General features: G+C 47.5%; 2 protein-coding genes and 1 long non-coding RNA gene across 5 annotated transcripts; all 3 read left to right on the top strand.

Moving 5' to 3' along the window:
• Nucleotides 1-4,010: 4,010 nt before the first annotated feature.
• Nucleotides 4,011-9,166, top strand: LOC129399611 (uncharacterized). Its single transcript, XR_008627193.1, has 3 exons — nucleotides 4,011-4,109; nucleotides 4,561-4,618; nucleotides 9,050-9,166. It is a non-coding gene; the product is annotated as an uncharacterized LOC129399611 (long non-coding RNA).
• A 1,623-nt stretch (nucleotides 9,167-10,789) lies between these two features.
• PWWP4 (PWWP domain containing 4) lies at nucleotides 10,790-14,233 on the top strand. Its single transcript, XM_012932247.2, has one exon. It carries the CDS (start codon nucleotides 10,900-10,902, stop codon nucleotides 12,859-12,861), a length of 1,962 nt encoding a protein of 653 aa, XP_012787701.2. The 5' UTR covers nucleotides 10,790-10,899; the 3' UTR covers nucleotides 12,862-14,233.
• A 40,231-nt stretch (nucleotides 14,234-54,464) lies between these two features.
• ZNF275 (zinc finger protein 275) lies at nucleotides 54,465-68,979 on the top strand. 3 transcript variants are annotated; one of them, XM_055122748.1, is made up of 5 exons: nucleotides 54,465-54,689; nucleotides 62,288-62,371; nucleotides 62,836-62,905; nucleotides 63,247-63,852; nucleotides 68,032-68,979. In XM_055122748.1, exons 4-5 carry the CDS (start codon nucleotides 63,256-63,258, stop codon nucleotides 68,119-68,121), a joined length of 687 nt encoding a protein of 228 aa, XP_054978723.1. In that variant the 5' UTR covers nucleotides 54,465-54,689; nucleotides 62,288-62,371; nucleotides 62,836-62,905; nucleotides 63,247-63,255; the 3' UTR covers nucleotides 68,122-68,979. The 3 variants fall into 3 exon arrangements, with proteins under 3 accessions (XP_054978723.1, XP_054978725.1, XP_054978724.1); XM_055122750.1 differs by having other exon boundaries at nucleotides 67,921-68,979; XM_055122749.1 differs by having other exon boundaries at nucleotides 54,465-54,714.
• Nucleotides 68,980-71,048: the final 2,069 nt, after the last annotated feature.

Genomic DNA, 71,048 nt, shown 5'->3' with positions numbered 1-71,048 from the left:
CCTAACACCACCATCTCAACCTTGGCCTAGATGTTAAGAAAATATTAAAAATCTGAAAACCATGAAAGACCCGCAGACCAATGGAATAGAGCTGAATATACTGACACAGACTCTCAAATATATGATCATTTAATCTTTGACATCACTGTATCACTGTATCACTGTATCACTGCCATTCTGTTGTTCATCAATTTGTTCGAGTGGGTGCCAGTAATGTCTCCATTCATCCCCATAGCGTGTTAGTGTAGCCTGATGGCGTATTGGAGGCTCTTTCAGGATCAGGGGAATGAGGACCATCATTGTTACCGTTTTTGGCGTATTGAGTACCCCACGGGTAGCTTTCCAGGCTCTGCCGTGCGGGCAGGATACTCTCGGCAGCTTGCTAGGCTCTCCAAGAGCAAACATCTTGCTAGGCTCTCCAAGAGCAAACATGGGAACAAGAAATATGAAGTAGAGCAAGGAAAGCCTCTTCAACAAGTGGTGCTGGGAAAACTGGACAGCAATATGTCAAAAAATGAACTCAGACTTCTGTCTAACATCAGACACAAAAAATCACATCAAAATTGATTCAAGTCCTAAATATCAGACTTGAGTTCATTAGGTATACTAAGGAAAACATAAGCAGAACCTTCCATGACATTGAAGCTAAAGGCATCTTTAAAGATGAAACACCATTGACCAAGCAAGTGGAAACAAAGATAAACAAATGAGACTACAGTAATCTAAGAAGCTTCTGCACCTCAAAATAAACAGTGACCTAGATACAGAGACAGTCTACAGAAGGGGAAAAATTATTTACCCAATACTCATCAGATAAGAGGTTAATATCCAAGATATATAAGGCACTGGTAGAACTTTATAAGGAAAAATCCTCCAAACTCATCAAAAGTGGGGAGAATAAATGAACAGAAAATTTCTCAGAGAAGAAATATGAATGGCCAAAAGGCATATGAAAAATGCTCTAAGTAGCTAATCATCAGGGAAATGCAAAATCAAAGCACTTAGTTCTTTCTTTCTTTATTTTTATTGAATCACCATGTGGAAAGTTACAAAGCTTTCAGGCTTAAGTCTCAGTTACACAATGCTCGAACACCCTTCCCTTCACCAATGCACATATTCCACCACCAAGAACCACAGTAAACCTCCTCCCACCCCCCACCTCCACAGCCCCCCACCCCACCTGTGTAGCTGATAAATTTCACTTTACTTTCTCTTTACTTTGATTACATTCAATTTTTCAACAAAAAACTCACTATTATTGTTTGGAGTTTCCCCCCCGCAAAGTCGGACCTGCTGGAAAGGAAGCATTTGATAATTTGTTTTCCATTGCTGAGAATGAAGAGTTATGAGTTGTGGGGCCACAATAGCAACCACAAGGTTTTGGATTTCTGTATTTTAGTATTTTAGTAACTAAGTCCAGAGAAATTTCTGCCAGAAGTTGCATCATTGCAAGCTCGTACCTCTCTGCTACTTTATATTCCACATATGAGTGCAATCTTTCTATGTCTGTCTCTTTCTTTCTGACGCATTTCACTCAACATGATACTTTCCATGTTGATCCACTTATACGCAAATTTCCTGACTTCATCTTTTCTAACAGCTGCATAGTATTCCATTGTGTAGATGTACCAACGTTTCATTAACCAGTCATCTGTTTTTGGGCACTCCGTTTTTTTCCAGATTGTGGTTATTGTAAACAGTGCTGCAATGAACAAAGAAATGCAAATGTCATTTCCACTATACCTTTTTGCTTCTCTGGGATATATTCCTAGAAGTGGTATTGCTGGGTCAAATGGGAGCTCAATTTCTAATTTTTTGAGAATCGTCCATATTGTTTTCCAAAAGGGAAAGTCGGCATTCCCACCAACAGTGAAGAAGAGTCCCTTTCTCCCCACATCCACGCCAACACTGGTTGCTTTTGATTTTTTGGACGTGAGCCAGTCTCTGTGGTGTGAGATGTTATCTCATTGTTGTTTGGATCTGCATCTCCCTGATGATTAGTGATGTCGAGCATTTTCTCATGAAAGCACATAGTTCTTATCAACTATCATTGCCATAGTGGTTCCTTTTCCATCCCAAGTGCTATCTCCCCCAGCAGCTGAGGCAGGCTTCCAACCATGGGCCAGTCCTCCTGGTCCATGTTTCTACTGTCCTTGGGTATTATGCCCCACAGATGAGTGCATTCAGTTTATATCTGTCCCTCTCCTTCTCAGCATGTGTTGGTATACAACATCCCATAATTTCAGGCCTAGCTAGGCTTGGATGTAAAAGTAGTTTTCTGTCACTGTTACTTTAACTGACTATAGGGTGTGTAACTGACTTTGATACTGTTTCCGTTGACTAAGTTAATTTGCCATATTCTGCCTATGTGGCTGAATATCATTGGTTAGTACATCAACCTACTTCATAAAAGGGGGTTGAACAGGCTGCTCTCCAGCAGGCCACAATACAAAAACCTCCAGAGACAGTCATGTAATCACCTCAAAAATGTATATTTCTTCCCCAAGTGAAATGCCTTGACTGTCAAGTAAAACTGCAACATTGTTGCAACAGCATGATATTGGGTTATTTTCTTATCTTGGCTATTGCACTAAATGCATTGATTAACTCTGACCCATAAAACTGCATTTGGGGTTTGAGAGGGAGAGATGTCGGGTTCCTTGAGGGAGGGAGATGAGCACCCCGGTGATGCTTATAATATTGAAATTATGTGCATGATAAATCTTTATTAATAGTACAGTAAAACTAAAATTTCAAAATTATTAGAAATTTTAAAAATTAAAATAAAAAAATTTAATTTTAAAACAAGACTCACTATCAATGCACCCCCACTGCATTATTTCCTCAAAAAGTAAGAGGCAAAATGGTGGCAGTTGATAGTTTGTTCAGTTCTCCATGAAGAAGCAATAAACAATTCATCAGCGGGTAGTAGGGGTAGAAGATAGTTGTGTAAATGTCTATTTGGCCTTCTGTAAGTTCAACCACATGGTTTTCTTGCTCAAGTAGCAGAGTTCAACACTGCCTAGAGCTGATATGAACCTTGGGTGGCACTTGTCAATTTTCAGAGACCTCATATAGGTGTTTTGAAATCAGCAGCAATGGAGTATTTCTGAGGAAATGGGAAAGCACCAGAAATAAAAGCTGCACTCCTCACTCTCAAGGGCATTTTTCCAGCATATCCCTGCACAACCCCGACCACTGTGTGCATGTGAGAGAGACAGAGACAGAGAATCAGAGAGAGAGAGAAAGAGACTGTATATCCATTAGTGAGAAATCCACTGTTGTCCTTTATTTTTAATTTAATCACCATGAGACACACAGTTACAAAGTTGTTCATGATTAGGTTTCAGTGATAACATATTTCAACATTCATCCATTCACCAGTTTACAGTTCCCACCACCAATGTCCTCAGCTTCCCTCCTGTCCTTACCCCAGCCTGTTTCTTCTTTCTCTTTCTCCTCTCTCATCCACTTGCTTGTGCTCAATCTTGCTCTCTCTGTCTCTGTCTCTGTCTCTGTCTCTGTGTGTGTCTCTCTCACCTTCTGGGCATTATGGTTTGCAATACAGGTACTGAAAGGTTATCGAGTACATCCCTTTACCTACTTTCAGCCCTTAGTTCTTGTCCAAAAGGATAATTTCCATCTATCACTGTGGTCCCTTCTCTATTTTAACTGCCCCCCACCCCCACTTGTGGCAAGCTTCCAACAGTGAACCAGTCTTCCCGGCCCTTGTTTCTACTGTCCTTGGGTATAATCTGCTGTTCTTTTCTTTCCTCCCCACGCCAGCTGGTGAAAACTCCCCAGTCCCAATGCCTCTTTCATAAGCATATCTGGTTTTGACGCCAACATTCCGCATTAATTCATTCGTTGGGCGAGATGTGTTTAACTTAGACGGACATCAATGCTCTGTGTCTGAGGATGTATTAGTGCTCCCTGCTTTTTATAAAAAAGCTCACAGCAGGGAGAACGTTTTGATGACATCCTAGTTTCCATGACAACAGGGCAAGCCTTTCCTGCCTGGCCGCAGTGACAGTGAAGAAGGATCGTAACAGACTGGAGAGAGAAGGACTAACTAGAAATATCGAGACTACTCACTATCTGCTGCTCATGTGAGTCTGTGTGAGTTTGGGAATGTGTGTGGAGAGGGTGTTCACAGTGTGTCGTCGGCAGCTAAAAACAAAAAGTCGTAATTCCCTCATTTCTTAAGAGGGCAGTAGCTCTCTGGCGTGTGTGGGGGGAGTAAGGTGACTGAATCGCCTGTCATGCTCAGTCCTATGTGTGTCCAAAGGGGCCACCTGTCGTGTGAAGTCACTGTTCTCCGGGGTCTTTAAAGCAGGAGACAACTCTGCCTCATGTTACTCCTCTGCTCAATAGCATTGCTGTGTGAATGCTAATAGATGTAACTTTTATTGTGGACTCCTACTTGTAACAAGTTACTCTGTGAACCTTATGAGAAGAGATTGGAAGTGATAAATAGGGACAATTGGGTAAGGTAGGAAAGTGATGCAACCTCCTGAAATCCAGGGCCTAATATCTTCTCAACCCAAATCACTGCTGCAGATGACTGCGACTGACTCTTCAATTGACCAGTTTCCTGTTTGCGCGTCACAAAGTACAGGTAGGTAAATGTAATCTAAACCAATCCACTGCTTCTTTAATGAATCATCATAAATACAAGCTCCTTATCGAACGTTCTGGGCTTGGGGTTGCGTGATTACAGTGAATGCTGCTGCTGTCACATACTTTGGCTATGTGCTGTGTTTTTAAAGAGACGCCAGCATCTGTAGACCACCCCATTGTGTTTTTACCGACTTGTTTTCACAAGAAGCCAGTTTTAGGTAAAGTACATCACGTGTCTCAGCTCCCATCCAGCCTCTGGATGGTGCTAACACTAGCTCTCCTAACCCTGCTGTCCCTCTGCCTTCTCGATCTCTGGAGAGGGAAGGGGATTACAGAGGGGGACAATGGCACAAAAGGGGAAAGTGTTGGTCATGTCTTCCTCCAAACACCATGGACTCCCTGCGTGACTACCCCAAGAAATGAAATCATGAGAAAAATGGTAAAGTCTTTACTTAAATAACAAGTCCCAAGTGGCAGGGGGCCCCCGATCCTGGCCCTGAGCTAATCAGTTTCCCTCTCAGCAAAGTGGGGAGTTGGGGATGATCGTGTCCCCCCACCTCTCTCTGTGTGAGTGAGAATTAAACTGCTGGGCTGCCACACCGAATATGCCACTTTGTTTGTTCTGTGGTTTGCATAATGGTCGGGTTTTGTTCCATAAAACATTTTCTTTCTTGTCTGTTTGTAACTGATTGTCTAGTCATGGGTGGTGAAACTGCCATATATACTGTTTTTTCGCTGTTTTATTCTATTTTTTATATTTGGGATGGCCTTATTGGCTTGATTTGAAACTAAAATTCAGGATACATGCTCATGTTGAATCCCTCTGAAGACTGGAGTCATTCTGGAGTGAACTTGGGTTTTTTCAATGCCCTTTTCCTAGCAGATTGCCCCCAGTGTGAAACAGAGCATCCATATTTATGCAGCACTCTGTCTCTCTAATTGCCTATCCTCTTGTGTACATCTTCTGAGAGCAACACGGGTCTTACAGCCCTAACAGTACCAATATGTAAACAAAATCATCAATGAAATTATGTGGAAACCCGAATGGAGATTATTATTTGAAGAATGAGGCAAAGTGGACTTGCTGGCAGGGCCTTGAATATTTTCCTCTGACATGCCTCCTTCTGATATCTCTCTGACTGGGGTATTGCCTTCATGATCAGAAGCATAGCTGTAATTGAAATTTCTGTGTCTCTTGAGAACATTCCCTCAGAATGTTTCATATTGAAAAGATGTGGGCAAATGAAAACATGAAAGTAGTTTTAAAGATTGTGAAATACCTTGTAGCATATATATATATATATATATATATATATATATATGATGTGAAAATTCTACATCAGTGGCCTCCTATGCCTCTGATAAGGATTCCTAGGTGATTGGGTACATGACACTTCGGATTTTCCATGCCTTCTCAATTGAAGCAGAATTTCTGTTCTCCCGTGTGTTTTTGAAAATCAGGAACACAAAGGGGCTGACACTGTTCTGCACTCTGGAAGCAGAGGCAGACGCAAAGGTAGAGCGCAAACATCCTACACATCCTGGCTTGCCACCAACTGTCTTGTGTGTGTGAATGTGTGCATGTTCAGGTGATTCTGAGTAGGTGTGAGTGTGAGAAAGACGTGGTTGTGTGTGAGAGAAAGTGTGGGTACAAGAGTGTGAGAGAAAGTGAAAGTTATGAGAGTGTAAATGTGTGACTGTCTCTCTGAGAAGGGTGGCTATACGAATGTGTGTCTATCACATCTCTGTGTAAGACTGAGGAGAGTGTTAGAATTAGGCATTTTTGCATCTGTGACTGTGCGTTAGTGAAAGACTTTGGGTGTGAGTTTGACTGTATGTGAATGTGTGAGAGAATGAGAATATGTGAGTGTGTATGAATGTCAGTGAATGGGTGTGTAGGTGAATGTGTGGCCATGTCTCTGCATGTTTGTGGGAGAGTGTGTGACTATATATGGCAGCTTTGTAATGCTCTGTCTCACGGTGATTCAATAAAAGAAATCGAAAAAAGAACATTTAAAAGTACATATAGGCTTGAAAGGAAAAGCAATATAATTCTTTATATTTAGATCACAAAAAAGAAAGTGTGCCTCATCCTCACTCTGTGTCTATGTAACACTTGTGAGAATGGGTGGCTTTGAGTGTGTTGTTCACTGCACACTTTTGACCGTGAAGAAACCCCTTGAATGTGCACAAATGTGTGTGAGTTAGGGAATGTGAGATTGTGTGTCTGTGTGTTAGGAATGTGAGTGCATGTGACTATGTGAATGAGAGGGTTTACATAAGTGTGTGTGAATGTGTATCTGGGTATTTGTGAGCTTGAGTGTGTTTTCTACTTTGAATGTTTCTGACAGTATGGACATGTGTATAATTGTGAGAGTTTGTGACTGAGTTTTTTGCTTCTCTGAGTGTCTGTGTGTGAGTGTGAAGTGTGTACATGGATGCTTGTGTTCATGAGGATCTGTAAGGGTGTGACACTACTAGAGTGAGTTTCTTAAGCTTGAATGTGTGACTGTGAGGATGTGACTGCAACTACATGAATGTGTTTGAGTGAATCTTTTGAATATCGTGTACTCACTAAGAGGAGTGCAAGTATGTGAGAATGCGTATTGATACATCTAGAGAATGAATGTGGCTGACATGTGTCATGGCACTGACCAGCGTACATTAACAGGTGTGGGAGTTTCAGGCATGAATGCAAGCGGGAGTGTGTGGGAGTGTCAATGACTATGTTCGGAGCACAGTGGAGACTGCAACAGTGTGAGTGTTAAGTGTGTGTTACTAGCATGTACACACTGTGTGTCAGTTGTGTGGGTGTGCGTGTGTTTCAGAGTGATTGTGACGGTGAGGGTGTATGAGAGCAAGAGAGTCTGTGTGAGGATGTGTGTGTAGAGATGTGTGTGCGGCATGAATGGTACTGTGTGTGAGAGTGTGTCTGGAGTGATTGTGAGAGGGTGTGTGGTGCGTCTGCACATGTGTGCTTTTCATGTGACTGTGTCTTGGGTGTGGGCAGTGCTCAGACTGTGGTCAGAGTGATCCAAGACAATTCTTTTGTGAGACAGGCTGTTGGGTCCAGCTGCAGGAGGCCTGCAGTGGCTGAATCACCTGTTTTCTCCTTCTCTCTTTTGTTCTCTGTCCTCACACAGCATCTGTGCAGACAGACTCAGAACACTGAGTTCTCAAGAGCCGCACAAATGAAAGAAATCTGCACAGCATATATCCTGCTCCAAGCACGAGCCTGTGCGGCTCATAGCCACAGAATCTAGGTTTATTTTTTGCCATCCAGGCTTCTGGAGGCATGAATTTCTCCAGACATAATGGTTAATGTATACTTGCATTAAGCCGAGATGTAATTAAAAGGCAAAGGACAATAAATGTGAGTTTCACACTAGAGATGCAATTAACTTCTCATTCAGAAATATTTTTTATTATTTGAGATTCTGTAGTTTACGATGCTGTTAATAATGGTTTCACATGCACATATTTCCAACACCACAACCATCACCCAAGAAGCCCATTTCCCTGCCTTTTCGAGCCCCCAAACTGAGTAGAGTTGATGCTCCCTTTGGCCATTTGTTGCTCCCACGCTCTGTATCTTTAAGTTCCACAGAGAATAGAGATCATTGTACCTGTCCCTTTCTTTCTGCAGCATGATCACATCTAGTCCCATCCATGTTGCTGAAAATTGCACAGTTGTGTTCCTTTCTTCTCTGGTTTTGACTGTTTGGGTCACCCGGTGATGTTCAGGGCCTTCTCCTGTTCTGCACTCAGGCATTACCCAGGTTGGCCGCGTGCAAGGCAAATGCCCTACCCTCTGTACTATTGCTCTGGCCCCGATTGTGCTCTTTCTTAGAGCTGCAGAGTAATCTGTTGTGTCAAACTACCACAAGTTCTTGCTCCATTCCTCCCTAGTGGGCCTTTGGGCTGTTGGTCTAGCTTGGTTGTGGCACTAAGCATGGCGATGAGCACAGGTGTGTCCTCCAAAATGAGTGATTGTGTGTTGGGAGATCGATGCTGAGAAGTGGGATCGCTGGCTCATCTGGGAGTTCTACTGCTATGTTGCAGAGGTCTTCACATTACTTTCCAGAGAAGTTGAACCACAGGACATTCCCACCAGCAGATGAGGATTCCTTTAGCATAACAGCCCTATTATCACTGGCTCTTTTCAAACTTTTGGATATGTCATTCTCAGATATGTGAGATGAACGTCTCATTGATGTTTTGATTTGCATTTCCCTAATCATGAATGACAATGAGTATTTTCTCATATGGCTGTTGGCCATCCGGATGTCTCTTTGGCAAGTGTCTGTTCATAGAGATGAAATTTGATCATCTTCCATTTGAAAGAACACAGGCATTTCAGAGGGAGGGGGAAAATTGTGAAGAATCTCCCATGCATGTGCCCTATCTTCTCATCAGCATTGAATTCCAGGGCAGAGTTGGTGGTGCACGCTCCCTGGGTGCCCGTATCAGATGCTTTGGACCCCCAGGAGAAAGGACATCACAGAAGCAAGACCAGAGGCCTCATCTGTCAATATCCACGTTGCTTTGGGTAAGACTGTTCAATATTCTTAGGCTTTGCAGTGGTAGTGATTTCAAATGATATTTGGGGTGCAGCTGTTTTCCTGCACCTGGATCAACAGCCACTTCCTTCATAAGGTATGGTGCTGGTGGGAGACTTTTGCCCACTCAGAGCCTTGAAGACTGCACACCTCAGGCAATGGTCGGCCTTCCACAGTTTTAAGAGGGTGGGTGGAAGCATCAGCTAGCTACTGGCTTCCTGAGCCATCCTGACAACTAAGTCAACGCTCTGAGTCAAGACCTAGTGGCAAGAGTGCATACCTGTGGGTCAAACCTCACCTCTGGCTCCCAAGGTGAATGGGGTAAGCGCTTGCTCCCTAGACAAGGACATGCAGATCCATTCCCCCATAGAGAGCCCCAAGGAGAAAAAAGGTACGTGGACCGCCCTCCAAAGACACGGGGAAGTCTCAGGCATGACACCCACACGGCCCAGACAGGTGTCCTGAGTATGGAGAGGGAGAAAGAGGCCAGGATATCCAGCCCAGGGTCTTCACATGCTTTCCCAAACTCTTCCATGGAACCTGATGCTCGCCCTTTGCAGGTCTCTGCTCTGTGCTTCCCACTTCTCACTGATCCGCGTGCTGCTCCTTGCTCAAGGCAGTTTTCCTGATGGTGCTCTCTCCTGCTTGGCATTCCAGGGTTCATCAGTGCCAGCCATCCAAGGCCAGAGATCTGGTGGCCCAGGAACTTCACGAAGGCAAGTGCAGGACATAGAGCCTGAGAGTCCCTGAGGTCCTAGGCCAGAAGGAGTGCTGAAGCGTTTGCTTCCCAGAGCAATCACGGCACGACCCTGCAGGCAGCGGCTGACCCCCGTGTCCTAGCCATCTATTAATTCTCTCCTGGCATCCCACTGAAAGCCGGCACATGGAGAATGATTACGTCCTATGCCATTGGAGAGGTCGCCGTTGGCCAGCAAAGGTGCTGCCCCGAACGCTACCCACCTCTCCTCAAAGGAAGAGGAAATGGGCCCATTTCCTGAAACTACAAATACTCTCGGTAGGTGACATGATCTCAGTGAGGAAAACAGATGTAGAGAGCCTAAATGAATCTCACATCGAACCCATCACGGCCATGCTAGCCAACCAGGCACAAAGCAGCATCCTCAGAGAAGAGGACCTGGCCTGGCACAGAGCTTTCACCTCTGCCCTGGACATCCTCAAAGAGAGAGACGCTTCCAAGGCAACCAGGGCACCAGATGCCCCAGAAGATGGACAGCACCTAGAGCCCCAGACAACAAAGGGCACCTCAGAACAAGCGGCCCCGCATTACACCGTCAAGGGAGCAGCAGGCCTGTATGCATATATACCACCAGGCATCAGGCTCAGACCGCTGTCTGTCCGTCTGCAGCGCGACCCCGCCCTGGACAGTCTCACATCACAGGTGCCCCCACCGACCGTGTGTACACCCAGAAGACAACAGACATTTTCCCTGCAACAGGTTAGACTGTGTGCAAATGACCCACCTCACTCTGAACGTACTCAGACAGTGCGCAAAAAGAAGAGGGGACTCTTCAGAGTTCTGACCTTGAGACACAAGGTCATGAAGGCTGCAGGCGTGTACGGGAATCTGCCACCGGGCATCACCCTCAGGTCCCTGTCTGTCCGTCTGCAGCATGATCCCGCTCTGGACAGACATGCGTTGTATGAACCCCAAGCTGCTGTCCTGATTTCAAAAAAAAAACAAGCATCGGCCCCACAGCACATGGGAGTCGGCGGAAATCACACCAGACACTCTAGATATAAGGATCAGGCCATGTGTGACAGGGATAGAGCCCCCTCCAGCACTCTGTCCTTGAGTCACAGGGTCCAGCAGATTGCAGGCCTGTATGCGGATCTGCCACCAGGCGTCAGCCTCAGACCACTGTCTGTCCGTCTGCAGCACGACCCCGCCCTGGGCAGACTCGCATTGCAGGTGCCCCCGCCGACTGTGTATATGCCCAGAAGACAACAGACATTTTCCCCACAACAGGCTAGACTATGCGCAAAAGACCCAGCTCACTCTGAACATGCTCAGACAGTGCACAAAAAGAAGACGGGACTCTTCAGAGATCTGTCTTTGCGACACAAGTTCAAGAAAGCTGCAGGTGTGCATAGACGTCTGCCATCAGGCATCACCTTCAGTTCCCCGTCTGTTCGTCTGCAGCATGATCCCACCTTAGACAGACGCGTGTCCCAGCTGCGCTCGACCATCAGCACAACACAGTTGCCGTCACAAGAGGTGTGTCCAGATTTATTATCCCTTCCCGCAGATGAACAGCAGCAAACTCCCAAGAGCAAGAGAGGCCCCCCAGACTTCACAGCTTCGCATCACACAGCAAAGGAGAACCATTCGGGGGACTCTGCAGCATTGCCCCCAGCTTTCATCGACACGGTAGCCCCAGCCCTGGTCAGAGACATGCAGGACTCCCGGCCAGCGGCCCAGCCTCTCCCCTGGGAACGTGCTCCCGCCACAGAGAGTGCCGAGGACCCTGGAGAAGGCACCTCGTCCGGCACCTCATCTGTGCCAGTTTGGCAAGGTGCCTCCAAAGCATCCTCCAGCACTGCTCACCCAAGGGTGCCCTCTCTGGCAAGCAGAAGAGGGAAACAGCAAGCCCCCTCATCTCAAGCAGCTCCCCAAGAACCGTGTTCTTCCTCTCACTCCCAGACCACCCACACCAGCGCCGCTGCTAAAGGGGATGGTGGCCAGGAGGCAGGAGAGCCCACCGGCGTGGCTTTCCCACGGAACCCTCCCACCATCCAGAGAGGCTCGCTGGTCTGGATGAAGTTCCAGCACCACCCGTACTGGCCCGCCGTGGTGAAAAGCATGTGCAAAACTGAGAAAACGGCGAGAGTGCTTTTGATCGAGGCATGCATGCCCACGGAAAGGAGGGGCATTCAAGTTCCTCTGCGCAAACTGAAGCATCTGGACTGCAGAGAAAAAGAGACCCTAGTGAAGAGGGCCAGCAAGCAGTACCAGCACGCTGTGAAGTGGTGCTTGGCACTGGTGGCCCAGTACACAGAGGCACGTGCCCACAGGTCTTTCCGAGGCTCTTTCTTGACCTTCTATTCCACCGACGCCACCTCTTCCACCAGAAAAGCCATCAAAGACTGTGATGGTCCAATCAGCTTCCCAGAGGTGAATTATGCCGACCTGGAGGACTGGGAGGAGGAAGACAGGTGGCTGGGTGGGATGAGCCGGTGTAAGAAAATTCTCCCTGACCGCATGAAGGCTGCGTGGAACCGAGAAAACCAGAAGCTAGTGGATTTCATCGTCAAGAGGAAGGGGGCCGACCCACATCTCCTGGACATTGTCCATGGCAGGAAGTACTCTCAGTGGCTGGCGTCCTTTCTGAAGTCAGCCAGGTATATGATCTGCGTTGAAACTTACCTGGAGGACGAGGACCAGCTGGAGGCCGTGGTGAAACATTTACAGACAGTCTACAAAGAAATGGGCCAGAGGATGAAGAGGGCGATCAGAAATGACCCGGTGAGCTTTGTTCTGGAGGTTCTCCTCCCGGAAGCTATCATCTGTGCCATCTCTGCACTCTATGGCTTGGAGTACAACGACGCGGAAACCAAGTACCTGGAGGGACCACCCGTGCACACACGGGAAAAGGAACTGTTCGACAGGAAAATCCTAAAGCAAGTGAGGAAGAAGGCAGCCAGGGCGAGCATAGCTAACTAACACCCGCCCATCCTTCGCCCGTCACTTCATGGGACACCGCTCCTATGTTTTCAGTCAGAAGCATTTTATCTGCATGAAATGCGATGCAACCTTTCACTGTGGCACGTGGAATGGGTTCTGGGATTTGAGGCCTGGAGAATGGCTGCTTCCCTCCAGGACCCATCTCTAGCATTTCCGGTGACTAGAGCCATCACCAAGAGCTTCACAGCCCAAGTCACAGAGTTTGCCAGCACCTACTCCTTGAATGTACAGTTGGCCAAATGTCATATCATTGCTTTTGACTTATCTCCCACAAACTTAAGATTCAATGCCCATTCTGGGGTTGGACAAAATAACTCTTGTAGGGGATCTTGAAGAAAAAACTTTTACATCTAAGTTATACAAATACTGCTGATAGATTGCTTTTGGTTTGGAAGACAAAGCTACATAATTTGTTGGATTTCTTCCAGTGATAATTACAGCGTTTTATAATAGCTGCTAATTTCTCTGTTAAAGAAGCCCTGGGAGGTGACCCTGAACAACAGAGATGTTTTCATTAGATCACTGTTGTCTTCTAATTGTTCTTTAATAAGTAATGTGATGTGGTTTTCCCCGCAGGGGCAGCTACAGGAGTGCCGGCTCCCTCATGAGCCTGCAGGAATTTTCATAGGACAAGCAGGTGGCCCCGACTCAAAAGTGGCTTGGCTCTGTGAAAGACAAGCACCTAAACCCCTGCACCATCTCTCTGACCCAGAGATAACATTTTATGTTGTTGAATTACTAAAAAAACTTATGAAAGGATACAAGAGATTATGATAGACTTTACATTATCATGACATAGGGTGGTATTTTATATATCATTTGAGAGTAATTCTATACAAGAGGATTTACGGTTCTCATTCCTTTGATCCCATAATTGTAACACTTACAAAATAACTGTAGTGCTTGTTTAAACCATGTAAGAGTTCTGCATCTGTAAATTTTATACTGTATTCACTATCACAAGACTTGGTCCTATCCACATCCATCCGGTTGGTCTTTAATCTGCCTATCCCTTCCCCCTCTGATAACGTTTATGAATTTGCTTTGTTCTTGGCTTATCTTATTCCTTGTGCTTGGTCTGTTTCTCACTTGAGAAGGTAAACTGTGTCAGATCAGGTACCTTTCGGTCAAGCTTGGACATCTGAAACATCCTCATTCAATGTGTACTGACGGTGGATGACATGGGTTAATTCTGTTCATAGAACTTGCACTTCCAAAGATGAGAAAGGGATGGAAGGGGGGTTTGGGTTGGGGCCTCGTGTATCCCAGTGATGTGGGAGAGTGTTAGAGCTATATTTTCAAACAGGGTCAACGACACTGAAAACAAGAGATCTAAACTACAAGCACTGCACTTTGAAATGTGCCTGTCAAGGAAGCAAGTTGGAGGGTGGGGGTCCTGTCAAGAGAGAGTGTGGGAACACTGATGGAGGGAAGTGATCACTGGTGGTGGGATGGGTGTTGGAATACTGAATTCCTAACATTCAACTATAAATAGCTTTGTAAATCATGGCTAAATAAAAAATTAAAGTTTCGCTTGTTTGGTTTTTGTTTGTTTGGGGGCCATACTTGGCTATGTCCAAGGGTTACTACTGATTCTGCATTCAAGAATTACTCATGATGGTCCTTGGGAGATCATATGGGTTGCAAGGCAAATGCCTAACCACTGTACTATCACCCAGGCCCCAGGTCAGGTCCCAAAGGTGGTGTTAGAGAATGATAGAGCCAAATATCCAAGCCAAAGAGTTAACAACACTAAAATCAAGATACCCAAACTTCAACAACTCAACTTAGAAAGGTGCCTGTCAATAGGGCAGGCTGGAGATGCGGGCATGGGAGGGACCTGGGAACATTGGTGGAGGGAAGCTGACACTGGTGCTGAGGTGGGTGCTGCAATACTGTATTTTTACTCAACTATCAATAACTTTGTAAATCACGGTAATTAATACAAATGGAGAAGTGGTCTCTATTATACTTATCATCATTTATTTAATAATTAATTGATTTAATCAGAATTAGTTTAATAACAATAAAATATTTCTATTAAAATACTTATTTTTAATAAAATTTAAAAAGAAATATGTGAAAGTTAACTTATATGGGAAAAGTGGAAATGACAAAATTTTCAAAAGAGCTTGCATTTCCATTGTCTCAGAAAGCTCCAGTCATCCCTGAGTATAGACTGGAGGATCAGGAAGCTCAACCTTCTCATCACTGTGATAGTACTTTTCCATTTGTCACTTTCTCCATGCCTCCTTGCTGTGGAGCAGTCTTTCAGGGCAATCACATGTCTTTCATTTGTCTCTAGGCAACGCAATGGCACAGCCATTCTCTCAGGTACCTCTGTCCTTTCTCTGATTCACCCCTGTTGATTGTTTACATCAGTGGTTTTCAGCCTTTTAGCACCTGCAAACTAGTGAACATAGGAGAAGAGTCCATGGATTGTTCAAATGACATGTGTGTACATGTCGCCATCATTGCTGACAGTTTGATCTCACTCCACTGTGATACATGACCAAGGCCAATCATGAATGAAGTGTCAATATTTTTCTGAAGACCCACAGGAAATGTCTGCATCTAACCCACAGCTAGACTTTGGCATCATGGCCTTAAGGGGCCCTTCTTCCCATAAGAGTGATTGGAAGTTTGGTTCCATTTTATCTCATCCCTAGATTCTGAAAGTAGTCTCAAAAAAAGAAAACAACTGTTACTCCTCTTTATTTATTTTGGTTTGGGGGCTACACTCAGCAGTGGTCAGGGCTTACACCTTGCTCTGTGCTTAGGTGTCACTCCTGGCTATGCTTGGGATCACCATCTCAGTGCCAGGAATCAAACCTGGGTAGGTCACGTGCAAGAGAAGTGCCCTGCCCACTTTACACTCACTGCAGTCCCTGTTATTCCCCTTTAAAACACTCCCGTTAGGACCAGAAAGATATGACAGTGGGTAGGGCGTTTGCCTTGCACGTGACTTACCCAGGTTCAATTCTGAGATGGTCTCCCCAAGGATAGCCAGAAATTATCCCTGAGCACAGAGTCAGGAGTAATCCCTGAAACAGCTGGGTAGGGCCCCAACCAAAAATCAATGAATTATTTTAAAGATTCCTTTTCAGGAGATTTCTAGCCAGAGCCCACCATCAGGAGAAAGCACTGTTTCCCAGCAAACTTCCAGTCTTGAAGCTCTTTGCCATGAATGGGGAGCAAAAGCTACATGAACTTGAGAGTGTGACCACCAGGTTCCCTGTCAGTCTCGCTCGTTGTCACTTGAAATGGTAGAGACACATGGACATGGCCGCCACTTCAGGGCTTTACTATGTTCTTGGCAAATTCTCTCTACAAATATAATTTCTCAACTCTTAGGGAATATCACCAAAAGTAAGGCTGGCATCTAGTGAAGGCACTGCTTACTGGTCCTGCTAATGTCCTCTTTATAACTTCCATTGCTGCATCTCTGATACAAGAAATAGCAGAATACAGTGCCTGTGTGTTCACAGATTAGTAACAAATGTGAAAGGCCAGCATTTAAACAAGGTATGGTATACAAACAATTCAAGAGTATACAGAATAATCAGTAACCATGGAAGACTACTTACACCAGCGCGAGAACAGGTCCCTCGGAGACCCCCAAAGAGGCTGGGGGGGTTTGGGGGGAGGGGGCGTGTAGGAGACAGAGGGGGCTCTGAGAGAGGAGAAGGGAAGGAAGGAAAGTGAGAGAGGCACCCATCGGCTAGAAGCAGGGCCCCAGAAGAGTCAGTGTAGAAGTTTCTGGGAATAGAAATAAAGCAATATAGTAATAATGGTGTCAAAGAAAAGAGAAGTCCGGATAGGTGACGGAGGAGAAAAAACTGGGCTCATAAGATGGGAGTTGACATTTTTGACAATTTTCAACATCAACAGAAGAGGGCGCTCATCACACATGCTTTTAGTGCTCTTTTCTCCTATTTCATCCACAAGAGCAGAAATCGGTTCAGGTGAAAATAAGTAACCAAAGAAGATCAAAGGCGAATATCATACAAGGTTTATAAAATAGAAAATAATATCGAGCAGAATAGCATCCTTGCAGACAATGAAAGCATCACAGAAAGAAATGCATACAGAAGGGAACTGTAATCCATTTTAAAATACTCTGAAGCATTAAGGAAATGATTGAAGACAGGAAAATAAAGAACATTAGAACATGATACACTCAGAAAAGAATTAGAAATAAAATATAAAAGGTCTTCTATTTTTAAGAATAAAATGAAATCTAATGAGTAAATAGAACACATAATGCCTTAAGAGAACTAGAAGATAAGTGAATCATTTAAAGAGAAAAATTAACAAGATACATGATACATCTTGAAGAGAAAATTACAAATACAGAAGACAGGAAAAAGAATAATACCTAATGCACATATACTAGGAGTCCCAAAGATTAAAAAGTAAAGCAAAGAAATAGAGTCAATACTAAAGTAGATATTTCAATAAAATATTCTCAGAAAAAAAATGAGATTCAAAATTACAAAATCTAAGAGCACCCCTATTTAATCTGGGGAAATTACTCCAAAACAAGAAAAAGCAAAATATGTTTTGATAATAAAATTGTTGAATTTAGGGAGGATCTCTTTGGATATGTAGGGATAAAGAAAATTAAAGTTTCCTCAAAGTTTCCAAAAGCAATGTTTGGGTTCAAAGAAAATTTAAAACAATCATCAGGTGAAAACACTACGAACTGAAGATTTTAGATCCAATTAGAACCATTTTTTCTTTCCTTCTTTTGTTTTTATTTATTGACGTTTAAAACTCCTGTTTGATGCCAATATCAAAATATAGAGGTAATAAATAACTTAAAAATCATAGAGACAATCACTGTATCAATATCATCCCGTTGTTCATCGATTTACTCGAGCGGGCACCAGTAACGTCTCTATTCCTCTCAGCCCTGAGATTTTAGCAGCCTCTCTTTACTCGCCCCTCCCAACGGTGTCACATTAGAGGAACTTCAGGGTCAGGGGAATGAAACCCATCATTGTTACTGTATTTGGCATATGAATATGCCACAGGGAGCTTGCCAGGCTCTCCTGTGCGGACAGTAAACTCTCAGTGACTTGCCAGGTTCTTCAAGAGGGAGAAGTATGCTATCAGATGCTGGGAGTGTTTCGGCTGAGTGCTTCCGGGAGCTTGGTTTTACAGTCTCTGGATGTTGGCCGTTGATGGGATTACACAGCCTGCTTGGGGGCAGTTTCTGGGTGTGACAGCCTAGCTACTGGAAAATGGGGAATTTGGGTGAAAGAGGCCCAATCCCGATCCGAGCAGCCTTGGATAGAGACAATAATAGGAAAAATTATATCCTGTTACTTTTGAACTTACATTCCAAACTCATCTATCTACAAATCAAGGCAAAATGAGAATTCTCATAGTAATGCAAAGTATCTGTCCATGTAATTCATTCTTGATAGAACAATTACATATTTACATGATTATAGGCAAGAAGAGCATTCAATATAGGATGCAAGCTTAGAAATTAAGGAAGAGCTAATCATCTTCAATATAATCCAGAGCAACTATGAAAAAATCAACTAAAATAATAAAAATAATATTTAGTGAAATAATTGAGAATAAAAGGCACCAAGATAGAATTGAATTCTCACTATTTATAGATAATGCTGAACTCAAAGACTTATGTAATGTACAAAACAATGCTGTATAAATAAGTGATTCAACAAGGAATGAAACCCCAAAATAAATACAGTAATTGCTTTTTTACTCTTTTAATAGGATTACACTGTTTAAAATTATATGTGTACTCTTCATATACATTCTAGCATCATATTTGACAGTTGTATATTTGCATGTGTACACCCATCTCCACATTCACACATATACACCTATTTGTGTATATAGAAAGTATTTCTTTTAGCTTACATGAAATAAGAATTTAATCCCAGAGGGCTGATGTCCTTCTGGTGGTGAAGTAGGCTATGCCCATATTTAGTCTCCATCACCTGGCAACCAAACAGCTGCAATCATTTGAGAAATGCTGCTGTTTTCTCCAATATCAGAATACAGGGAGTGAAGCTGAAGAAACTCCTGGAGTTTCTGGGAGGGGCCTCTGGGAGGATCACAGTTTTTTGGTCCTTTTTGATGACTCCATGCTTAGAGCTTTCACCTGGTAAAGTGCTCTGGGCCTTGGAGGTTCATGCAATGCCAGAGGTTGAATCCTGACCTCCCACATGCAGTCCTGTGTTAGCAGTAACACTTAGAGTTCTCTCTGGTCTGGATCAATGGCATTTTATAGGAAATCATTCAGTATTCCTCTGATTGGATTTCAACACGGCAAATGTCTTTCGTTTTTATTTGAGGATGTTTTTATCCCTCACATAAATTTAAATTACAGCCTAGCACGATACAGGATTCTAGGTCAAAGATCTTCGTCACTCGATACTTTAAATACGTGTTTCATTCCTGTCTTGCCTGTAGGGTTTCATATGAGAGATCTGCAGTGAATTTATTTTGTATTATCCCTAGTATTTGAGGTTTTGTTTCTCTCTTACTGCTTTAAGTAATCTGTCCCTCTTTTTGGTTCTTGCAATTTTGATTAGAATGTGTCCTGGAGTTGCTCTATTTAAGCTTATTTTCTTCTGTCTTATCTGGACATCCTGGGTCTGTGCGCACACTCTCTCCCTCCCCTCACTGCTATAGTTCATAGCTATTATCTCTTGTACCAGAATTTTTCCCTTATCTCTTTTCCTTCTCCTTCAAGTGTTTCTTTGATTCTGGGATTATTCATCTTGCTACTGTCTACTAAATATCTTTTAGTTTGGGGGACTAGAGAGATAGTACAATGGGTAGTGCACTTGCCTTGCATGAGGCCAACCCAGGTTTGATCCCCAGTACCCCATATGGTCCCCTGAGCACTGCTAGAAGTGATCCCTGGGCACAGAACCAGGAGTAAGCCCTGAGCAATACACAGTGTGCCTTCCCCAAAAAGGATAAATAGCTTGTACTTTCTTTGATTTGTAAAATTTTCCTTTCTACTGCTTCTCTTCTGTTGATGTTCTTGTTATCACCTCCAAGCCCACACATTTGGTTTTCGTTCTGCTCGGATCCACTGCAGTGATTTGAAATTGTAACCCTTGGTTCAATCCATATGAATGAATTCTTTAATGTTTCACATCATTTTGTCTTCAGAGGGAATCTCTCATCCAATGCTTTGTACATTTCAGTTACCACTGAGGAGTCTATAGTTCAGAGGTCACCCTCAAGCAGACTCAAGAGTTTTGATAACCTTGAAGCCCCCGCTGGGCTTCTGTCCCCATCTGCTGGATTCCTGTTTTCTCATCATTTCTACTGATTTGAGGGTGCTTGGGTTGAGACTATAGCTGCAGCTGGTCTGAGCAGTGATCCGGTGTGGCGAGTACTGAAACAGGCTCTACTGATTTCTGGCCCCACTGCAGCCTTGGGAGGAATTTTTGGCAGAAAAAGCAGAGGTAGAGGTGGATTGCAAAGTTTCATGGTGTGGCTTTGTTGGTGGAAGTTGAGTTTACAGAGAGACCCTGGAAAATGACCAAGCAAATAGAGGATCTGGGGGGTGACTGTATGTCTGCAGAGACAGAAAAAGTCAGCTGTGGAGGTTCAAGTTCTTTTGTTTTATTTTTTAGACCACACCTGGTGTTGCTCCGGTATTACTCTTGACTCTGTGCTCAGGGATCACTCCTGGCGAGGCTCGAGGAACCTTAGGGTGTGCCAGGAATCGAACCTGGCTCAGCCGTATGCAAGGCAAACGCTCCTCCCATTGTACTGTCTCTGGACCTGACTCAGGTTCGTTTTTAGGTGAACTCCAACAAACTCCTAGCAGCATTGGAACACTTGAAGAGGTGTTTCTATGACTCCTTTCTTGGGAACCTACTAGAGAATGAGCTTCAGACAAGCAAAAAAGGCAGAAGGAAAAACAGCAAGGGCTAGTGGTAAATCTCAAATATATATTTACCTGTAGCCTTCAGGATGCATGGACCTGGGCAAGATGGAGGAGGCTAGAGCCGCCTACCATACTACTCCAGATCTGCACTTATGGATATGAGTGAGCCAGTGAAAAGAGCACTTATACAAATTTCTCAAAGCTTTCTCTGTGATCTTGTAGGTAAAAGGTCTTGATTTATTCTAAGCCTACTGTTTAGAGCCCAGTTCTTAATTATTTACTACATAAAATTATAACATTCAAATAGTAATTTTTAAAACATTAGACCCATTGAATGTTATGAGTAATGCAATTTTTTAAAGGATCTACATTTTTGTATCTCACTGCAACTTTTCCTGCTTTATTGTGGTATTTCATTTATATAGTGCTCAGAACACTTACGTGAGACATACTCTCTCAAAATTTTAGGAATCAAAGCAATAGTAGAGCAGGTAGGGCATTTGCCTTGCATAAGACTGACCCAGGGTCAATCCCCGGCATCCCATATGGTCCTCCGAGCCCCACCAGGAGTGATCCCAGAGCACAGAGGCAGAAGTAAGCCCTGAACACTGCTAGCTATGGCCAAAAAAACCCGTTCCCTTTAGTATAATTTCCTAAATATTCACTCTAATTGTCACATTTTGCAGAATTGTCTCCTTTTTAAAAATGAGTAGTATTCTATAGTACTGGTGTGTGTGAGATAGAGGAAGACAGACAGTAATTTGTGTGTTCATGCATACATGCATGTGTGCATGTGTGTGCATGTGAAGGGAAAGAGGGATACGTGGGAGAGATCATATTTTATCTATTAATCAATGAAGTTAGGCTGTTTCTGCATTTGGCTATTGTGGATAATACTCCAAGAATTTCTGTTGGAAATATGTTGCTTTTCACTTCATTTTAATGGGGACACCACCAGCTGTTGGGACATTTTTCTCAAAAAAATTAGGCATAGATCCTAGTCATATGATCCAACAAGTCCACACCTTCATACACCTATAATAATTGAAACCAGGAGTCTCAAAGAGAGGTGCAAAACATTATCTCAAGCATCAGAATGTTCAGCAGTTCAAATATGGATGCCACCCAAGTGCCCATCAAAGGAGAAATGGATAAGCAAATAAACTCCCCCTATATGATGGAATAGTATTCAGTTTCCTAAACAGAGATTCTTATATAGTCCTTAATATAGCTGAAGCCTGATATTAGCCAGAAAAAAAGGACAACTCTCTATAATTCCACTTCAGTTAGGTCCCTAGTCTTGTCACATTCAGAGCAAGAATATAGAAGGATGTGGCCGTGGTTGTGAATGGAGTGGGAATGTTGAGTGGGAATAGACTTCTGTTGGGGACGATGAGAAACTTCTTGCTCTTCATGACAAAACCATCCAAATGAACTTATGGCATTGATCTGTGCACTTTGAAGAGTTAAGATGCTAAAATTTTGTGAAGTATATTTTACTATTATGTTTTGAAGCTACCCATGAGTTTCAATTTGAAAACACTGCATGTTCCGTGGAACTCCGAAGGGTTTCAACCACAAGTATTATAAAGACTCAGAAGCCACTGGTAGCTGTTGAAAAGCACCATGTAGCAATATTCCCCACCAGGAAGCAAGGCTTTCAAGAACCAGCTATGTCAACCTGTGTTGGTGCGGATGTGGGGAGAAAGAGATTCTCCTTCACTGCTGGTGGAAATGCCTACTGGTTCAGCTTTTTTGGAAAACAATATGGGCAATTCTCAAAAAAATTGAGCTCCGGGCCGGAGCGATAGCACAATGGGTAGGGCGTTTGCCTTGCATGCAGCCGACCCGGGTTCGATCCCCGGCATCCCATATGGTCCCCCAAGCACTGCCAGGAGCAATTCCTGAGTGCAAAGCCAGGAGTAACCCCTAGCATTGCTGGGTGTGACCCCCCAAAAAATTGAGCTCCCATTTGACCCGGCAATACCACTTCTGGGACTATATCCCAGAGAGGCAAAAAAAAGTATAGTAGCAATGACATCTACACTTGTATGTTCATTGCTGTACTGTTTATAATAGCCAACATCTGGAAAAAACCGAATGCCCGAGAACAGATGACTGGTTAAAGAAACTTTGGTACATCTACACAATGGAATACTATGCAGCTGTTAGAAAAGATGAAGTCATGAAATTTACATATAAGTGGATCAACATGGAAAGTATCATGTTAAGTGAAATGAGTCAGAAAGAAAGGGACAGACATAGAAAGATTGCACTCATCTGCGGAATATAAAGTAACAGAAGAGGAGACTAATACCCAAGAATAGTAGAAATAAGAACCAGGAGTTTTGCCCCATGGCTTGGAAGCCGGCTCACATGCTGGGGGAAAAGGCAGCTCAAATAGAGAAGGGAACAACACCAAGTAAAGGGTGTTTGGAGGACCCGCTAGTGTTGGGAGATGCATGCCGAAAGTAGATTATAGATCGAACACAGTGGCCACTCAATGCCTCTATTGCAAACCACAACACCCCAGAGGAGAGAGAGAACAAATAGGAATGCCCTGCCACAGAGGCTGGGTGGGGGGAATGGGGTGGGGGTGGTAGGAGGGATACTGGGATCATTGGTGGTGAAACATGGGACTGGCAGAGGGATGGGTACTCGATCATTGTATGACTGAAACGCAAACATGCAAGTTTGCAAGTATGTAACTGTACCTCACAGTGATTCACTATTTAAAAAAAGAACCAGTTATGTCATGTGCAGGATGTACCAGATGTGACAGGGCCCCACAACTAGCTTTCTAAAACTGAGGAAAGAAGGTGCACCACAAGGGAGTGAGACTCAAGAAATAGCTTGACTAATGCTTATTACAGTCACATCACTGACATGGCAACCACGTAAAGAAAGGGCCTTTCTTAGGCTACTTAGAGTCAGCAGGATGGCCTGGTGTGGCCAGGATGACCTAGTGTGAGGACTGATTACCTTCTGGAACTAACCCTGCTCACACTCCCCTCCCAACCTCCCACCTCAGGAGGACATAGCCTCCCCTGTCTTTGGCCGGAAGGGTTCTGAGCTGAAGGAAACTAGACATACACATGAAGACCAAAACTGTGTGTCGATTGCATTGATTCCTTCCGAATTAGAAAATAAATTGGGATTCAGACAAGTAGAAGCACTGCAGTTTCTTTTCCAGTCTCTGAAAAGGCAGCAATATAAATCAAGTTATTCCAGATGAAGTGGAGTTCTGGTGCTCTCTCACCAAAGACCTACTTAACTTTAGCACAGAGACTCCTTCATTTCACCAGTGAGCATGTTGGAGAACCTTACCATGCCACAGACTGGGCTGTGTGAAAAGAATAGCGAACAGCCCAGAAGATACTGCATTGGGCAACCAGAGGAGGTCTCTGAGCCTCTAAGGTGTCAGGGCACCTGAGAGGCAGGTAAGGGCACCTCCCCTTACTCAGCACAGAGGGAAGATACTAGTGGGAGAGCCAAGAAAGCCACAATGAATAGAAGTTTCTCAGGGTCCAGAGGCAGAAATCCAAGGCAGGGAGAAGCACCAGCAAAAAGGAGCTAGTGAATGGAAGCTGGGGATAGCTCTGGGGGCTCAGAGCTGCCAGAAGTGAGTGGGTCTAGCTCCATGCCAATGCAAATTACTTATGGACATTAGCACTTCAATTTTATTTCATTTTCATGTCATGAGATGATCTTCCTTTGATCTTTCTTCAACCATCTGAAAATGTGAAAACTGTTTTCTTAGCTCACTTAAGTCTCACACAAATAGGCAATGGGTAGGATCTTGCTGACCTCTGTTCTAAGGTGATGAAAGTGGCTCCGGCGGGCCAGACTATTAGATGGAAACCTGCTGAGCATGAGGCTCACGGTGATGTAATATAAATAAATAAAGAAAACAAGAGTTAGTTCTTTGCTGCACAAAAATGAGATAAATTCCAAAAAGACATTTTCCAAAAATATATATATACATAGTCATCCATAACATAAAATGTTGTGTGAAAGCAACTCTTTACTTTTAGGTTTGTTTTAATCTTATGTGTCCAAACAGGCAATATAAATACATGGTTCAAGCATCAAAAAGTGTGAGAGGTATAAACTGAAGTTTCCTTCCCATTCTCTACCCTCATTTTCCAAATTAAAAATCCCCATAGGTATCCGAGAGCTGCTATTATGTGACTTTCCAGAATTTTACTGTAACTATATTCCTCTTTTTAAAATAAAATGCCACAAACAATGCATACTCTTTCACGAGTTAGCACAGTTTGTAACCCTCTCCATGCAAATACAAGGACCTTCACAATTTTTTATTTACTGTATAATGAACCATTTTATGGATGTCTACATAACTAACTCAGCACCCACTGATGAACATCGTCTCCAATCTGATTATCTTACCAACCATGCTAGGGTGAAGATCATGTGCAGACTTCCTTTATCTGTTTATCCTTTATCCTTTATCTGTTTTGTTTCCTTTGTCTGTTTTGGGGGGAGGGTTGGTCTGTTTGTTTCTGGGTCACACCCAGCAATGCTCAGGGACTACTCCTGGCTCTGCACTCAGGAATCACTCATGGAGATGCTCAGGGGACCATATGGGATGGGCTGAACCCAGTCCAGCTGCATGCAAGGCTAATGTTTTACCTGCTGTACTATCCCTCCAGCCCAGGAGAGTGCTTGTGTATAGAAATAATAGTCCCAATAGCCCAAAGATTTGATCAAAGGTTCTGTGTATTTGAATTGTTAATAGTTTTGTCACCTTGCCTTCCAGAGGAGTTATACCAGTCAGTTTCTTCTCCTACCACACAAATAGGATTGTCTCTCTTCCCACAGCCTCACCTACCCTGTGTGGGGAAAAATTTCTAATTACACCAAAGAAAAATGTACTCAGTATGCTTTCTTATTTGCACTTCTGGATGTCTGCCTCTTTCCTGTTCAAGAGCTCTTTCTTTTCTCACGAAGGGTCTGTTTACATCCTTACCCTATTGTTCCTCATGTGTGGCTCATCTTTTTCTCAATAGGAGTTCACTGTATGCTGTGCTGCGAATTGAAATTTTTTCCCTACTTTGTCATCTGTCCTTTAGTCTTACTGATGGTGCATTCTCAAAATATGATTTGGTTGGGGCCTTTCTGCAGCAGAAGAAACTTTTTCAATCTCCTTTTGAAAAATGGCCTTGATCAGAAATATAATGGAATGACAAGAGGTCTGGGCTCGAAAGCTCATTCTGGCTACAGGATTGTGGATGGACTGGAAAGGGACCCAGCTGGACCCAGAGAGAGCAGTTAGGTAAAAGAACATGCATATAAAGCTAAGCAATGAATCAGCGAGCATGAGAGCATGAGAGTAGATCATGGTGTGGAACAATCAAGGAGCTTGGACTTTCCCAGTAGATTATGTACAAGTCAGTAATCATAGTGGAGAATGAAAAAGAAAATGTTTTCATTTATTTCCTTCATTTCTTGGGATATAGGAAAGGTAATTAGTTCCTTTGTGAGGAGGGGGCCAGAGATGGGGCAGGGAGGTCTATGGAGTTAATGGTACGTGCTACAGCTCCCCATGGAGCTGAGTACTGCACCTCTGTCTGATTAACTGCTCAGTAACTGCTTACTTCAAGACTTCCTCCACAGGCAGGAACTATGTTTCAGTCATATGTGTATCCTTTGCATATACTGTCATCTAGAACATGGAATAAATGCTCAAAAATGTGTTTCACCTGAGAAAGAGAGCTAATAAGATGGGATAAATCTAAATCATTGTTAACAGTGGCTCAAAGGGAAGAACAGGAGCTCTGGAACTCATACCAGAGGCCCATATTCAGGCTTAATATGGAGAATGTGTGAATAAATGTACAGATGTATGGGTGGATAGATGGATTACATGCCAGGAGCACTACCTTTAAGGACCTGCTTCTCTCAACATGCCCTCCCAACACCAAATGCCACTTGGTCTATATCCAACTCCCGATGTAAGTTTTATGAAACTAGACTGTGGACCACAGGTGGGTTAAGAGCAGAAGAAGAGGGTAGTGTACATTTTCAATTACTCTTCCATCATTGTTAAATATTGAATTTTGTGAATGTTTTATATAAGCATACATACTATATTACAAGGAGTCACTGAATTGTCTGTATAAATAGATAAATAAACTCATATGCATGAGAACAGTGCCAATGGCTTCTTTGGGAATACCAGGAGAGTCTATAGAGTGCCAGTGGCTCTGCCAAGCAATGGACAGTATCTTAGACTCGTTCTGTGAGAGGCAGGACGCTCAGGCCCTTATGCCACGACGGAGCTCTCATGAAGGAATTTTGGTCCATGCTGAGGAGGATGCTTTGTGGCAGACATTTGATATTCTATGAGGTAAGGGTGTTCCCTCCTGTGTATGAAAAATGAGTGACCAACATTTAAGTGCACAAGAGATTTTTATAACTAAGCCCATGCTTAGATAGAGCAAGGAGGGGGAAAGAAGCTAAGGGATAATAAGGAACAACAGATTAAGTGTCACTTTGCTTCTAATACAAAGAAAGATAGAAAACTGTATGCTCTACCTTCAAACATCAGTAAATGGACACCTAGTTACCTAGTTACCTAGTTACCAAGCAACATCTATATGTCTGCAGAGCGTGATAACATGATAAAGGTCAGCAAAGCAGCGGCACCCTCAAGGAGCTCAGAGCATCTATTAAGAGATGTACCCAAATCTATTTCAGAGACAAAAGGCCACAACTGTGTAATTTAAAACAACAGGCAGACATTTCTGCTCTCCCAGCTCTGGAGCCCAGAAAGAGAAAAGCAAGACGGGAATACTTTCCTCCCTGAGGCTCAAGGAGCATGTGTTCCTGCCTCTTCCAGCTTCTGGGGGCTCGTGGTGCTCTTGTAATGGCCATGTCCCTCCCACCTGGGCCTCTATATTCAAGTGTCTTCTCTTCTGTCTGTGTCTACCCTCTTCTGTCTCTTACAAGGACAGCTGTCACTGGATGCAAGGCTCTCTTTAGTAAACCAGGATGACCTTGTCTCTCAATCCTCAATTCACTTATTTTTTAATTTTAAGTTTTGTTTGGGGGCCACTCCTGGCTCTTCAGTCAGGGATAACTCCTGGTGGCTCCGGGGGACTATATGGGATCCTGGGGACCAAACCTGGGTCAATTGCGTGCAAGGCAAACACCCTCTCCACTGAACTATCGCTCCAGGTCCTTGATTTAATTTTATTTACAAAAATTCTTTTGCCAAAGTCATTCACATTTGCAGGGGCTAGGGTTAGAACATATATTTGGGGCCCACCAATCAGCTCAACACTTGCCCCCAGTTTGCATAAAAGTTAGCTTCAAAGGGCTGGAGCAATAGTTCTGTCACGCAGGTACTTGTCTTGGATATAGCCGACCCAGGTTCAATCCCAGGCACCCCATATGGTCCTCAGAGCACCACCAGGAGTGATCCTTGGGCACAGATCCAGGAGTGAACCCTGAGCACTGTTGGGTGTGAGCTCCCCAAAACAAAACAAAGCAAAACTAAGTTAGTTGCAAGCCCTGCCAGTAACTCTGCTTTCCAGGTTTAGCCACTGATGCCCAGCCTAGACGCTTTGTTGCATGACCTGTCCATAACTGGAGGGCCCTCAGGAAGTCATGAAGCAGCTCCTTAGTAATAACTCCCTGAGGTTCTCAGTCCTGATCTTTAAAATCAAGTGAAGCTGGATACGAACTACCTCAAACATGTGACAACTGCAGACTGCGCAAACTTTCACGCGCCCATCAGACTGCTCACTTGCACAGATGAACTGAACATCTGGGAAAGGCGAGGTGCTGCACAGTGACAAATTTCCAAACTACGCTGCATTATTTGTTAATTTTGAAGTATGCATGCACTGCTGTTAGTGCAGGGAAACGGCTGTCTGAGACCAGAGAAGACCAACATGCACTTAGAATTATATAAAGATTTAGACAGTTCAAGACATATTCCAGAAATAAGCAAACAGACACATACCTAAGGCACAGAAGCAGGCCCTCATATCTATAGTTTCCAGCTGCCAGCGAGTAGTAAATATCAACATTACTGTTCCTTAATATCTTAGAATTTGTAGTATACTTCTTTACGTTAAGTCTCTGCCCTTCCCTGAGCACCATAAGATGGCACAAGTTATTCCTGGCACCATAAGGCCTGAGCAGCACCTCATCCTCAGGCCCTGGCACTGAGTCACCAGCGCAGTTGGCTAAGATTCATAAAGCAGGACCCTAGACCTCCTGGATACCACCTGCAAGGCCTCCACCTAAAAGCCCCTACCCTCATATTGACCTTCTTGTGGGTTGGGCACATTGTCCATTAGGCATAGGCCAAACTCAGACAGGCAGAGGCTGAGTAAGTGACCCACGGAAACAATCATTATAAAATATTGCCTGACTGTAGCTTGCCTCCACTGCCCCAGGGTTTCTCAGAGTGTGCTCTGAATTTGATTCTGTCCCTATAGAATCCTGGGTTGATTCACAAGTACTACTTATTTCTTTAAGTGCAACCCAGAGACCATCTCCTAGGGAAACTGGCACCAAATCCACCTGGGAGCATTCGAACCTTTCAGACACCTTAGAAAAAAATCAAAGATTCCTTTGTAATGGTCTCAGAATGACATCTAGTGCTGGCACAGTTCCAAAGGCTTGCCAGGTATCTTCCGTTCCTCCCACTGGAATGTGTATGACCATTAACAGAGGAGCTCTTTAAAATGCTATCATTGGTGCAGTACTTAGATGCCAGCAACCAAAACCTGCATTTCTGGCAAGGTCCTGAACACAGAACCCATAAGCACCAATACCAAACACAGTAATCCCACAAGAAAAATCGGTAGAATATGAGAAAGTACAATTCACAGAAGGGCAACCTACACATTGGCAGATGAAACAATGTCCAAATCTTCCAGTAATCAAACACATTCATATTAAATTGATATGATTTTTTTCAACTCTTAAATTAGCAAAGAATGGCCAAAAGCCAGGCATGGACTGCTGGGCAGAGTATGTTCAAAAGGCGATTCCACTCAGGCACCACCTGTCCGGCTGAGATGTGTGCAAGGTTTCAAAGCAATCTAGTGATGTGGAGTGGGAGCCTCAAAGCGCAAAAATCTGTGAGCTAATAGTGCAGCATTTGGGACCTATCCCAAAATTTCAAGTCAGAATTCAAAATAAATAATCACATCTAAGAACACTCACTAGAGTATTGCTGATAATAGCAGAAAAAGAGTCAAAATTATCAACAGTAATGACTGCTAAAGAAATCAGACAACTACAATACAATTTTAATGGTTACTCTTAATGTATGAAAAATTGAGCCTAGATCAATAGCATAGCAACAGGACATTTTTACCTTACACATAACGAATCCAAGTTTGATCCCCAGCACCCCATATGTCCCCCAAACCCACCAGGTTCTTAAATGCAGAGCCAGGAGTAATTCCTGAGCACCTACGGGTGTAGCCCTAAAACAAGAAAGAAAGAAAGAAAGAAAGAAAGAAAGAAAGAAAGAAAGAAAGAAAGAAGAAAGAAAGAAAGAAAGAAAGAAAGAAGAGAAAGAAAGAAAGAAAGAAAGAAAGAAAGAAAGAAAGAAGGAAAGGAAGGAAGGAAGGAAGGAAGGAAGGAAGGAAGGAAGGAAGGAAGAAGAAGAAAGAAAGAAAGAAAGAAAGAAAGAAAGAAAGAAAGAAAGAAAGAAAGAAAGAAAGGAAGGAAGGAAGGAAGGAAGGAAGGAAGAGAAGAAAGAAAGAAAGAAAGAAAGAAAGAAAGAAAGAAAAGGAAAGAAAGAAAGAGAAGAAAGAAAGAAGAAAGGAAGAAAGAGAGAGAGAAAGAAAGAAAGAAAGAAAGAAGAAAGAAAGAAGAAAGAAAGAAGAAAGAAAGAAAGAAAGAAAGAAAGAAAGAAAGAAAGAAAGAAAGAAAGAAAGAAAGAAAGAAGAGGGAGGGAGAAAGGAAGAGAGGAAGAAAGAGAGAGAAAGAAAGAGGGAGGAGAGAGGAAGAAAGAGAGAGAAAGAAAGAGAGAGAGAAGAAAAGAGAGAGAGAAAGAGAGAAGAAAGAAAGAAAGAAAGAAAGAAAAGAAAGAAAGAAAGAAAGAAGAAAGAGAAAGAAAGAAAGAAAGAAGAAAGAAAGAAAGAAAGAAAAGAAAGAAAGAAAGAGAGGGAGAAAGGAAGAGAGGAAGAAAGAGAGAGAAAGAAAGAGGGAGAGAGGAAGAAAGAGAAAGAGAGAGAGAAAGAAAGAGAGAGAGAGAGAGAAAGAAAGAAAGAAAGAAAGAAAGAAAGAAAGAAAGAAAGAAAGAAAGAAAGAAAGAAAGAAAGAAAGAAAGAAAGAAAGAAAGAAGGAAGGAAGGAAGGAAGGAAGGAAGGAAGGAAGGAAGGAAGGAAGGAAGGAAGGAAGGAAGGAAGGAAGGAAGGAAGGAAGGAAGGAAGAAAGAAAGAAAGAAAGAAAGAAAGAAAGAAAGAAAGAAAGAAAGAAAGAAAGAAAGAAAGAAAGAAAGAAAGAAAGAAAGAAAGAAAGAGAGAGAGAGAGAAAGCTTATTCTGAGATCTTGATTTTTCTTCTTAATAAGAAAATAGTGAACAAAGCAAAACCAAATATAGAGTAATACTAAACGTGTTTCAAGATACGCACACACTTTTCAGATTAAAATGACTGAAGGGGGCCAGAGAGATAGTTCAGCAGGCAGGGCGATTGTCTTGCATGTGGCCACCAAGTTCAATCTTTGGCACCCATATGATTCCCTGAGGCCTGCCAGGAGTGATCCCTGAGCACAGAGCCAGGAATAAGATTGAGCACCCCTGGATGTGACCCAAAAACAAAACTAAAAAAAAGACTGAAAGGAGATAAAACGCTAATAATGCTAATAAGTATGAGAATACAGGTGACATTCGTATCTTCCATGATAAGCACAACAGTCAAGAATTACGCTGCTTTTAGTGCATATCTGGTGGTTGTGCATGGATCTTGCTTACACCCCAGCCACCATTGCAAGCTTCCTGAAGATTATTCACGCCAGGCAGTGCTTCCTGCTCCCCGTGCATAAGTGCCTCTAGAGAGGACACAGTCATCACTTCTATTCACCAAGGGGAAACTGGGCCCAACAGGGGCATGAATTGTGCCAGAGGGCTCACACAGCTGGAAAGCGGCTGTCCATTGAAGGACCAAAGCTTTACTCGCTTGCTAGCACTTTCCATCTCTATCTGCCTCTCTGTTGGCTGAGCCCTCGCTAACTGCAGTGAATAAACTCAACAGTAGAGAGTGAACACAAGGAGTAAAGGTTCCAGATGGGACACTCCTGCTCCCTAGAACTTTGTCCCAACACACCCTCCCCCCAAATAGCAGAGACATTCAGGTGTGGAAAAACTAGTGATATGGCAACAGAAGAGATAAGAACAAATGAGAGTAGGAACAAAATATGGGTAGCAGCCCCTGTCCAATCCCAGGTCACCTCCAGCCTCGCTTCCAGCAGAAGTTATGACTGAGGGGCTCCTATTTCTATATCTGCTTCCCCTCTCTGCAGGTCAGGCACCTCTGAAGCTATCTCAAAGATACTGGAATGCATGACATTCCTTTTAGTTGGAGAGATATTGATCCAATTCCTACTGAAGAGAAGACCCACAGCAGTTTCTCTCAAGAAGATGGAAGATGGCAGAGAGATGGCTATCTCACTTGACTCATGAGGACAAGTGGCAATGTAGAACATGATATTGAGGAAACCATAGAAAACAGGTTCTAGTTCCGTGTTTCCAACCCCACCCCAACATCTCCAGAGTAATATAACACCTACATGGTCAAAACCACCCCTACCCCCATTATGCTTTCTCCTAATGTCCCTTCTCATTTCCAAATGCCAACCTAGAAATAAAACACCATCTATTGGACCACCTTACCTCCTATCTGCCAAGCACATCTCCATCACCACCACTGTCACTAACCACAGAATGGTGCTCTTTCCTTTAAAGTCTCCTGGCCCACATTCTCCTCACATTCTTAACTGCTGCTTCCTTTACTTGTGAGATGGAAAATCTCACAATCTAGTTGATCTTACATCCTATTTCCACTTCATCACAAAATAAAGTATTGCCTGCATATCTGATAACGGTTGTGCAACATTTCATCAAATGGATATACCATACTTATTTAAATGGCATTAAATTTATTGGTTGCTTAGGTCACTATTGAAATTTTATAGTAAAATTAATGCTGAGATGAATGAAGATAGTCAGAAAAGTTCTCCACATTAGAGGCACCAGAGTTAAAGGCACATGTGACAGAGTAATGAAGAAATTGGCAGTCATAAGATTGGATCAGTTATTAAGGAAAAATGGTGTGTTCCTGCTTGGAGTCTCTTGGTGCCAGTGAGACCAGTGCTACTAGACCACCACCTTGCAAGTGACTTACAGGTAAGGTTGCTGGGCTGGATAGCACGCCACGCCCTCCTTATGGATACTTAGCTCTAGGCACTTAGGACTGGCAAATGCTGCTGTTCCTTGTAAAGGAAACCAGAGCTATCCTCCTCTTTCCCAACTAGGAGAAGGAATTCCTGCAACTAGAACTGGGGAAATGATAAAATTCTGACATCCTGTGTTCTTAAGCAGTGGCGTCTCATTAAGATTCTCATGAACAAAAACATGTCCTCTCGGAGTAGCTAAGGAGAAAGGTTGGCTCTGGGTCCACGGCCAGGACCATTTACTGGGTGGACAGCAGTACAGTAGTGGTGGGGCCAGAATTCCTGGCAGAATCAAAGCTTAAGAATATTTTAAGCTATTTACTTTTAGTTCTGTAATCCAAAAAAAGAAAGTGGGAGATTGCATTTAATGAAGGAAACACTTGGCTTCCCCCCAAGAGCCTAAGGAGTCCAAATGTAGGCATTCCATGGAATGTAAACCTGTAGCTCTCTCAAGTGGGATGAGAAATATTTCCTCATACTAGGATATTGTTCAGATAAGCAATTCTTATTTTATTTTTTTCATTGTAGTCTCTGGAAACCTGGTATATTGTTGGTGTCAGAGCTGAGTGGTTGTGAGAGAAATATGTATTATCTGGACATGTAAAGATAAGCCTGGCAACTCCTGGTTTGAATGATTGTATTTTTTCATGTCTTATTCAATATGCCAAAAACAGTAACAATAACAGGTCTCATTCCCCTGACCCTGAAAGAGCCTCCAATCATTGGGAAAGACGAGTAAGGAGAGGCTGCTTAAATCTCAGGGCTGGGACGAATGGAGACGTTACTGGCACCCGCTCGAGTAAATCGATGAACAACAAGATGACAGAGACAGTGATACAGTGAAATGAAATAGTGGAGTGATTTCAGTGCTTTATAGCAGTGTGTGCCCTGCCTCATTGTGAGGACCAATTCATCTTCTTTGAAAATGAAGATGAACTGGTACCCAAGACACGCCTACTTCATGCAGAGAAGGGGAGGGAGTACAAAAGGGAGAATCAGTCTTCTGTGGTCCTTTTCTCCACTCACTGTGGAGTGTCAGATAGTTTTTTATAGACCCAATTAAGTTACAAAATTTTCCATGTTGCTTGAAGGAAGGGACTCTGGTTATTTCTCACAGGGCTACTCTCAGCCCCTTCTTATGTTGTCCATCAATTGTTGGCCTTCACTTGTATCACTTGTTGACCCATTGATCTTTGATTTGCTCGAGCGGGCACCAGTAACGTCTCCATTTGTCCCTGTCGCATGCCAGAGTAGCCCAATGATATCTGCTTGCTCCAGGAACAGGAAGAGCCTCAAATCGTTCATTCAGGGATTTGACGAAGAAATCTGACCATCTAGTTGGTGGGCAGCCACAAGGTTTTCTGACGTCCCCTGGAATCCAGTCGGTAACAGCTCTAGTCCAGCATTCGTCTCTGAATCGCATTACATGACCGGCCCATCTGATTTTTGGCCTAATTTTTAGAATTCATATACTCTTGAGGGTAACATAAACTGGCACAGTATCAGCTGTCAAACTGAACCCTGAGCAGGTGGGTTGAGATACCACAACAGCTCACAGTAAGGAAGACCAGATGAAGCAGAATGTGAAATCACACCAAAGGAAAGCAGGTGCTCTCTGGTACAAGGGCTGGCTCTGCCTATGTTGATCCGACAGGACATAAACAGATTCTCCTTCAAAGGGGATGTGGGAGAAGAATACGATGACAGAGAAAAACCTCTCACATCCCCCATCCAAATATCTGTTATGGAGGCCGGTAGGGTACTTGCCTTGCACATGGCCAACCCAGGTCCAATCCTCCTCACCCCAGATGGTTCCCCAGAGATAGAAGAAAGCCCTGGACACCACCAAGTATGGCCCTCAAACCAAGATATATTATATAAATATATGTATTATATAAATATGTATTGCTATCTGAGAGTGCTGTGCACCCAAAAGGTTACAGATCTCCAATTTAGAAGATTATCTGTTCTCTACGTCATCTAGGAGGGAATAGGGAGAACAAGTGTATGAGTTTCCTGGTGCTGCCGGAATGAAGTATCAGCTGGGAGGCTTAAACCACAGAGCTGGACTCCCTTCTAGTTCTGGAGGTTGAACATACAAAACCAGGTGTGGCTAAGGCTGTCATCCCTCTGGGGGCTCAAAGGGAGGCCACTTCATGGCTCTTAAAGATTAAGGTGTTGGGGTGGGGGGGAGATGGGATTGGGGAGGGTGGGAGGGACACTGGGTTTACGGGTGGTGGAGAATGGGCACTGGTGAAGGGATGGGTTCCCGAACTTTGTATGAGGGAAGTATAAGCACAAAAGTGTATAAATCTGTAACTGTACCCTCACGGTGATTCTCTAATTAAAAATAAATAAATTTAAAAAAATAAAAAAAATTAAAAAAAAAAGATTAAGGTGTTGCCAGCAGTCCTTGGCCTTCCCCACTACACATATATCAATCGGTCCAATCTTCTCCATGCACGTCTTCCCCTTATGTGAATAGGCCCCTATTTCTCCTTTTTATAAGGATCAATCCCAGTCATTTGACTAGGGCCTCCTGTGTTAACTCGTCTAAGAACCTGTTCATAAGTCAGGTTACATTCCAAGGTACAGAGAAGCAGAAGTTCAGCATATGAATTGGTGGGACAAAATTCAATCCAATTGTATGACTGATGACACCACATCTTTTCTCATATAGTGTAGGCACAAAAGCTGGAAAGGAAGCTGACGCTCTGCCCTTGCCTTGTGGAAGATTAGCTACTAGTAGAAAAGAAGAAGGATCCAGTTTGCTATTATCCTATGCATAGGAAGAGGTAGGGTGGATAAATATTGGCTCAACCAATTCTAGATATCTGGGATGAAGACACCCTTTCAGAACATTGTGTGATGGGTGGGTTTGGCACGTTACGGGATATCAGAGACTACTTTTCCCAGCTGATAATGAGATTATAATCCCCTTTCCTTTTTGGAATCCACCTCAGAAATAGAATACAAAAATCAAACTTCTAAAAAATAATTGGCTAGAACAGAGTTCAAGAGGATCTAAAATGCCATCACTTCTAGCTAATTTGGGTGCAATTAGCCAGAAGGACAAAGAAAGGCACTTATGTGTGTATAGAAAATGAAACAAAGGAATAATATTAATTGATGACAAACACAAACGGAGCACTTCAGATTAGCAGAGATGGGAATAGATGGACTGGATGTGACTCAGAGCCATGGGAGGGGGTACTTTGACTGGTGACGTGAAGAAATTGGGTACACCCAGACCATAAATGGCAACATCACTGCCACATATTAACTCCACTGTAATAGATTTTAAGAACTCATTTGTAAAATCATCGCTCCTAAATATGACAAATTTATAAAGCTAAGAAGGTGATAAAGGAGATAGAAGATGTTTGCCTACTAGCAAAGTAGGGAAACTGTTTTTCACTGATGCATGTGACCTCAGATAGTAAACAATTCTCTTTGGAGATCAGTTTCCTCACCAAAAAAGTGAAGCGCATGGAGAGGGTGCCCAAGGCTCCTTGCAACTAAAAGGCACTCAGTCCCTGGTTCTCCCATAGGACAAAAACACCTGGGAAATCCCTGTGTTGTACTGGAGCTCCCTGTGAGAAGGATACTGGTAATGGAAGCCACACATTTGTAGCAATGTGAATAGGATGAGAGAAATCCCTGGATAGCAGGTCCATGCTGCTTTGAAAGCAATCTGTCTCCAGGGATTCTGGCCTCCTGCTTTTTAAAAGCTGTTTTGTTACAACCAAGGGACTTAATTATTGATGCATTATGAAGTCTTTCACTCTCCCGAGAAAGAGCCATGTGAGAACCAAAACGCCAAGGCACACGTGCAGGTAGATGACCATCCTCCTTCCAAGCCTCCTCACACGATTATTAATTCAATTATAAAGGGAGGAAATTAATCAACTGAAAACCACAGTGGAGAGAACACATAGCTTCTCAAGCTTCTGCCTCCCTCCAGCGCATAACCCATCCCGGGCTTCCCGTGATTTAAAATAAAATAAATGAGCAAACACCACAGAATGCTCCTTCCTCCCACCCTATCTCCATTTAACAACTACCCCACCTCCCTTCCTCTTCAGAGCCCAACTTCTTACAAGACCGTTTATTTCAGCCCATGTCCCTTCCTCCCCACTGCCAAGCTCAAAGGAAAACGACTCCCATCTGTTCTCACACTGTAACTTCAACTGTGGCCAATTTGCCAGCGATTCCCAAGTCAACCTTGGTCTCTGACTCTCATCTGACTTCTAGTCTTACGTTTCCAGCCGCCTAGAAGTTATTTCCTTTGGGATATCCGCTGGAAAGTAAACGTGTCTGAAACTGACCTCATCATTTCACAAGCTCACCCTGTTTCCTGAGTGCTTGCTGGCAGGTGATGGGAACCTCCAGACTCTCCAGACTGGAGCTGCCGAAATCAGGTTACACAATTTGGGCACAGTTTGCCCATGTCCATGTGTTCACAACAGGGATAATAGTGAAGACCTGAGGGTGCCTGGAAAGACTGTAAATAATTGGTCAACAACCAAGGGCCATTAGTGTCCTTGATTCTTTCTTCTCCCTCACAGCCCCGATCCAATCCTCACCAAGTCCTTGAAATCCACCTCCTAAGTAGTTCTAGAATATATCCATCCTTCTCCAGGACCACTGTCTCAGAACAGATAAACCCCCATCTGGGGCAGAGAGATAGTACAGTAGGTAGAGCCCTTGCCTTAAATCAGTTGACTCGGGTTCTAACCTTGGCATCCCATATGGTTCCCCCAAGAACCACCAGGAATATGAGTAAAGAGCAAGGAGTAACCCCTGAGCACCTCCAGGTGTGGCCCACAAACAAATAAAACCCATCAGAAGGGTATCACTGTATCACTGTCATCCCGTTGTTTATCAATTAACTTGAGCAGGCGCCAGTAACGTCTCCATTCATCCCAGCCCTGAGATTTTAGCAGTCTCTCCTTACTTGTCTTTCCCAACAATTGGAGGCTCTTTCAGGGTCAGGGGAATGAGACCTGTTATTATTACTGTTTTTGGCATATCGAATACGCCACAGGGAGCTTGCCAGGCTCTGCCACAGAGCAGTATAATACATACATATTGTCACACTCACCCACCCTCTAAAGGCCCAACTGGGAGGTATCGTTACCACGATCACCTCATAGCTGAGGCAAACGAAGGTCAAAGAGGCCAAGTGTATTCTTCAGGTTTAAAGGTTACTAAGTGGTAGCACAGAGCTAAGATTCAGTCATACAAAACCTTCTTAATCTCAATGTAGGCCTTCGTTGATTCTCGAAATTTTCTTCCCTGTCAGAAACACAGAGTGCTTGTTAAAATGAGGACTCTGCTCCCGATGTATCCGGAGCAGTGTTGGACCTTGGAGGGTCGGAATGTTCAGCATTTACTGTGCCCGCCCCACCCGACTTCCACCTCATATCAGGCCTCTCCCCCACGCTGGCCCTCAATGCTAAACATAAAGTCCTGCCCACGTGCTTGGGGGCATGCCCTTTGCTCCATCTAGAATGGCCCCTTCCCAGATTACAACAGGAAAATCCTCCATATCTGCCTAGAAGAGATGTATTTCTTTGCCTTCCTCCTCTGTAACAATCCACCCGGACATTCTGTTGCTACTGCTTTGTCAATGATCTCATTCATGGTATTTCATTTGGTCTTATCTGTCCCCCATGCTGGGTTCTTACTTTTCCAAGGGAAATGGCCTTGTCCTATTTATGTTAGCAGAAAGTAAAGGCTTGGGGCTGGAGTGATAGCACAGCGGGTAGGGCGTTTGCCTTGCACTCGGCCGACCCGGGGTCTAATCCCAGCATCCCATATGGTCCCCTGAGCACCGCCAGGGGTAATTCCTGAGTGAAGAGCCAGGAGTAACCCCTGTGCATTGCCGGGTGTGACCCAAAAACAAAACAAAAAAAAAGAAAGTAAAGGCTTATAGAAGACTTGATGGAGGTAGGACACCATCCTGCCTAGCTTTCAGGCCCCTCTCGAGCTCAGACCTAATCACCATTTCTTTCTCATCCTTTGCCACTCCATTGACTCAGTCACAATGCTCTGGGTCGCTCTTCGTGCAGTAATAGCATGAAATAAAAGGGGTGGAGGAAAAAGAAATAACAAGTGTCAAATGTGAGACAAATGCTTACAGTGGACAGGGTCAGTGCAAAAAAAATGCAACAGTTCTCAAAGGAGAGTTGGGGAGCCCTGATGATCCTGAAGATCCTTTCAAGCAGCAGGCCACAAGATGAAATCTCTTTTCATAATCCCGCTATAATGTTTTTGCTTTGTGCCCTGTCTTTCCCAATGGCAGAGTAAACTTATCCAGAAGGTCACCTACCTACAATACTGTGACAGATAAAAGTCAGAAATGCATCAGCTTATCCAACTTTCCTATCTAGAGAGCTCCAAAAAATGTAAAAAACAATGCCACTCTTTGAGCTAAGATAGTTTGCAGATTTTTAATGAAATGTTCTTCTCGTTGGCCTATAACATTTTTTACTTTTATCTTGAGATGAATTAATATATGCTTTTAATTTTCCTGTTTAAAATTTTAATACTGTAAAAATTCATGCATATAACCCACAAATACAGCAATTCTTTGTGGTCCTCAACAAATTTTAAGAGGGTAAAGAAGTCTCCAGATGAAAAATTTTGAAAGTTACTGTTCTTGAATTCCTGAAATACAGACTTGGTGCTCCAGAGTACAAAGGCGAAAACATCTCTGATGGGACATTAGATTACTGGAGGTGTCTTTACCCTTTTAAAGACAATTTTATATATTTTTTTTCTCTATGATAGTGCAGGTGTCACAGAATGAATGTTTCACAGGACAGCTTTGAAAAAGTTGTGATCCATGAAAAACACCAGATTTTTTCCAATAGTGATTTCTATGTCTTAAATTTCAATGCCTTTCCTTTGTTTTCACATTGGAAAGGCATATGAACAAATATAAACAAGGAATTAAGAGTTCAATTTGAACAATCCCATAGTTAAGGCAATGGGCTGTAGTAAATTCCTGGGGCATCTGGAACAAAGTACCATGAGCTGAGTGGCTTACGTAACAAACATTTACTGTCTCCAAGTCCGGAGACCAAGGTGCAGGTGTCAGGGAGGAAAATGTTCTCCATAGAACTTCCTTGGCTGATGCCTAGGAACTCTGGCATTGAGGATTAGAACCCACCCGAATATCTTATTATAGCCTGACCATTTCCATACAGATCCTTTCCCAAAGACAATCACCTTCTGAAGCGCCAGCAGGTAGAACATCAACATATCCTTTAGGGGAGGACACAAGCCAACCCAAATCAAACCAATGGACTATGACATAGGTTAGAGAGATGAAAAACGAACAGATATAGGTTGAGATCGAGGGATTTAAATTTTTAAAACTTGAGCCCTTACATTGGCCCATGGTAATGAATGTCCGTAAGATGTCCGCAAGGACATGTCCAGGTTAAAAATCTTGTGGTCCTGATTTTGGCCAGCACGTGCAGGGAAATGTTTCAGGGTGACGTGGGTCATCAGCTCTTACCTTCTTTGTTGGGCCTCAGAGAGGTCAGGGAGCATCTGCTGAAGTCAGTCCTGCTTATTTAACAGGGGATGAGGACCCAGACCTGCGATTTTAGCGTTAACTCCAATAACCTTGCCCAGGAAATGCCCAGGAGGAGGATTCCAAAGAAAAAGGAGCAAGAAGAAGGAAAGTGAATTCGTCCACAAGTTGCACACCTTTTAAACAGTTCCTTGTGGCCACTGAAGATGCAGCAAAAAGGGATGAAAAACATCCCAAGGAAGAAAATGAGTTTGGGTAGTAAATTTAGGGGAGGGGGAACATGGGGGAGCAAACTGCTAAACTTCTTCTTGCAGCAAAAATAATGGTGAGTTAGGCCAGGAGAGCAGACAGAGGCTGGGCAGAGAGCCGAGGAACAGAAGCAGACCAAGGTCAAAGCTGGCAGCAACCCACCTATCCTGGGCTCCCAAGTCACACCCGGCATGAGAAGCTCCCGGAAGGAGTTACAAGGGAAATGCCATGCCTTCCGTGTCGTGCAGCATCTAGAAATCAATTGCTACAGATCCAGAAGGTTCACTTAATACCATTGTTATGCACAATTGCGCTGGTTCCGGAGTTCTAGCAAGGTTGAGCTCCGAAGGCTGCAAACAGAAAGTCCCTAAGGCGGTGTCTTAGATGAAGTTTCTGGACTGAGTCCTTCCAAGCTCACTGGGCTGCTAGCAGAATGTAGCTTCGTTCCCTGGTGTCTTTCTCTCTGTACCAGCAATCCCTTGGACTTTGAATGTAGAACTAAGGTTACCGAGCTGGCGGTGGAGGAAGAGAGGGAAGGACATGACACCAAGACAGTGGTGGGGAGTGCTGGGCACTTGGGTGGTGTTGGATGGGGAAAAGCTATGTACGTGATGAGCAACAACACAAAACCATGTCACTTCCGCAAGCACAAAACATCTACGCTGCTGTAAATCTGAGGAGCCTGCTGTGTGTGATCAAGGCCACTCCCTGTTCTGAGAGGGTATGCGCATATTTTGTTTTGAACAAGCCATGTGCAAAGGAGCTTGGGAACTCTGACTTCCTCCTGCCCTCCGAAAGGCGAGTGCTCTGCCGTGGCCACAAGAGAACTGAAGCAAGCGGCTAATAACTGCAATTACCTCCACCCTGCTCTGTGGCACATTCAGAACAAGGTGACTTCAGGAGGCGCAGGTCATAGCACCAAACGCCTGCCCCCCCTGAGGGCGAGCCTGACACCTCTACCTTTGGAGATTATTTTTCACTCATCCAAGGGTTCTTTGTGTCCGCGCACGAAATCGCTCCCTCCTTTCAGAGTGCTTTCTCTCCACTCTCGCCTAGTAATTGTAGCGGTTCCCTTGGCAACAAGAAAGCCGGTCACCTTCTTCCTGGTGCAGACCACCCCAGTGTATTTTTCCACAGAAAGCTCTACCAGGGCTGATTTTAAGAAAACGCTCTACCTGTTGGGGGAAAAAAAATATCTGCTGGATACAAATATGCAGACTTGTTGTCTCAGGCCTGCAGCCCACCCCTTCCTGCTACAGACACACATCTTGCCCCTCTGATGGAACTTTGCCTGTTAGGCCTCATGCCACCAGCACAAGCTGTGCCACCTCCTCCAGGAAGCCCCTGTGGATTCTCCCAGGTTGAGCTCCTGATCTTCAAGGTCGCCCCCATTCCCACTTCATACCCACCCCACGCACACAGCCCCTGGTGATAGCTGCCATGGCTTAGCAAAGCAGACCCCACAGGTAGTGCAAGGACCAGCCACGGAGGAAAGAACCAAGGAGGGTGTCTGCATAACACTGCTGTGACTCCCGAGTGGCTGCTCCTCCAATGCCTACCCGGTCCTGGGTGTGATCCTGCAAAAGCCCTGGAGGCTCTGGAGCAGGCACCGACTCCCCAGGGAAGAGCTTTCCTCCCTGATGGCCGGGGCCCGTGCCAGCTGACGAAACCTCTCACCTTCCTCCCTTCCTCCCCGCCCTTGCACAAAGCCCCTGTGCCCCTATACCCTGTCCTTGGGGTCTCCGGACGACCCGCAGCAGCAGCAGTGACTTTCGCAGAGTTGGGGCCCAAGGTCCCTGCAGGACAGGGGTCCTCTGCCCCTACCTGGTATGACCCAATCATCCCAAACCCACTCCCAGTCTGGCATCTTCCAGGTGGCCTGGTGGCCCTCGGGCAGTTTCCCTCACTCCAGATTCCCCTGACGTGTGCGAAGGGCTCTTGGAGGGTGTTGCACCTCCCACAGGAGCCCATTCCCAGGTGGCCAGGCTGTTCCTCTACCAGTCCCTACAGCTGACGTTGAGGGGACTGGGCTTGAGGGCTGGACCTGCAGGCACCCTCCTAGGGGCCCTGCTTTGCGTTTGGAGCAGAAGGCCCCACCAGCTCCTAATAAGATAGCCCAACTGAGGTATCCATGGAGCCAAAGATGGGGTGTGGGGATACAAAAGAAAGTCTGCGAGCCCCTGCCCACCACTGCCAGAGCTAGAGGGACCCCCTCCGCTCCCCGAAACCTAACCCAGAGGCTGCGCCCCCACCCTCAGCACCTCCCCACATTTCTGGATGTGGTTGCATATTAGTGAGCCCATGAGTACAAAAGTGCTGGTGCTTTTGCCCAGTGTTCTCAGGGAGACAAAAATGTGGGAGGCTGAACTCATTGCAGCTTGAGGGGTCTCCTAGGAGCTGGCTCCAACTGCCCTTTGGTATGGCAACAGGTGATGCTGACGAAGGTCACGGTCCAGGGCGGACTCCACATGTCATGACCTGCCTCAGGGTGGGGGCCGGGGACTCCAGGCAGCTCAGACCTGTGCTCTGGGGTCTGTGTCCCCAAGCCAGAAAGATGTGATTGACATGTGCTCATAGAGCTCATGGAGGGCACTTGTCTCTGCTGTGCGGACTGTTGCATGCCCAGCATGTGGGTTGAAATTGAAAGAAAATCCACATGCCATCCAATTTTGTTTCTTTTGAGGCGGGGGGGGGGGCTGTGGGCGGGGGGGTAGAGGCGGTGGGGGCCATGCCCAGCCGAACTGAGGGCGGGCTCATTCCTGACTCTGCACTCAACACTCACTCCTGATGGGGCTTAGGGGACCCTGTGGGGTGGAGGGGATCAAACCCAAGTGGGCCACATACAAGACAAGTGTCCTACCAGCTGTTTGATCTCTCTGGCCACACAGTTGGGTTTCTTACTGGGAACCAATCAGTGGCATCTGGTATGGTCAACTTGTAGAAGGCCCCCTAGCAAGTTTCAGAACATTCTCATCACGCAGAGATCCCCCAAGCCCCACCTCCCTCTCCAGCAGGACCTGTCAAACACTGCTGCGTAGCTGTCAGCCTCTGTAGAAGGCCCTTCTGGATGTTTCACGTGAGCACAATCAAACAGGCTGCATTTTCTTTTGGCTTCTTGCATTTAGCATCTCATTTTCATGCTGTTTCCACCCAGATTGGCAATGCATCAGCATTCCAGCCATTCTCAGCACTGAATGGCTGTCCACAGTGCAGTACAACGTCGCATCCATCCTGTTTACACGGCTAAGCCTTGGGGGCCCTTCCCTGCAGGCTAGCCTAAGGAGCGCTGCTAGGAGCATTTCTGTGTAAGGTTTACGGGGTTGTAGAGCTTCATTTCTCGTGGGTGGGACGGCTGTGGCAATGATAACTCTGGAAATCACTTCTGAGGAGCTTCCACTGTTTGCCGCGGCAGCTGCACAGGCTCTGTGGCAGGGTCCTAGGGCTCCCGCTACTGCCCTGCCCACCACCCCCTTCCCTCTGTCCTCACCCCCCACCATTCTCACTGTCCTGTGAGTGGAAACAGCTCATGGCTGGGGCTTGAATTTGCATTTGCAAGAACAAAGGCGCTAAGCAGCTTTCATCTTTAATCCATTTCTATTTCATGTTCTCCTGTGAAGCCGAAGACTGCTGCCTGCCGTTTTTGCTCTGTGTCCACTGTCCTTTTACAGAGCCTCTTTTGGGTTAAATCGATGTTTTCTAGTGCGTTGTCTACTTTTCTGTGTGTTTGTGTGTGTTTATGGGGTGTTAGTGCTCTCTTTGCCCTCTGGATCCGTGCTCTGGACCTGAATCTCCGTCAGCCCCAGATCACGCACTGAAGAAAGGGGGAACCTGGGTGGTCTTTAAAAATTTTTTTTTTACCTGAATCACCGTGAGGTACAGTTACAGACTTACAAACTTTCTGGCTTAAATTTCAGTCATACAATGATTGAGTACCCATCCCTCCACCAGTGCCCATTCTCCACCACCAATGATCCCAGTATCCCTCCCCCCACCCCTACCCCCTACCCCAACCCACCTCTGTGGCAGAGCATTGCCTTTTGCGCTCTCTCCTTTTGGGTGTTATGGTTTGCAATAGAGGTATTGAGTGGCCGTCATGAACCTGAGAGGTCTTGGGCAGGGAGCAGACCCGCCTTACTGGACTTAGGGCTGCCTGGATAGTGCCCCTGGCTTCGTCTTCCTCCTCTGCAGCCCTAAGCAGAGTCTGTCCCAGAGAAACTGCCCCATGTTCCTGGCACTCCTGAGTGCAAGCCAATGGACACTTAGGCCCTCCGTGGAGCATACATCTCAGGCCCTGGTGCAGGAGCATGCGCAGAATAGGCAGTGTACCAGAAGTGTCACACCCAGGCCCACTGGGGGCCCCAGACCCAGAAAAGCCCCCAAGCCCCGGCAGGCTGGGGACCCGGGACTGCAGGATTCTGCAGAGAGGAGCTCCATGGGTATGAGCAAAGGGGAGTCCTGGACCAGCCAGCCGAGCCCCCACAGGATCCCAGCGGTGGAGGAGGTATTCAGAGGTGCTCCCTCAGTTGAGCCCAGGCTCATGTAATGCAATTCAGAGATGACAGCTGGACTGGAGCTGTTACCAACTAGATTCCACGGGAAGGTCAAAAGACCAAGTAGCCGCCCACCAACAAGATGGTCAGACTTCTTTGTCAAAACCCTGAATGAGGGGGCTGAAGTGATAACACAACGTGTAGGGCATTTGCCTTGCACGAGGCCCACCCGGGTTCAATTTCCAGCATCCCATATGGTCCCCTGAGCACTGCTAGGAGTAATTCCTGAGTGCAGAGCCAGGAGTAACCCCTGTGCATTGCCGGATGTGACCGAAAAAGCAAAAAAAAAAAAACACTGAATGAACAATTTGACGCTCTTCCTGTTCCTGGAGCGAGCAGATATCATTGGGCTACACTAGCACACGATAGGGACAAATGGAGACGTTACTGGCGCCCGCTCGAGCAAATCGAAGATGAACGGGAAGACAAGTGATACAAGTGAGTCACACATGACAGCAGCTGACCAAAGACAGGCACGAACCCCTCTCTGTGGCAGGTTTCCTTCTCCCTGCAGGCCTCTGCCCCCTCGTAGCCCCTCTACCTGTGGCCCCTTTCTCACCAGCCCCTGGCCACTGCTTGCCTCTGGGGCAGCGTGGAAAGAGGCTTAGGACCCGGCAGAAAGATGGGTTCACACAGACCCCGTGGCCTGTGACACGCTGGGGATCAAACCTCTTTTAACTGTCCGCGATGCGATGGCCCCTGGCCCCAGTTGCTTTGCGAAGCCGCCAACCCTGGGGACCAGCCCATAGCCCACAGCGCTGCTGGCAGGCCCTTGGTTGCCTAGGAGGTGGGAAAGAGCACGGAGCGGGAAGCAGGCGCCGAATAGCCTGCAGGGGGCGCTCACAGGGGCCAAGAGCAATGAGGCCACACAGCCCACCCGCTGCCCCCAAAGCAGTGGGCTGGATCCCCAACACCCGCAGCTGGAGCTCTCCGGGGCCCCCTTGCACCCCTCACTTCGCATCGGTCTCAAGGAGAATCTTTCCAGCCTTGGTGGAGACCCCCAGGTGGGCAATGGCCGCTGGAGCCCCTTCCGCCACCCTGGGCAAACCGGCTCGCCCAGCCCCCAGCCCAGACACCCTCAGCCAGACCCCATGCAGCCTGGAGCTCCTCTGAGACACACACCCCCCACCCCCCTCACAGCCCGGACCTCCTGGGAAGCACCCGAGGCAGGACCTCCTCCACTGAGACACTCCATGCCCCACCAGCTAAGAGCCTCTTTCCTTGGCCACCTGAGGCGGCCCCATGCTGAGCGCACCCCCCAGAGGCTCATTGTTTGCCCACCTGCAGCCTGTAGCTGCTTGCTCTCACCCTACCCCCACTGGCGCCTCCTAGCCCGTGGTGGCTGCCAGCTTCCTCGGACTCCAACTCTGTCCCCGGGTCGAACCCTGTCTCCAGCCCCTGGGAAGCTCAGGGCCCAGGCGGCCTGTAGGAAGATCTGCCGAGACTATGGGGCCTAGGGCTTCTCACGGCCCAGTGCACTGTCCCGTCCTTCAGAAGGCCCGGGTATGTGAGGGAGGACGCTGATCCCCAGAGGCTAGGTCGGAAGAGCAGAGTCTGAAGTGTCCATGCAGTCATGGTGGGTGGCAGCGGGACCTGCACACTCAAGCGTGGACGCAGCACGATGTGCCCCATGAAGAATCTATTTTGTGACTTTGTTGGGTGCTGATTTCTGTAAACATCAGTGAAGACGTTCATGCACATCTCTGTGTTTACCAGGTGTTGTTGAATAACTGGATTGCTGAGTAGACAGTTAAAACGTCCAACTATAAGTGGAGAATTATTTTCTTCCTTTATCCTATAATTTTTCTCTATTTAAAAGCTCTTTTTGGGGATGAAAAATGGTTTGTGAATTCTGAGTCCATTATGCAATTACCATTTTTCTGCAGGTGATTTTAACTCTACTTGGTTTACATGGGTGTCCATTCTCTTTGTTCTTTGGGAGGTTTTATTTTTGTTTGTGCTTTGATGCTTCTTGGCTGTACACCCCCAACTGTGCTCAGGACTTACTCCTGGCTTTGCAGTCAGGAATCATTCCTGATGAGTCTTGAGGGCCATACAGGGTGCTGGAGATCAAACTCAGTTTTTCAACCCTCTTCCTATTAACTCATCAGTATCTTTATATTTCAGTCACAACTCTTATAAACAAAACATAATTGCTAATTTAATAAGACACTGACATTTTTAAAATGTGGTAGTACTGCTGTTTATTCAGTCATTGATTAAGATGATTGAATTAGGCATGAACTCCACATTACTTTTTTTAAAAAAAATTTTAATTGAATATCCATGAGAGACCATGACAAAGTTGTTCAAAATTGTGTTTCAGTCATACAATGATCCAGCACCCATCCCTCCACCAGTGCACATTTCCCACCATCAATGTCCCCTGTTTCCCTAACACCATTCCCCAACACACCGCCCCCACGCCCACAGAGGGAGGCACTTTCCTTCTTGCTCTCTCTCCTTTCCTTTTGTGCCTTATGGTTGGTAATACAGGTGCTAAGAGGTCCTGGTGTCTGTTCAGGGCATACAGTATTTTTATCGGGATAGTAAGACTGGAGTAGCTTTTTAATTGGGTGACAGCTTTGGGGTGTGGATGTGATTGCTGAGGCTTCCAGAAGTACAGAGAGGTAGAGGGAGGTAGCCTATCCTGACGCCAAGAAAACCTGGAGATTTCAGTCACATAACCCGCATGCCAGAATTTTCAGCAGATTATGTCTCTGTGTTGGTGGAGTCAGGCCGAGGGCCTGGGTGAGAAAGTCTCACACAAGGCAACAGCTCTATTGATGTCTACATTTCTGGCTTGTAATTTTTGCCTATGCTTTCTCATATTGTTGTATAATGATTTCCTAAACATTGCATATCCTTGATCCTATCTGCTTGCACTTTGCATTTAGCCTCCTTGGTATTTATTGAACTTGATGTCTTTACCCAATTTAGATATTTTCAGTCATTATTTTTGCCACTAGTTCCTCTTCCCTGTTCTCTTTGCCCTTCCTAGGATTCTAAATTCACATGTATTGTGTTTTGTAATATTACCTCAGAGGCTGCAGAGGGTAGGTTCTGTAGGTTCTGGATGTCCAGGGTCATGCTGAAAACTTGTTTCACTGAGGCCCAAACTCCCTCTTCCTGCAAAAAAAGATAAGTGGTCTACTTCTGGGTCATGGCCTTGCTCTGTTTCTAGTTTTTGCATCTCTTTATGCATCCAAATGTACCTTTTGGGAGGGGAGTTTGGACTACACCATGGTGCTCAGGGTTCACTCCTGGTATGCTCAGGGATCATTTCTGGTGAAGCTCAGGGGCTGTATGCAGTACTAGGGCACATGCAAGACAAGTACCAGAATCCCTGTACTATCTCCCCAGCCCCTGGGATGCATCATTTCTGTTCAACTATCATCTTCAAAACTCGGGATTTTTCTGGGGCTGGAGTGATAGCACAGCAGGTAGGGCATTTGCCTTGCATGCAGCTGACCCGGGTTCAAAGTACCCCATATGGTCCCCCAAGCACCGCCAGGAATAATTCCTGAGTGCATGAGCCAGGAGTAACCCCTGTGCATTGCCGGGTGTGACCAAAAAAGAAAAAAAAACCCTCAGGATTTTTCTGTCCCCTGCAATTTTTTATTAAGACAAACCAGGGAATTTTTCCCTTTATCTATAGTGGCTTTTCAGTTCTAGAAACTGTGATCACTTTCAGCTTGTTTTTCCCTGATAAAATGTCCTGTTTTATAAAATTACTATTCTTGGAAACATGGTTTTTACATTTTCGTCTTTATATTTGTTTACATTACACATTTATACATTACATGCTGATTATAATAAACACAACAGCCTATGTGTCAAATAAGGTTAGTGCAATTTTTTCATTCAATTATTCATATATTCACTCTTTCAACAAGCATATACTGTGCCTATGTAGCATATTATTTTGTCCTAAAAATTTAGAGACATGCTAACAATGCTCCCAGTTCTCACTGTACAGCCGGTAAGGTTTTTGCTCTGTATACCGCTGACCCTTACCAGAACAAGCCCTGAGCACGCTGGGGGTGGTGCAAAACCCAGACAACTAGAATAACGGGGTGGGGCGAAAGGGGGCACAAAACCCAGGCAACTAGGCGGGTCGGAACAAAACCTAAGGAATAGAATAACGGGGTATGGGGGAGCAGACGGAGGCACAAAACCCAGGGAACTAGGCGGGTCGGAACAAAACCCAAGGAATAGAATAAGGGGTGGGAGGGGGCGTAAAACCCAGAAACTAGAAAAACCGGGGGGGGGGGGAGTGGCGAAAAACCCAGGGAACTGGATAACGGTGGGGGGGGTTCGGCGCAACACTCAAGGAATAGAATGAGGGGGCGGCGCAAAACAGAGGACTAGAATAAACCACCAACCACCTATTGCCTATATCATAGCTCTTTTTTTTTTTATATTCATAGCTTTTTATTTACAGCCGCAGGTTATGGTGGATCTCGCCAGCTCTTTCGGCAGCAGCGGCAGCTCTCTCGACGGCGGTGGCAGCTCTCTCGACGGCGGTGGCGGTTCTCTCATTGGCGGCGGCGGCTCTCTCAGAGGCGGCGGCAGCTCTCTCGGTGGCGACGGCGGCTCTCTCGGAGGCGGCGGCGGCTCTCTCGGTGGCGGCGGCGGCTCTCTCGGTGGCGGCGGCGGCTCTCTCATTGGCGGCGGCAGTTCTCTCAGCAGCGGTGGCCGTTTTCTCGGCAGTGGCAGCAGCTCTCTCGGCGGTAGCAACAGCCTTTTCTGCAGCAGCATTGCGGGATGTCCCAGGGACCGCATCAGCTGCTTCAGGAGTTTCTTTCGCCAGCTTCTTTGGCTCAGGCGCAGCCACGGTGTCGCTTCAGCAGCACGTTCTCGGAGGAACTTCTTTCTCTTCCAGGACAGCAATGCGAAGCACTACAAGACCTGTGCTTATATACTGTACGGGGCCCAGGCCCTGTTGTCTGATTGGCTATGCTTGATATTAACAAGGGCGCAAAATCCTGCGAATCTGATTTGTTACAAAGAATATCCAGCGCCTCACCTAAAGGCCAATCAGATCGTCTCATATGTGCACCACTCTGGTGGTATATATAGAGAAGCCTGGCTCTTTCTCCCCGCTGCAACAAATGTGAATGACCATTACTGGGGTAGTGCTGGGGTGTGTACAGACACCAGGGTGGCAGATCTACCTGGGAAGGGTCAGGAAAATAATCACACACAAGGAGGTCCTCACAATGATGCAGTGGAGCTTCACGAATATTAAGAATATGTGCAGGGGGCAGTGAACACTGGGACTCAGCAGAAGGACCTGGGTCTCAGAGATCTCTGCCTGGTGCTCTTTAGTTTCTTGCTCTTTCGATTTGCAGTGATTGTGCGAAGCTGTGGAGTTGGCTGAGGATGCATCTTTTACTTCTGACTAAATTAATATTTAGTATTATCTTCAATTATGAATGTTTTTAAAAAACCCTTAGTACATGTATATAACTTTGTTTCTGACCCAAATAAAGATTTTCATAGCATTTTATGACTAGTGGAGATTGAAGAAATATTGCCTTAAAAATATCCCTAGGTCGAAATCCAAGCTGCAGACCACTTACAAAAATGCTCTGTCACCTCTCCATTTCAGCTGCTGCTGTTGTGTACTGGTTAGGGAGCCTCCGAAGCCTTTTGTGGTGGTGTGTACTAACTGAAAGTTGCACACCAGTGACAGTGCTTGCACACAGTCTGGATTATGATATTCCCTGAGACTCACAGCTTTTAGTAGCAGTGCTCACATGCATGCTGGCCAGGTCACATACATTTCTGAGATGTCTTAATCAAAATTGCCTACGTAAAGATAGAAAACACAGGCTTGGCAGGTAACTCAACATCTGAGTTCCTGTCTTGCATGTGTGAGGTCCTGGATTTGATCCCTGGCATGGGGGTGGGGTGTTGGCACGGGAGAGATAGAAAGCACATGAATAAAATAGTATGGAGAACCGTGAACACAATTGATGGACAAATCTCACTGACCAAAGTACAAAGCAATTCAGTGAAGAAAGAAACTTTTCAAAAGACAGTGCAAGAATAATTGCAAAGCTGGTGTAAAATAATGAACTTCAACCCTACCTCACACTACAAAGATCACTCAAAATACTCAAAATGGATCAAAAACCTAAATAAATATAAAGCCTGAAACCATTTAAAAATCTCCTCCTAAAAATGCTAAGGGGGTGCCCCAGCAGTGCTTGGAGGCCTGGGGCCCACTTCTGTAGTTGCTGTAGTCTCACAGTGTGGACCTGAGAGTTTGGTACTCAGGGCTTCAGACCTGGTTAAGTGCCTGAGCTACTGTCCTTCTTTCTGGCCCAAAAGATCTGTTGGGAAAAAAGGGGGGGCTGGAGAGATAGCACAGCGGGTGGGGCGTTTGCCTTGCATGCGGCCGACCCGGGTTCAAATCCCAGCATCCCATATGGTCCCCTGAGCACAGCCAGGGGTAATTCCTGAGTGCAGAGCCAGGAGTAACCCCTGTGCATTGCCAGGTGTGACCCAAAAAGCAAAAAAAAATCTGTTGGGTTTTGTTTTCAGAAAGGACATCAAGGGGCAGGAGTGATAGCACAGCGGGTAGGGCGTTTGCCTTGCATGAGGCCAACCCGGGTTCGATTCCCAGCATCCCATATGGTCTCCTGAGCACCGCCAGGGGTAATTCCTGAGTGCAGAGCCAGGAGTGACCCCTGTGCATTGCCAGGTGTGACCCAAAAAGAAAAAAAAAAGGACATCAAGTAAAAATTAAAACGACTAACAATTTCACAAAAGTAGACAAGTTATTTGAACACTTTTTAAAAGAAGATAAAGAAATGGCCGGTAAGTGCATAAAAACATCATATTCAACATGATTAGTCATCAGGGAGATGATAATTAAAATCACAATGAGATACCTCTTCACGCCCACTTAAATGTCTAAAAATAAAGGCTGACAATCCCAAGGGTTGAGGAGAATGAGAAAGAAAAGAAACTCATAAATTTCTGGTGGGGACGTAAATTGTACAGCCACTTCAGAGAATATGCGGGTACTTTTAATAAAATGATTCTATAACAAGGCAATTTCCCCTCTAGGTAATTACCGAAGTAAAAGCAAGGTGCATTTTCACAGAAACTTGTACATGATTGTTCGTAGTAGCATTATTTAGAAGAATCTGAGTTGGAAACAGCCCAGATCACAAATTGGTGAATGAATAAATCAACCTGGCCATACCCATATAACAGATTACAACTCCAAAGTAGAAAGGAAAGAACCAATTCAATGACATAAATTAATCCCACAATCATCACACTGCAGAAAATAATTCTGACACATAATTCTACTACATGATTCTGTATGAGTCCATTCATTCATTCACAGCTCTTAAGAAGGCAAAAAAAAGTGGAGGTGGGGCGGGCAGAATTCAAGCGTTGTTTGCCATTGTGTGGCACTGAAGTATGAACCTCAAAGGAAATTTCGGGGTGTTAATAGTGTTCTCTTTAAGTGCAGGGTCTTGAAGTGTGCATTTTTCAAAAGTCGCCATAGGGTGCACTTATGCCATTTATTCTATGTAAATTTGACTTCCCAAACCCTAAATGAACAATACGCAGGTGCTGATCACTAGCTAGTGCCTAACTATTTAGGAGTGAAGTGTACTGGTTTCTGCAACTTGACAAAGCATTGATAAAGTAAGGATGAGCGAGCAGTGAGGCAAGAATAGCGTGAAGGTAATTGCAGAATATTGACGATTGGCACGTGGGTACAAATATTTCCATTGACATGTCAACTGCATACTTTTCAGAATATGCGGAGGGGAAAAATGGGAAAGGTTGCTAGCATTTAATGAATAAAATTGTCACACAAACGTCTAGGAAGTTGGTTATTATTATCATTGTCACTAATAAAGTCTTAAATACTTATTAACTTAAAAAATGAAGTAAATAGTTCAACCCCAACTCTGAGACTCGGTTTTCATGCTCTTTGTGACTGGTCCACTGCTCTCCAACTGAGTTTTCCTTTCGATCCTAGGATTTGCTCCCAAGTTGTTCCCATTTCAGGCACCAGCTGCTCCTTCTGCTCGGTGATGCCCCCTTTCCGTCTTAGCAACTCTCCTATGACTGATCTTTCTTAAAACCTCCGCTCAGCTCAACAGCAATCTCACTGGCTTCCCTCCAAGCATCAACTGTATTGATGTTCTTCACAGTTCTAATCATTCGTGTGTGTTATGTGTTTATCCTTGTTTATTATCATCTTCGGTTTGAAGCAGGAATCTTCGAGAAAGCATCCACAGGCTTAGCACACTGAAAGGAAACAGCAGTTTCCTAGATTTTGTTGACTGGCAACAACTTCATCTGGATCTGGCTGGCACTGCTTGCAGCATAGTACGACCTGCTGTTTGGAAATTAAGTCAAATTCGTTTAATTCCCACATGAGTGTGTGTGCGTGTGCGTGAGCGCGCGTATACACGCGCGTGCACACCCCCGAGCTTTTTTGCTTCAGAGGAGCAGGTAGGGATGAGGTTGGTTTTGCTCACAGCAGTATTTTCAGTGACCCGCAACGCGAGGGCTCCAAACACCCTCGGTGACTCAGTCAGCAGGTTGAATCCCGCAGTGAGGGTTGGATTCGCTCTGCTTCACGCACGGTTCTCATCCCTTACACCCTCACTCCTGTCCAGACGGCGCTTTGTGCAGAGCGGGTCCTCTGCATCCCTTCCTTCCTACCGGTTTCCCGGGCCGGCGGCCCGTTCATTCATTAGCGCGCCCCCCTGGACTGCCTGGGTCTGAGCCGCCCCCTCCCCAGCCCCGCCTCCTCCCCACCCTACTCCGTTTCGGACCTATCAGGAGCGGCGATTAGGGCGGGGCGGTGGCCGGGGCGGGGCCTCGCTCCTTTTAATAGCCGGCGGCGGCGGAGCCCGGAGCTCCGGAAACGCGCTGCAGAGCCGCCGAGCCCTGCCAGGCGCGAGGAGCTCCGGGCGCTTCCTGCCACGCCGGGCCTGCCTGGGCCGCGGCAGCGCCCGCTCCAGCGGCCGCGCCGCTCCGCCGAGAGCTGTGCGTCGGCCGCCGCCGAGCCCGGGCGTCGTCGCGGAGCCGGAGCGTCGTCGGCCAGCCGCGGAGTCGTCGCCGGTCGAGGTGCCGCGCCGAGGTGAGCGCGCCCGCCGACGGGCAAGGTGCGGCGCGGCGCGCGGGGCGTCCGGCCCGCGGGAAGATGTGCGGGGCGGCCTGAGACCGTGTGCGGCGCGCCCGAAGGTGCCTCGCCGCAGTGCCCGCGCCGGCGGCGGCCGAGTGTGCGGGGGGCCGGCCGGGGCGAGCTTGTGCGGGGGGGTGGCGGCGGCGGGGCGTGCGGGTCCGGGCCCGCGGGAGGCCGTTCGGCCCCGGAGGGATGGAAGCGTCCGGGATGGCGGGTACGAGGAGGCCCGAAGGCCTTCCCGCGGGGGGCGGAGTTCAGGGGCGGGAATCTCGGACGCGCGGAGGCTTACGCGGGTTTGGGGGGATGTTGGGGGAGGGGGCGGCGGAGAGAGGGTGGCCTTTTCTCTCCACCCCCCGGACTGCGGAGGGGCGAGCCGCAGTCCCGGGCGTCTGGTGGGTGAGCTGGGATGAGGGTGGGGGTCCCGGCATTCTATTGGGGTAGCAGTCGGGCCGCAGTTTGGCCGGGAGGGTGGGGGTGGCAGCGAGCGGAGTACCCCAAAAGCCGAGGAACGGCTGGGGGCAGCCCAGAACTGTGCGTTTTCTATGTCCTTCGGGAAGGGGGCTCATCTCCTACACCACTGCCTCCTCAAACTCTTTAGCGGTCCAGTCTAGATTTCAGCCATGATATGCCTCTTGTCACCCGCAGCCCCCACGCTCACCCGGGGCCCCGTGGTCCCTTTCGCGCACCCCCCCCCCACTGTCTTGGCGCTTTTCCCAGAGGTTCCCACCCTGTTCCAACCGGCGCCCTCCAGACAGCGCCGGTCCGGCCCCTCCTGCTTCTTGGTCAGCACCGGGTTTTTTTCTCCTCAATCTCGGACCCGACATTTTTCCTTTCCTTCACCCAGGGATTGCTAATAGGCTTGCCAGAACAGCACCCCCTCTGGGTACTAATGTCGCTTCAACCCCGCCCCCAGTGGGCCGGGGAGTAGAGGCGCCCTGCACATTGCGGGCCGCAATCACGTCTGTGTCCCAAAACGGTCCGGCTGCACACTAAACAACCCTGTGAAGCAATGAATTCTGGCCCTTGGGTGAGGGTTTCCAGAGAATATCACTGCAGAGTCAAGTCTCGCCCCAGGGGTCCACCAGGCACTGGGGTCCCAGCAGGACCCGCGCTGCCTCACAGCCCCAGGAAGCTGCTTGAAACCCCCCTCCCCACAGCCCCTCTCCACTCTCACTCAGATTTTACCCAGGATGGCATCATTTGTACCCGCTCCTCCAGCCCTATCCCAAGGTGCCTGGGCACTCCAGGACCAGTCATTGCTCAGCCACTGAGACCTTTCCTCTCCTGGGCAGTGACGCCTCTGGGAAGCTTGACTTCGAATTTAGACTTAAAATTCCCTCTGAGTTTTTGATCAATGCCCTGTGTATCCTCGGGGAACTGCCACAACTGAGTACGACAAACACTACAAAGTCCCCTTCTGCTCTACCTTCTGGCTTTTTATAGAAGGGAAAGAACAGGGAAACCTAAACAGAAAGGGCCAGGTGCCCAGCCGAGTGAGAGGGAAACTGGGGAAGACTTAGGGCACAGATGCCTAACCACCCACATGCCCCAAAAAAGACACATACAATAATCCCACGTGAAACCAGCTTCCCTGGTGAATCTCATGCTCTCTGTGGGCCCTTTTAGGATTCTGCCACTTTACTTGCACCATCCAGGGGGTCCCAACCAGCTCCTGGCCTAGCTGAGAAATGGCAGGACAGCCAGCAGGGTGACTGGGAAGCTGTCAGTGTCTCGGCCTGTCCTTAGCTCAAGCACTGGCACAAACAGGCTATTCCCAGAAGGTGCGCCCATGTCTGCTCCTGCCCGCGCCCCCGGCCCACATCTAATGGGGGTGCCCCATCCCTGCTACACTTAGCAGTCTGCATTGAATTGCTTGGAGACTCAGTGTTCTTCAGGCGTAGGTGCAGCTGTCCCACGCTGGCTGGCCCTCAGGCTGGCTGGGCTCTCAGAAGGTCCCCCTGGCAAGGAAGGCAAGATGGTGCAAAATAGCATTTCTGCTTTGGAAGTGCATCTGTTTCCACGTATGCCAGGCTCCTGTGGCACAGACACAGACCTGCCAGTCCAAGGGGCTGGACTCAGGATACTGAGAATCCAGTAAGGAGGATGGGGTGTCGGGAGCTGAAGGCATCCACGTGGCATTAGGTGTTTGCAGAGTTACGTAGACTGAAGATACCTCACAGGATGATGTTGCTCTATGTCCCAACCAAACTGGCTCCATGAGCCACCTGTTGTCCTCCACAACCGAAGCTCGCACGTTTTGCTGACAGGAGGCCAAGGGTTTGTGACAGCTGGCTGGCTGTTCCTCAGAGACCCTTGGACTGCTCTTGCAGACCCAAGCGGGTGGGTATTTATCTGGTCTCTCGGTAGTCCTGATTCTATGCCGCAAACTCCACTTCAATAAATTGGTACCTTTGACCTTGTCATCTAAAACGTACCTGCAGAACGTTTCTTCACAGGAGCGCTTCTGTTTTCAGAAGCAGTTTTTCAGACTAGTGGCAGGCTTTGGGGCGGGGGATGGGGGGACAGCACAATGGCAGTGAGGGTGACCTGTGGTGCAGACCAAGTGAAAGCCAACATTACACCTGATTGGGGAGTTGTGGGAACAAGCAGCAGGTCCCGGTTGAAGAAGGGGGACCATGGGTGAGATTTGTTAGGAGTTAGGTTTTCTTTTCTTTTCCGTGGGGGGTAGAGGGTGTACATTACTGTCCCCATCCAGCAGGAGGGATCGATGTCCCAGGTCCGTGGCATCCTCTGTCATTTACAGCTAACAATGTTCTTCGTGTTTCTCCTGGGCTTGATTTGACCTTGACTCTGCAAGTCCACTTTGGATACCTGCATTTTGTCACAGCACCTGGCTTCATTTCCAGATTCATGCCACCGGTTCCTAGTAGAGCAGTTGTATGGGTATGCGTCCTGAGAGATCAGATGGCCTCTGGTATTGAGGGAACTGAGTCCATAGCTGCAGTTCTGCCCATTCTTCCGACCCTCCTTTGCTTCTGACGCACCCACTGTACTCTCAGTTGATTGTGCAGGTTCTCGGCCCTTTGTGGGAAATAGCTCACTTTCCCTGCCATTGTTCCGAGCACCTCCTGAATGAACTCCCTCTGTTCTCAGAGACTGTTACAAGTGGGTGACAATGTGCAGCCTGCGTCTGTCCCTTGGGTGAGCCCGGGACAGGAAGGGATAATTAGAATTCACATGGGGGCTGTGGCCTCAGCGTTTCAACAGTTAATCATGCCCAGATCCACTCAAGTAAATGGAACACCGGGAGAAGGATTGCCAGTGAAATATGGGGGAAGACTCCCAGGCCCATCTTCCCAGGATGGCCTGAGGACCCTCTCCTGCACACTCACATCTTATTTCTCATGACTCTCGTGGGGGTCCCATGTATCTTAGGAACTGGATCCTAGGCAACTGCCCCCTCCCGCTCTGTCCAGGCTTGCCTTCTGTGAAGGGAGGGGGGTGAAGGGGATAAGTGACCGGAAGTAGATGCAGCTAGTGAGGCTAGAAACAGGGTGCTGGAGATGTGGGAGCCCCCTGAAGGCAGGGATGTCCCTCCCCGTTGACTCTGTTGCCTCACTGTTTGGCAGATGCTGCCACCGAGCTCCTGCAGCGTTGCTCACACAGTGCGAAGCCCCCTTGCAGGAGTTGTCAGTTAAAGGAGCCATAGCGCAGTGTGAGGCTGACCAGGGTTCAAGCGCTGACACCCTGTTTGGCCCCTTGAGCACAGAACCAGCAGTAAGCACTGAGTGCTGCCAGGTTTGGCCTAAAAACAGACAAGATGGATGTCAGTGGGCTTCCAGGGGAACATCAGCCTGGCACCCACTAAGGGCTGCCTCCAAGGACACTGTTCCTCTCCTGGGTGAGCATCTGTCTGACCAGGCTGTACCCCAGAGGGCCAAGACTTGGGGATTTGCTGACTCGCAGAGCCATGTAGCATTCAGTCTCCGAATGCTTCCGAGACCAGCGCGTCTCCGTAGCGCTGTGCTTCCTGGAGCTGTGAGTCACCCTCTGTACTCCCTTTCCCCCTAAGATGCAAATGGGCACTTCGCCATCCTCTCCCTTTCCCCTGCCCGCTTTGGATTTGTAATCAACAGCCTCCACATTTTCTATGGGAAACGTGCGTTTTTTGTAATCTCCTCCGTTGACTCCCTGTTGAGTTTATTTTTGTTTCCCTCTCTTGTTCGGTATCTGTTTTCTGGTTTCCTACCCACCTGTTGCGTTTATATGCTGAGGCTTCCGTTTTCTGGCTATCCCCAGCTCCAGGTTCCTTGGCAGTGTAACCGAAGCCCAGGGCCTGCTCACCTTCTTCATTCCATGGTGTTGGCACAAGTCACGTGCTTGCTGCCAGTGGGAGTATGTTGCTTTGCCTCCTTTCACTTTTCACCCATCTGGGTCATCTCATGAAGGTTTTTCCATGGCTGGTTTCTAGCAGAGAGCACCTGCACCCACAGCCCTTCATATTTGGAGAACTGCATTGTTAGGTAATGTCACCGGTATGCAAATGACACAGCATCCTTGTACACACATCAGGTGGTGTTCAAAACAGGAGACGGCAACTCGGCACACTTGGCTTGCTAGCAGCCCTAGAGAGGGTATTCCTCCACACACTGCTATGCTCTCCGGTAGCCCCCACCCATCCTGTTTTGAACACTATCTGATTATCTGCCTTTTGAATTGGGGGTTGGGGCCATTTCTAGCTAACTTAATTGCCAATATGGTGAACCCTGCTTTATGTGGCCATCTATTTGCCCCATCTGTTCTTATTCCCTTTTTCTTTCAATTTCTTTTGGGAATATCTTTTAGAACGGCTTGTGGCTTATATTAGCATGGGGGCTTTCTAAGGCCAGCAATCACATTTTGTCTTCTGCATATGTTAGCAACCCCTCATTACTCAGTGCTTAGAATGGTCAGTGTTTCTGTGAAGGCGTAAAAGCAGAGGGAGCTGAAGTGTATGCTGCACCTCTGCATATTTGCATATGTGATGCCCTTCCTTCCTTGATGCATGACCACCTTTTTCTGTGGTTTTACTTTTTGAACTTTTTTGGGCCTTTCTCTGAACTAGCGTCCTGTCCTGCAGGGCCAGTTGCTCAGTGTCCTCTCAGCTTCGGCCTGGGCATGAAAGGGTTTTTTGGGTTTTTTTTTTGGCTTTTTGGGTCACACCCGGCGATGCACAGGGGTTCCTCCTGGCTCTGTACTCAGGAATTATCCCTGAGGGTGCTCAGGGGACCATATGGGATGCTGGGAATCGAACCCGGGTCGGCCACGTGCAAGGCAAACACCCTACCCACTGTGCTATCGCTCCAGCCCCTGGCCATGAAAGGGTTTTTGATACGCCTTTCTTTATCTCAGAAAGGGTATTTGCCCTGAGCAGATAGTTCTGGGAGGACAGTTTTCCGCTCTGCAGTTGTTTGTGTTCGTCACTTTGCTGGTTGGCACATTTTCTAAGGAGTTAGTGATGGTCCTTATCTCTCTCCCTCTGTGGAGAATGTCTTTCCTCCTCTGGCTGCTTTAGGGTTTTTTCTCCTTCTCCCTGATTTCCCACCACAGCGCTCTGCTCTGTGTTACTGGGCGGTATTTATTGGTTTCATGTGTCAGTTTGTAATGGTTCTTGGGCTGCCCCTTCCTTCATGCTCCCACATTCCGTGGAGGGGAGTGGGGGGCTTCATGCCAGGCCGCTGTTGTTCACCCTCACATCACAGAGCATAGTTTCCCAAGTTTGGACTTTTGTCTTCCTGACTTGTATTTGGTTTTGTCTTCAGGCCTCCTCTTTTTTTTCCTCTTTGTGGTATTTGATCTGTTGCTCACATCCAATGAAGCATTCACTTCCGGGAGTCCCACTTGGTTCGGGCTTATCGCCTCTATCTCTCTTGTTCTGGTTTTCAGTGCTCGTCCCCACTCCAGCTAGCTGTTGCACTTTCCGGACGTTCCTCAGCTGTCCTGTTTGGTTGTTTCTGTTCAGTTATCTTTGCTGCGGAGCCCAGTTTTCTACTTCTTGGCACTTTGGCCATGTGGGTCAAGTGTTGGACATGGTGGAGATTATGTGGTTGACTGTTTTGACCATTTTTCTTGCTTTGGGACATGAGAGTTGGAGTGCTTATTTGTGGACTAGTCTCATCCCTTAGGTCTAGGGGTGCTGTGCCCCAGGAATAGATCAGCCTACTAAGGCATCGCCTGATGGCCTCTACTGATGGCCTCTCCTAAGCACCTAGGTCACTGTAGGAACACTACTGTTGGGGGGAGCTAATGGAGGGGGGCGCATTCTTTTGGATTCCCTGTCCACATGCCTGGCTTAGTGTTTAGGAAGGGCTCCCAGGCAGCCACATACAGATTTCTAGAAGCTCTTTTTCTGCACAGCTCCCTCCTTTCTGAAACTCTGTTCAGTACCTTCTGGTGGCCAACCCAAGTAATAGTCTGTTTCTCCTCAATTTCAGGACACACCCCAGCTTAGTTTGGGGCCTTTAGCCTGTAGCGTCACCTGAAAGCCAGCCATCAGGTGGACCTTGTGCTGGCTCCTGTCTTGTGCTCTCTTCCTGAGCATCTGGATTCTGCATTACCTGCCACCTCAGGAGTCAAAACTGCCATGGCTTACAGACTGACCAGTTTGCTCTTTCTTTGTTTATAGCAGGGCATTCAGTGCCAGGTGACTCCACCCTGGCCAGAGCAGAAGTCTCTGCCCATTGCTGTTTGCAGAGCCTCTAGTTGGATCACTAGTCTTGATCGTCTGGGTTTCATCTATCTTTACCTAGTGGGAAAGGGCTGCTTTTTCAGTCAATTACCAAGTGAGTGGAGTAGCCTGAAACCAGAAGAGCCCCTTTGTTCCATTTCTTTGAATCCACTGGAGCAGGCGGCCTCTGCCGCACTATTACCTTACACTTTACACTTTCGCAGCCTGAAAAGAAAAGGTAACGTGTACATATTACTCAGACATTTTATTTAGTGGCTTTGTGTTGAAAGAGGGATCTTTGAGACTGCTTTGGTTCAACTGTTCATTTTGCCCACAATACTCTCACACTCACTGTCTTCTCATCACCCAGAGCCTTTGCCATGGACCAGGGCGTGGCCATACAAGGCTTTGCCCTGCCCTGGAAGCCTGGCCCCATGCTGTGTGTTACCTCTTTCTCCTCCAGTGTCTGATCCAGGTTTTTGAGATTTTTTTTTGCTTTTGGGGTCACACCTGGAGATGCACAGGGGTTACTCCTGGCTTTGCACTCAGAAATTACTCCCGGCAGTGCTCAGGGGACCATATGGGATATTGAGAATCGAACCCAGGTCAGCCATGTGCAAGGCAAACGCTCTAACCACTGTGCTATCACTCCAGCCCCTGATCCAGGTTTTTGTTTCCTGCCAAACCAGAAAGAATCCCCTGCTTCTGTTCATTTCTTCTTATGTTATTTTGGGGTTGTGGAGTGGACACCAAGCCCTCCGAGACCTTATTCTTGATGCCTGTGTTAGCCACATGTTCTCACTCCAGACCCTCTCCACAGCTCCCAACCCTGTCTCTTTCTCACATGGATTCAAGGACTGATTGTCCCTGGGAATTCTTTCCACAGTGCCTCGGTGCCTCACAGGCAGGGAGTGATTACAGCTGCACCCCCAGCAGAGGACCCCAGCACACCCAGACCACAAACGCGTGGGTAAGGACACACCTTCCCCTCCCCTCTCTTACCTACCACCAACTTGGTCACCTGCCTTGGTCCTGCACTGCTAGCATTGGGGTGAGGGGTCACCTGGGATGGGTCTGCCAAGCCCTGACTCCTAATGGCCCAGCTCAAAAAGAATCAAACTCTCCTTACTGGGAGAGAAACCCAAGACTGGCCACTGCCCTCTGAATCCCTTTTGGGACTGACATGCCAGCTTGTGTGCACAATCAATACCTGCTCATGAATGGTGGGGTCAGCTTTGGGGATTGTGGTGGGCTTGAAGTCCAGGATCCGGAAGATACAGGGAGAAGGATAAGCTCTCTGAGAGGGATAGAGCTGGATGGTGCAGCCCCAGAAGCTGGAAAAACGTGTGAATGGGGCAGAGGACTTACGTTAGGAGTCAGGCAATCCCAGCCCCTGTGTGTGGTTGACGTCATAACCTGTTTGCTTGTTCATAGGCAGGAGTAGCTGTTGGGGTGCCCACCTGCTTCCAGAGAGCCTTCCACTTAGATCCAGCTTGGCTTTCTGGTGAGTAAGAATGAAACCCGACAAAGGGCAGGAGAGCTTCAGTATAGGGGTGAAGGTGCTTAGCTTGCCTGCGGCTGACACAGATTCCATCCTTGGCACTGCGTAGAGCACTCCAGTACTGCCAGGAGTGCCCCCTGAGCACTGCTGGGTATAAGCCTGCAGACTGTGAAAAAGTTGGGAGCGGGGAGACAGCTGGGCTCGGGGAGCCAAAGTGTAGGGGCTGGAGACCGCGGCTGCACATGGGCGGGTTCTGGTAGTCAGTCCCAGGAAAGGAGGCCTCAGTTCTGCACCTTGGAGCTCCGCAGGCCCCCTCCTGCTCACTGTCTCCCCTCTCGTTTCAGAAAGCACCCATGGGTGACAGCCTGCCACAGGAGATGGCGAGTACTAGCTCCCTGCGGGGCAGTCAGCCGCCTGGGCCCGAAGCAAAGCAGAAAGGGGATGTGGAGGGCAAGGGCGGGGCCGCCCAGAATCTGCTCATCGAGCATTTCTTCTCCTGCAAAGAGTGCGGGGATGCTTTCCGGCTCAAGGCTCTCCTGGTGCAGCACCAGCGCATCCACAGTGAGCAGAAGGGCTGGAAGTGCCATGATTGCGGCAAGGTCTTCCGCAAGGTGGGCGACTTCAACGAGCACCGCAAGAGCCACATGCCCCCGCCGCCTCCACGGGCCCCACGTCCCGGCCCAAGCCAGGCTGCAGGCCCGGCCCCAAGGCCCACCGCACCGCGCCCGGGCCCCCGACCCTCGGCCCCGCGCCCAGCACCCCGCCCAGAGCCCCGCCCGGCCCCCCGCGCCGAGGCCCGCAAGCGTGAGCGTCCAGAGAGGGAGACCAAGGCCTTCAAGTGCGAGGAGTGCGGCAAACGGTTCAAGAAGAACGCAGGCCTGAGCCAGCACCTGCGCGTTCATAGCCGCGAGAAGCCGTGGGCCTGCGAGGAGTGCGGCCGCGCATTCAAGGTGGGTAGCCATCTCTTTCGTCACCAGAAGCAGCATGCGGCCGAGCGGCCCCTCACCTGCAGCTCGTGCAGCCGCGGCTTCCTGGAGCCGCCCGAGCTGCTCAAGCACCCGCACGCGCCCAGCGCCCACCCACCCTTCGACTGTGACGACTGTGGCAAGTCGTTCCGTGCCGTGGGTGGCCTGGCCGAGCACCAGCGCATCCACAGCGGCGCCAAGCCCTACGTGTGTGGCCACTGCGGCAAGCTTTTTCGCCGCAGTTCTGAGCTCACCAAGCACCGGCGCATCCACACCGGCGAGAGGCCCTACGCGTGCACGCAGTGCGGCAAGGCCTTCCGCCAGAGCTCCAGCCTGCTGGAGCACCAGCGCATCCACACGGGCGAGCGGCCCTACTCGTGTGGCGACTGCGGCAAGGCTTTCCGCGGGCCCTCCGACCTCATCAAGCACCGGCGAATCCACAGCGGCCTCAAGCCGTATGAGTGTGGCCAGTGTGGCAAGGCTTTCTGCCGCAGCTCTGGCCTCAGCCGCCACCGCAGGACCCACAGTGGAGCCCGGCGCTGTGAGGGCAACCAGTGCGGCCGCATCTCCAAGCGCCAGCCCAGCCACCAGGAGTAGGGGGGCAGCGGCCCCCTGGGCCGCTCCCCAGGCAGGGGGGTGGCAGAGTCAAGGGAGATGAACAGCGCAGTGAACACTTCTGAGTTCACTGAAGAAGGGGGGAACCAATATCTACTACTGCCACCAGCAATTTCTAAAGTGTCCGTGTTGTGCCCTCGGAGAGTCACCTCGCCATTTCTGGATGGGTCTTGCCGTGGGTTCACTGAGGATGCAGGAGGGAGAGCTGGATGGGGCCTCTCCACTCTCCATCCCCCACCCTGGGAACCTGACCTCAGCTCAGTGTAATGCGGTCCCGACTTTCCTGAAAAGATCACCCCAAAGGTTTTTGGCCTACTTGAATTTCTCAATCGATAGGGATGTACATAGAGTACAGAGATGTCTTATATTTAATTTATTGCTTTAGTTATGCAGAGACACTGTATATCACATAGAATAATATATTAACTTAGAAAGTGCCCCTTCCCCACACTTTGCCCCAGATAAGTTTAGTCTAACTCCTCATGGCGTTTCTGACCCCTTGTCCTCACGTTCCCCAAGCCCCTTTTAAACTTTCACTTCCAAAGCACATCCAGGGACTTGCCTCCCTCTGAGCTCTGTGCCCTGTTGCGCTGACAATCCCTGCATAACACTAAGTAGAAATTGCCCCCCACCACCACTGTGGGGTCCCTGTAACATTTTCTTTCACTTGTCCTCTTAACTTGACAGCATAGACACTTAAGGGTTTTTTGTGGGTTTTTGTTTCTGGGTTCATTTTGTCAAAGTTTTTGTGGCATTTAAAACCTTGCCCAAGTGAGTTCACAATCTGAGGAATAATTACCAAATCAGGATAAAATTCCCTCTTTATCCTTTTTTCTTAATTGCATCCAGTTGAGTGACTTGCCTGAGGATCCCAAACTAGCACCAATTGGGATTGGTTACAGGCTACTGAGGCTTATCCTCTAGCAACACTAGTTTGTTCAAAGTAAATTTGTTGAGAGAGCAGCCCCCTGAAAATGGGGAGCGGCTCAAGTGCGAAATGATGCTTCCTTTTGGGGAACCATAGCTTCTCCTGATAGGGACCTCAATGGTACTTCTCTGCCCTTCTGATTCCAGCTTAGTAAATGGGTGACTGCAGGACCTACTTCTAAGGTTGTTGAGATGACTTAAGATTTCACATCATCAGGGAGGAACCTCACTGGGGGCCCTTGCTGTCATCCTCACACTTACAGAGCGACCTCAGAGGGGACCTTGCTGTCATCCCCGTCCTTAGCACTGTTGGTCCCAAGCTCATCATCCTTCTCTCCTGTGATGACTTTATCCATATCTCTTCTTGAGTGCAAGTTGTCTGCTCATCTCCTTGGCCCAGTTACCTTTGGCTGTGTTGACTTGAGCAGTCCTTTCTCTATTGAGCGTGAAAGTCTCTTCAATTTTCTTCCTTTACTCCTTTGAGCAGTTTGGGGACATTTCTGTTTTGCCCAACTTTAGTTCTGCCCTATTGAAGCCTTCACTGTTGTTCAAGAACTTGTAAGTTTCATGGTTTCAGTCGTTAGGCATAATGATATTTTCCTCCAGAATTTGATAAATGCCGAGTCACGAACAGTCGTGACCCAGCAGATGGTGGCGGCCAGCGATGGGTCGGACAAGCAGGCCCATTCTGCACCCCAGTTGCAGACTCTGTATATGAGGGGCAGTAATATAATCAGCTGGCCGCTCAGGCACAGAAGAGAAACTCCCATCACAGTTTGGCCCAGATGCTTGAACTGTTTGTTAGTGGAGCCACAGCCTTCAGCCACAGGGCAGGGCCTCACCAAGATCAATGGGGTAGCCCAAACTTGGTCTTGGCAGCAGCAAGCCTGCCAGCCTTCAGTCTCCTAGGAGGGAGCCTTGGGCACCCCTGGAGCAGGGTTCCATGCCTAAGAAGTAGCTCCACCCTGGAGACATCACCAACACATGAAGACTCACTCACCTGACTTGATGCCTTCGCGTGGGTCATAGTCACCTCCTAACGAGCGACTCTGGAAGCAGAAAGAGGATGGTTCAGTTGCTCTCATTTTTGGCGCCTAGAGGGAAATTCACCCACGTGTTCTGACATCACTTACTGAACAGCCCTGTCTGAGACGGCAATAGAGCAGAGGCTGGAGAGAAACTGTCCCTCTGGCAGCTCCAATCCTGGTAACAGAAGCAAACCATGGCAGGCCTGAGCTGTGGCTTGCAGCAGCCATGCCCCAAAGGGGCACAAAACAAGGGTCCAGAAGGCACTCGGACCCTTCTGATGGCCCCATGTGGCATAGAAGTCAAAGCTGGGCTTCCTGGGCTCGGCTGATGCCTGCACACTTCTCCCTTAGAGGGAGAAGCAGCAAGGGTTGTCCAGGAACATGGCCCCGCCCAGGGGCTGGTGGAGCCTATGGGTTGAGTGTCCTTCTGAGCAATGTCTGGGAGGCACCAGAGGGCATGACCAAGTGGGCCTCTCCCATGGGCCTAAATGAGGTTGAGGCCAGTAGGCCTCCCATTCCGGGAAAATGGGGTCCCATGGTGATCCCTTTGATGCTAATCAAAAGGGACTTGCAAGTGGCCCTTGGTCACTGTGGTGGGTCCCTGAGGCAACTCAGTCCCTAGCCGCGGGCTAGAGAGCAGCCACAACACTTGTTACATAGCCATCCTGTCATTCCGTGGCTTCAGTCTTGCAGTGGTTGTGGATCATGTCTGAAGTCACTTCTTTCCTCCCATCAGTTCTCTCTCACTCACTCAACCTGTTACACTGTGTTTGCTACAACTGTTAGTTGGTAAAGAATGTTGACATCCCCAGGGGCAAGCTGGCACCTTTACCCAGAAGTGCTCTGCCAGCACTTGCCCATTTGTGAGTGCTCGGTCATGTTTTCTGAAGGATCCGGATGCAGTGTTAGCTCTGCTCTTGAGCAGTGTCACTGCTTCATTTCTCCCCAGCCAAAACAGTGCTGTCTTGTTCTACCACTCTGCACTCCTACTGCTCTCCATTCTTGGTTCTAGAATGTTCTCTCCAACTCTCTTCTGGAGTTAACACCAAATACCACGTCTTTCCCATCACTGTGTTGGTGTGTGAAGTCCGTGCTCTCTCCAAACGCAAGCAGTGTGTGGCTTCAACGTGTGCCCTATAACTCCACCCACTTCTGTGTTGGCCTCTTGGTCCCTGGGGATATGTCAGATGCCAAATGGGATAAAGCTTCCTGTTGTGTGTGCTTGTCTATGCATTCGTGTATCTACCTCATTTTGTTCTTCCCAGTCTCATGTGGTCCTGTGGCAAGGGGCGCAGGGAGCAGAGGGAGGCTAAGGCGTGCTGCCTCTGCCTGTTTGAAATGCGTCCTTGTCCTCTGTTCTGGAGGACCCCCTCCTATTGCTTTCAGTAGAGTTTTGAATACTTGCCGAAAATTTCGAGAGAAATTGTTTACCCTTTTTGCTGCTTATAAGATTAACTGTTGATTGTTTGTGTCCCATTTCCAGAATTAGCCCACCCTGTGGTGGCAGTGGGCATCTTTCTTGCGTGGTGCTGCAGTCCACGTTTCCTGGGCTTTGGCCCTATTGTGTGCCATGTGACCCCCACCCCCTTTCCAGACCACCCAGGTCCGACCGGAACCGAAGCCCAGACTTCAGGGCATCAACCAGCCATCAGAGCTGCCTGGAAACCCAGAAACCCGTTGGTAATTGGTGTTGGAAGAAAGAACATGCCAGCCAGGACCTAGAGGGGCTGTCCCTGCGGGCACCGGCTTGAAGAACCATAGGCCCCTGAACTGCCTCCATCCAGCACCATGAGTGGAGCCTGGCACAGCCACCAGACTCCCTTGACTTCGAGGCAATTTGAGAGGGTTGCCGGTTGCCACGGTCCTCCGCAAGCCAATTGCTGCTTCCCTTCGGCTGCTTTCCGAGAACTGTGTCTGGTTTGCCTCCAGCCCTGATCTGGCCCACACCCCACCTGGCTGTTGTAAACACCTGTCTCGAAACATTCCTATGTGTGTTCGCTGGGATGGCCGAAAGCTCTGCCTTCAAGTCTCAGAGAGCTGGCCCAATGCCTTTGTGTCGGGGTGTTGTTCCTGTACTGAGCCTGCCTTTGCCCCAGGAAATGAGTGAACCCGCCACTCTTCCTGTTCTTGATTCTGGATGGATCTTGTTCTGTGCGGCCGATCCATGGAACTGGGGCCCTTTGGTACTAGTCTGCTTCTGTTCTGTGGTTCTCACTGTATCTGTTCAGGTGTTTGCTTTCGGATGTGGAAGTGGTCTCTTTCATTGTGACCCCCCAATACTGTATGCAGACCTGAGAACCAGCGCTCAGTTCCAGTGCCCACACCCCACCCCAGTTCACGTTTTGGTTGCCAGCCCTCCTTCCTCCTGGCCTAACCTGTCTGTTCTATGGCACTTCCTATACTCAGCCTTGCACTAGAGCTTTTCCCCGCCCGTCCAGTTGTGAGCTCTTAGAGACGGGATGGTCCTTTGTGTCCTGCTCCCTAGCAGAGCTAGCACAGTGCCTTGCACCATGTAGTTTTGAATAAATCAATGTTGAATGAACACCTTGGGTTTCTTGGCCTTCTTTCTCGTCCCCCTGCTGCTTGCCCCCACTGGACCCTGCCCCCTCTAGAGGCCCCAAGTTGCCTTGCCTGCCCCACCCTTGGGATTGGGGTCTTTGCTGTTTGCTACAGCCCCCTGATGACAGATACCGTGTCCTGAATTGAAACTGTTCCTCAGTCACGGGGACCCATCACCCGACTTCCCTGTCCCAATCCGGCCTTTCCCCATTCCAGGCTGGACCCTGAGTAGCTCCCCTAGGGAACAGAGAAGTGGGGTGACAGAAGGGGTTTCTAGGATTTGAGGGTCTGCCAGCCTCCCGAGGCTGCGTAAGCAGGATGACTCCTCCCTTCTTGGTGACCAGGGCCTCGTCTCCACATGAAGGAGATCAGCTCTGGCCTGTCCCTTAGCAGCTCCGTCCTGCCGCATTGGATGTCAGTGGCTCTGTCATAGTGCTGCTCTGCTCGGTTGCCATTTCTTTGGCAAGAGCCGTTCCTTCGGGGCTTTCCCAACACCCGACTTCTAAAAAATCTGCCCACATTTCCCTCCAAGCATGTGCAAACTCTTCTGGTAAGGTTGGTTGTGCCCAGTCAAGGCCAGAAGTCTGGAAAGCCAATTCTTGGTTCCCGGGGGAGGGCACAGCCTGGGCCATTTGCCTGGGAGTCCCTAATAGGGGCTGCAAATGTTTCTAGTGTCCTCCACACCCAGAGCACTTCTCCAACACTAACCTCCTCTGAAGGCCTATTTCCTAAAAATTTATTTGGGGTGAGGGCATACCCGTCGCTCAGGGGTCACTCCTGGCTCGACACTCAGGAATCACTCCTGGTGTGCTTGGGGGAGCGTACAGATTGCCAAACATCAAACCTGACCTGCTGTACTATAGCTCTCCAGTCCCCCAAGGCTTGCTGCCCAGGTCCCCCCAGTCCACATTGTCCTAGCCCACCTGAGTGGACCACTGGTCTGCTGTGCTCCCTCAGTGGCCCCAGCACACCCCTCGTGGTTGGAGGCTCACAGGCAGGGTGACTTTCTCCCAGTTCTGGGCATTGCAAGTTCAAGATCAGCGTGGCCACAGTGGGGTGTCCAGGGTGGGCCCTCTTCCTGAGGAGCCTCCAGCTACTTTCATTTGCTTTCGAGTCCTCAAAGAACATACATCCCTCTCCCGGGACCTCGCTCTGACCTCACATCCTGACACCATCCTAAGAGGGTTAGGGTGTCAGGGACTGGCCAGGCTCAAACCTGTCCCCAACACACATCACTAGGAATCGGGGTTCAGCTTTATTGAGGAGTGACCACACCCAGCTCTCTAGAAGGGCTGTTCCTAACTCTGCTCAGTAGTGCTCCCTTGGCAGTGCTCAGGGGGACCATGTGAGGCTGGGTTGAAACTCCAGTATCATCTCCCAGCCAGGGCTTGTGCTCTGGTGGGATAGAGTTAGCAGCATTGCAGCTTGCCCTCCTCAACGATGTGTCTCCTAAGAAGCTTCCATAATGTCAGGTCCACATCCCCAGCCCATCCCGAGTGCCCTTCTGCCAGGTCATGGGAAGGTTATGCTCCCTGCATGTAATTTCCCAGATGCAGAGGCACCCCAGCAAGGCAAACTGCAGCAGCTAGGCTCTTGATGAGGTGGGTGGTAGTGAAGCCCTGCTCATTGTTGCTGGGCATGAGCTGGGCTCGTTGCTCTACCTGCAGGTGAGTTTGAAAAAGCACCAGTCTTTTGCCAGCAGGACAGGCCAGAAAAGTCCCGGGCCTTCTCCCACCCAGCACTCAATGCTGACTCCTTCAACACATATGTACTGAGCAGCGTCTGTGTGCGCAACACCCAAAAGACATGAAATCATCTTTACCCTCAAGGACAGTGCACTCAAGCAAGATCCAAGGAGCCAAAAGGCCCCAGCATGAGGGCCCAGGGTAACCCTTTCACTAAAGGGTTACCTCCACTGACAGGTGTAGAGGGAACTCGCACACTGCTACAGCCAGTTCCTCCCTCCAGGCTCCAGTCCCTGGTTTCACAAGCTGGAGTCTTCCATGCAGCTGCCTATCTGGAAGAGGTTCCTCCATCCTCCACAGCTGCTTT

The sequence above is a fragment of the Sorex araneus genome, chromosome X (genome assembly GCF_027595985.1).
Source record: "Sorex araneus isolate mSorAra2 chromosome X, mSorAra2.pri, whole genome shotgun sequence".
Classification (NCBI taxonomy): Eukaryota; Metazoa; Chordata; class Mammalia; order Eulipotyphla; family Soricidae; genus Sorex; species Sorex araneus.
The sequence above is the reverse complement of the archived record's forward strand: the minus strand, read 5'-3'. Positions and strand labels throughout refer to the sequence as shown.

What these genes read in the sequence shown, in the direction of transcription:
- PWWP4 (XM_012932247.2), top strand. Translation starts at nt 10,900, where the DNA reads ATGGGAGTCGGCGGAAATCACACCAGACACTCTAGATATAAGGATCAG.
- ZNF275 (XM_055122748.1), top strand. Translation starts at nt 63,256, where the DNA reads ATGGGTGACAGCCTGCCACAGGAGATGGCGAGTACTAGCTCCCTGCGG. An exon ending in AGTGCGGCCGCGCATTCAAG is followed by an intron (nt 63,853 to 68,031) that starts GTGGGTAGCCAT and finishes CCCCCTTTCCAG; the next exon opens with ACCACCCAGGTCCGACCGGA.